The 71,806-nt window shown below is 44.7% G+C and overlaps 2 protein-coding genes across 7 annotated transcripts; one reads left to right on the top strand and one right to left on the bottom strand.

The window, feature by feature from the left end:
* The first annotated feature begins 11,742 nt into the window (after nucleotides 1–11,742).
* On the top strand, nucleotides 11,743–25,897 carry LOC311131912 (uncharacterized protein). The gene is made up of 6 exons (XM_084165023.1): nucleotides 11,743–11,913; nucleotides 13,016–13,729; nucleotides 17,133–17,191; nucleotides 18,140–18,270; nucleotides 24,343–24,509; nucleotides 25,382–25,897. Exons 2-6 carry the CDS (start codon nucleotides 13,226–13,228, stop codon nucleotides 25,550–25,552), a joined length of 1,032 nt encoding a protein of 343 aa, XP_084021149.1. The 5' UTR covers nucleotides 11,743–11,913; nucleotides 13,016–13,225; the 3' UTR covers nucleotides 25,553–25,897.
* Nucleotides 25,898–31,044: 5,147 nt separating this feature from the next.
* LOC311133004 (alpha-tubulin N-acetyltransferase 1-like) lies at nucleotides 31,045–68,227 on the bottom strand. 6 transcript variants are annotated; one of them, XR_014613556.1, is made up of 13 exons: nucleotides 67,823–68,217; nucleotides 62,060–62,120; nucleotides 61,867–61,958; nucleotides 56,113–56,251; nucleotides 52,675–52,788; nucleotides 51,112–51,213; nucleotides 48,329–48,374; nucleotides 41,671–41,745; nucleotides 36,275–36,488; nucleotides 34,183–34,286; nucleotides 33,870–33,948; nucleotides 31,907–32,755; nucleotides 31,111–31,608 (listed from the first exon to the last, which is right to left on the bottom strand). XR_014613556.1 is itself a non-coding variant. In XM_084166424.1 (12 exons), the coding sequence occupies exons 1-12, from the start codon at nucleotides 67,912–67,914 to the stop codon at nucleotides 32,233–32,235; spliced, it is 1,581 nt and encodes a 526-aa protein (XP_084022550.1). In that variant the 5' UTR covers nucleotides 67,915–68,203; the 3' UTR covers nucleotides 31,045–32,232. The 6 variants fall into 6 exon arrangements, 4 of the variants coding, with proteins under 4 accessions (XP_084022550.1, XP_084022551.1, XP_084022549.1 ...); XR_014613557.1 differs by having other exon boundaries at nucleotides 56,113–56,170; nucleotides 67,823–68,203; XM_084166424.1 differs by having other exon boundaries at nucleotides 31,045–32,776; nucleotides 56,113–56,170; nucleotides 67,823–68,203.
* Nucleotides 68,228–71,806: the final 3,579 nt, after the last annotated feature.

Raw genomic sequence — 71,806 nt, 5'->3', positions numbered from 1 at the left:
GAGCTGTTTCACCCAATCCCAAACTCAGGCCAATCTATCTGTCAACATTTAAAAATCTAGATGTCCTTATATGAGCCAACCTGTTTCAAGTCAATGACTTGCAGGTAAGAAAAATTTTAATTTACAGCCATTAATGAGACAGTGATGCATTCCTTCTCTGACTTACGTGGTCCTCTGTAGCTCAGCTGGTAGAGCACGGCGCTTGTAACGCCAAGGTAGTGGGTTCGATCCCCGGGACCACCCATACACAAAAATGTATGCACGCACGACTGTAAGTCGCTTTGGATAAAAGCGTCTGCTAAATGACATATTATATTATTACACGGACATGAATAATAACTATTTCAGTTGTGACTGCAGCAATGCTTGGTTCATCCAGTGGGTGATGAATGACAGCCTAACACAAGTTGTTGACTCTCTGCAAATATCCGCTCAATCTATCCTGTTGGACCTTGACACCCACACCTGTTCGGCAGACATAGGCTTCTTCTACTTCCTCTCCACCGCTTCAATGGTCCTCCCAACCCTGCTGGGGTCCTTCATCTACCATCTTCTGAGATGGCAAGTTTTCTATGCCTGCTATCTCTTCCTGGCTTATCTCTACGACCCCAAGTGGAGGAACAGGCGTGCAGCTAATCAGTAGGACGTCTTCATCTCCTAAAACACCCTGGATGAGCCCTGGGTCCTGAGGGAGCTGCCCTGGGTCCTGAGGGAGCTGCCCTGGGTCCTGAGGGAGCTTCCCTGGGTCCTGAGGGAGCTGCCCTGGGTCCTGAGGGAGCTGCCCTGGGTCCTGAGGGAGCTGCCCTGGGTCCTGAGGGAGCTGCCCTGGGTCCTGAGGGAGCTTCCCTGGGTCCTGAGGGAGCTGCCCTGGGTCCTGAGAGAGCTTCCCTGGGTCCTGAGGGAGCTGCCCTGGGTCCTGAGGGAGCTTCCCTGGGTCCTGAGGGAGCTTCCCTGGGTCCTGAGGGAGCTGCCCTGGGTCCTGAGGGAGCTGCCCTGGGTCCTGAGGGAGCTTCCCTGGGTCCTGAGGGAGCTTCCCTGGGTCCTGAGGGAGCTGCCCTGGGTCCTGAGGGAGCTGCCCTGGGTCCTGAGGGAGCTTCCCTGGGTCCTGAGGGAGCTGCCCTGGGTCCTGAGGGAGCTTCCCTGGGTCCTGAGAGAGCTACCCTGGGTCCTGAGGGAGCTGCCCTGGGTCCTGAGGGAGCTTCCCTGGGTCCTGAGGGAGCTGCCCTGGGTCCTGAGGGAGCTTCCCTGGGTCCTGAGAGAGCTGCCCTGGGTCCTGAGGGAGCTTCCCTGGGTCCTGAGAGAGCTGCCCTGGGTCCTGAGGGAGCTTCCCTGGGTCCTGAGGGAGCTGCCCTGGGTCCTGAGGGAGCTTCCCTGGGTCCTGAGAGAGCTGCTGCCATAGCTGGAGGGGCAGCACGGCTGGACGCTGTGTCTGCACCACCGGGACTTCCAGCCAGGCAAACCTACCATAGAAAACATCACAGACGCCATCTACAGGAGCCGCAGGGCCATCAGCCATTGCTATCTGGAGAGTGAGTGGTGCTCTCTCTCTCGCTATCTGGAGAGTGAGTGGTGCTCTCTCTCTCTCGCTATCTGGAGAGTGAGTGGTGCTCTCTCTCTCTCGCTATCTGGAGAGTGAGTGGTGCTCTCTCTCTCTCGCTATCTGGAGAGTGAGTGGTGCTCTCTCTCTCTCTCTCTCGCTATCTGGAGAGTGAGTGGTGCTCTCTCTCTCGCTATCCGGAGAGTGAGTGGTACTCTCTCTCTCGCTATCTGGAGAGTGAGTGGTACTGTCTCTCTCGTTATCTGGAGAGTGAGTGGTGCTCTCTCTCTCTCGCTATCTGGAAAGTGAGTGGTACTCTCTCTCTCTCACTATCTGGAGAGTGAGTGGTGCTCCAGAGAGATACAGGTGACCAGGTGGGTCTAACAATCTTCAATTACCTATATGCACCTACACACCTACCACATCTACACATCTACATACCTACACACCTACATACCTACACACATACACACCTACATACCTTCACATCTACATACTTACATACCTTCACATCTACACACCTACACACCTACATACCTACACATCTACACACCTATATACCTTCACATCTACACACCTACACATCTACACACCTACATACCTACACATCTACACACCTACACACCTACACACCTACACATCTACACACCTACATACCTACACATCTACACACCTACACACCTACACACCTACATACCTTCACATCTACACACCTATATACCTTCACATCTACACACCTACACATCTACACACCTACATACCTACACATCTACACACCTACACATCTACACACCTACATACCTTCACATCTACACACCTACACATCTACACACCTACACATCTACACACCTACATACCTTCACATCTACACACCTACACATCTACACACCTACACATCTACACACCTACATACCTTCACATCTACACACCTACATACATACACATCTACACACCTACATATTTACACTCCAAGACACATATACTGTATACTTCATAAAGACTTTCTACTCTACTCTGTTTGACGAGCAGAAGGACGTGTTGGTCCTGGTGTTTCTGGAGGAGATCCCAGAGCAGCAGCTATCTTCCTACCACCACATGAGGAGGCTGCTGAAGAGACAGACCTACCTGAGCTGGCCCAGAGCTGGGGAGCACACCGGGGTCTTCTGGCAGAAACTCTGGGTGGCTCTGGAGACCAGATCCCCATCCTCACTGGGGGAGCACACCGGGGTCTTCTGGCAGAAACTCTGGGTGGCTCTGGAGACCAGATCCCCATCCTCACTGGGGGAGCACACCGGGGTCTTCTGGCAGAAACTCTGGGTGGCTCTGGATACCAGATCCCCATCCTCACTGGGGGAGCACACCGTGGTCTTCTGGCAGAAACTCTGGGTGGCTCTGGAGACCAGATCCCCATCCTCACTGGGGGAGCACACCGGGGTCTTCTGGCAGAAACTCTGGGTGGCTCTGGAGACCAGATCCCCATCCTCACTGGGGGAGCACACCGGGGTCTTCTGGCAGAAACTCTGGGTGGCTCTGGAGACCAGATCCCCATCCTCACTGGGGGAGCACACCGGGGTCTTCTGGCAGAAACTCTGGGTGGCTCTGGAGACCAGATCCCCATCCTCACTGGGGGAGCACACCGGGGTCTTCTGGCAGAAACTCTGGGTGGCTCTGGAGACCAGATCCCCATCCTCACTGGGGGAGCACACCGGGGTCTTCTGGCAGAAACTCTGGGTGGCTCTGGAGACCAGATCCCCATCCTCACTGGGGGAGCACACCGGGGTCTTCTGGCAGAAACTCTGGGTGGCTCTGGAGACCAGATCCCGATCCTCACTGGGGTGGAGAGACAGTGACAGACAAACTAAATGTAATAACCTTTAGCCTAAATGTTCTGAACTTTATCAGAAATGTTATGATATTAACATGACAACGTTATTGACAAATGCTAATAACTTTTATAATTAGAAATTCAGCTAATATACTTGCATTAAGTTACATGCCTACCCAGCTAGAAAAATATTTAGCAAAATGCGAAGTGGGCCACTGACTTTGCAGATGTCGTGTTGCTACTACAAGTTTGCTCTCTGGAATTACAACAAGGCAAGCATAACGATGCAGACTTCAGGACAGACCTCCAGGACAGACCTCCAGGACAGATCTCCAGGACAGACCTCCAGCACAGACTTCAAGGGGCTGTAGTACAGAGTGCAAACATACGGCAAGGCGACATCTGACATCTTAGTGGTGGCAAGGACACACCCAATGTTATGATGAGTTTCTGGTATTGAGAAGTTCAGGATGCAAGAGATCAATCGACACTCAGCTGGAAGTTTGATTTACATTTATTTCAGTACTGGATCATATAACAAGATGAACGTGCTTTGCCTCTTGTCATATGACTGACTTCCATACCAAATCTCTCAGCTCATATAATGCCCTTCCCATCTACTTTTAGTTGCTAACCATTATTAAGTGTCACTCACCCAACACCATATCATCCACCTCCTTGGTGTCATGTGACACCCTAGCCAGGCCATTCCATCACGCACCCCATCCTAAGATTAGCAACAGTGGCCCCCCCAATCTATCTTGGCACACTGACTTTCTGTTACTCACTCGTGACACCACTAACACATGGTGTGTCCTTGTCCTCTGTCCCTCCTACAGCCTAGGAGTTTACACACATTTTTTAATTTTTTTTAATTTAACCTTTATTTAACTAGGCAAGTCAGTTAAGAACAACTTCTTATTTACAAGGACGGCCTACACCGGCCAAACCCGGACGACGCTGGGCCAATTGTGCGCCGCCCTACGGGACTCCCAATCACGGCCGGTTGTGATACAGCCTGGAATCGAACCAGGGGGGTCTGTAGTGACGCCTCAAGCACTGAGTGCCTTAGACCGCCGCGCCACTCGGGAGCCCAATTAATGAATATTTTATCAAAACTCGTTATAACACCCAAGAAACACCCACATCAAACAACACCCCCAAGTCAACTCACGTTTGACTACTGTCATGGCCGCCCGCCGGCATTTCTTGAGGAGCTAGCCAAAAACCGAGGCCGAATCAGTGGGTGCGGTTCCCCTTTAAAATAGCTCAGGCAGCCTCAGAAAAGTTCCCTCCCTTCAGTAGGAAGGTTTATTTAGACAAAAGCACATTTTGTAAAGAAAAAAATTACTGCGACATGTGTAAAGAAAAAACGGCAGACACAGGAGACATTTTCTAAAGATCAACATTTTATCTGTTTGACAGGGGTGTCTTTTTATTTGTGTCTAATTGTGTCTGATTGCCGAATCATTTTGAAGGTACGGAAGGGCACGTGATGTCACCGCGTAACTACAGTGGGGGAAAAAAGTATTTAGTCAGCCACCAATTGTGCAAGTTCTCCCACTTAAAAAGATGAGAGAGGCCTGTAATTTTCATCATAGGTACACGTCAACTATGACAGACAAATTGAGGAGAAAAAATCCAGAAAATCACATTGTAGGATTTTTTATGAATTTATTTGCAAATTATGGTGGAAAATAAGTATTTGGTCACCTACAAACAAGCAAGATTTCTGGCTCTCACAGACCTGTAACTTCTTCTTTAAGAGGCTCCTCTGTCCTCCACTCGTTACCTGTATTAATGGCACCTGTTTGAACTTGTTATCAGTATAAAAGACACCTGTCCACAACCTCAAACAGTCACACTCCAAACTCCACAAAGAGCTGTCAAAGGACACCAGAAACAAAATTGTAGACCTGCACCAGGCTGGGAAGACTGAATCTGCAATAGGTAAGCAGCTTGGTTTGAAGAAATCAACTGTGGGAGCAATTATTAGGAAATGGAAGACATACAAGACCACTGATAATCTCCCTCGATCTGGGGCTCCACGCAAGATCTCACCCCGTGGGGTCAAAATGATCACAAGAACGGTGAGCAAAAATCCCAGAACCACACGGGGGGACCTAGTGAATGACCTGCAGAGAGCTGGGACCAAAGTAACAAAGCCTACCATCAGTAACACACTACGCCGCCAGGGACTCAAATCCTGCAGTGCCAGACGTGTCCCCCTGCTTAGGCCAGTACATGTCCAGGCCCGTCTGAAGTTTGCTAGAGTGCATTTGGATGATCCAGAAGAGGATTGGGAGAATGTCATACGGTCAGATGAAACCAAAATATAACTTTTTGGTAAAAACTCAACTCGTCGTGTTTGGAGGACAAAGAATGCTGAGTTGCATCCAAAGAACACCATACCTACTGTGAAGCATGGGGGTGGAAACATCATGCTTTGGGGCTGTTTTTTTGCAAAGGGACCAGGACGACTGATACGTGTAAAGGAAAGAATGAATGGGGCCATGTATCGTGAGATTTTGAGTGAAAACCTCCTTCCATCAGCAAGGGCATTGAAGATGAAACGTGGCTGGGTCTTTCAGCATGACGATGATCCCAAACACACTGCCCGGGCAACGAAGGAGTGGCTTCGTAAGAAGCATTTCAAGGTCCTGGAGTGGCCTAGCCAGTCTCCAGATATCAACCCCATAGAAAATCTTTGGAGGGAGTTGAAAGTCTGTGTTGCCCAGCGACAGCCCCAAAACATCACTGCTCTAGAGGAGATCTGCATGGAGGAATGGGCCAAAATACCAGCAACAGTGTGTGAAAACCTTACAGAAAACTTTTGACCTGTGTCATTGCCAACAAAGGGTATATAACAAAGTATTGAGAAACTTTTGTTATTGACCAAATACTTATTTTCCACCATAATTTGCAAATAAATTCATAAAAAATCCTACAATGTGATTTTCTGGAGAAAAAAAATCTCATTTTGTCTGTCATAGTTGACGTGTACCTATGATGAAAATTACAGGCCTCTCTCATCTTTTTAAGTGGGAGAACTTGCACAATTGGTGGCTGACTAAATACTTTTTTCCCCCACTGTATAAAGCTCCACTCCACATTTAATTCCAAATGCCTACTGCTTGCCAAAATTATTTTTTCAACAATAGAAATTATGTTTCTTTGCGAAGGATTGTCCTGACTTTCAAAAATGTCTGAATTGCTTCGCCTTCGTTTTCAGGTTGGCTGGCAAGTTTCACCATCCAGTTATTTCAGATCTACAGGAGTACGGGTTTCATCATGGCACGGACTGTTGCACAGCTATAAGTTGGCACATGACAATTATTAGACTAATACAGTGAGGGAAAAAAAAGTTTTTGATCCCCTGCTGATTTTGTACGTTTGCCCACTGACAAAGACATGATCAGTCTATAATTTTAATGATAGGTTTATTTGAACAGTGAGAGACAGAATAACAACAACAAAAAAATCCAGAAAAACGCATGTCAAAAATTTTATAAATTGATTTGCGTTTTAATGAGGGAAATAAGTATTTGGCCCCTCTGCAAAACATGACTTAGTACTTGGTGGCAAAACCCTTGTTGGCAATCACAGAGGTCAGACGTTTCTTGTAGTTGGCCACCAGGTTTGCACACATCTCAGGAGGGATTTTGTCCCACTCCTCTTTGCAGATCTTCTCCAAGTCATTAAGATTTCGAGGCTGACGTTTGGCAACTCGAACCATCAGCTCCCTCCACAGATTTTCTATGGGATTAAGGTCTGGAGACTGGCTAGGCCACTCCAGGACCTTAATGTGCTTCTTCTTGAGCCACTCCTTTGTTGCCTTGGCCGTGTGTTTTGGGTCATTATCATGCTGGAATACCTATCCACGACCCATTTTCAATGCCCTGGCTGAGGTAAGGAGGTTCTCAACCAAGATTTGACGGTACATGGCCCCGTCCATCGTCCCTTTGATGCGGTGAAGTTGTCCTGTCCCCTTAGCAGAAAAACACCCCCAAAGCACAATGTTTCCACCTCCATGTTTGACGGTGGGGATGGTGTTCGTGAGGTCATAGGCAGCATTCCTCCTCCTCCAAACACGGCGAGTTTAGTTGATGCCAAAGTCTTTGGTCTCATCTGACCACAACACTTACACCCAGTTCTCCTCTGAATCATTCAGATGTTCATTGGCAAACTTCAGACGGGCCTGTATACAGTGGGGAAAAAAAGTATTTAGTCAGCCACCAATTGTGCAAGTTCTCCCACTTAAAAAGATGAGAGAGGCCTGTAATTTTCATCATAGGTACACGCCAACTATGACAGACAAAATGAGAAAAAAAAATCCAGAAAATCACATTGTAGGATTTTTAATGAATTTATTTGCAAATTATGGTGGAAAATAAGTATTTGGTCAATAACAAAAGTTTCTCAATACTTTGTTATATACCCTTTGTTGGCAATGACACAGGTCAAACGTTTTCTGTAAGTCTTCACAAGGTTTTCACACACTGTTGCTGGTATTTTGGCCCATTCCTCCATGCAGATCTCCTCTAGAGCAGTGATGTTTTGGGGCTGTTGCTGGGCAACACAGACTTTCAACTCCCTCTAAAGATTTTCTATGGGGTTGAGATCTGGAGACTGGCTAGGCCACTCCAGGACCTTGAAATGCTTCTTAGGAAGCCACTTCTTTGTTGCCCGGGCGGTGTGTTTGGGATCATTGTCATGCTGAAAGACCCAGCCACGTTTCATCTTCAATGCCCTTGCTGATGGAAGGAGGTTTTCACTCAAAATCTCACGATACATGGCCCCATTCATTCTTTCCTTTACACGGATCAGTCATCCTGGTCCCTTTGCAGAAAAACAGCCCCAAAGCATGATGTTTCCACCCCCATGCTTCACAGTAGGTATGGTGTTCTTTGGATGCAACTCAGCATTCTTTGTCCTCCAAACACGACGAGTTGAGTTTTTACCAAAAAGTTCTATTTTGTTTTCATCTGACCATATGACATTCTCCCAATCCTCTTCTGGATCATCCAAATGCACTCTAGCAAACTTCAGACGGGCCTGGACATGTACTGGCTTAAGCAGGGGGACACGTCTGGCACTGCAGGATTTGAGTCTCTGGCGGCGTAGTGTGTTACTGATGGTAGGCTTTGTTACTTTGGTCCCAGCTCTCTGCAGGTCATTCCCTAGGTCCCCCCGTGTGGTTCTGGGATTTTTGCTCACCGTTCTTGTGATCATTTTGACCCCACGGGGTGAGATCTTGCGTGGAGCACCAGATCGAGGGAGATTATCAGTGGTCTTGTATGTCTTCCATTTCCTAATAATTGCTCCCACAGTTGATTTCTTCAAACCAAGCTGCTTACCTATTGCAGATTCAGTCTTCCCAGCTTGGTGCAGGTCTACAATTTAGTTTCTGGTGTCCTTTGACAGCTCTTTGGTCTTGGCCATAGTGGAGTTTGGAGTGTGACTGTTTGAGGTTGTGGACAGGTGTCTTTTATACTGATAACAAGTTCAAACAGGTGCCATTAATACAGGTAACGAGTGGAGGACAGAGGAGCCTCTTAAAGAAGAAGTTACAGGTCTGTGAGAGCCAGAAATCTTGCTTGTTTGTAGGTGACCAAATACTTATTTTCCACCATAATATGCAAATAAATTCATTAAAAATCCTACAATGTGATTTTCTAGAGAAAAAAATTCTCAATTTGTCTGTCATAGTTGACGTGTACCTATGATGAAAATTACAGGCCTCTCTCATCTTTTTAAGTGGGAGAACTTGCACAATTGGTGGCTGACTAAATACTTTTTTCCCCCACTGTATGTGCTTTCTTGAGCAGGGGGACGTTGTGGGCACTGTAGGATTTCAGTCCTTCACGGCGTAGTGTGTTGTTTTCTTGGTGACTATGGTCCCAGCTGCCTTGAGATCATTGACAAGATCCTCCCGTGTAGTTCTGGGCTGATTCCTCACCGTTCTCATGATCATTGCAACTCCACGAGGTGAGATCTTGCATGGAGCCCCAGGCCAAGGGAGATTGACAGTTATTTTGTGTTTCTTCCATTTGCGAATAATCTCACCAACTGTTGTCACCTTCTCACCAAGCTGCTTGGCGATGGTCTTGTAGCCCATTCCAGCCTTGTGTAGGTCTACAATCTTGTCCCTGACATCCTTGGAGAGCTCTTTGGTCTTGGTCATGGTGGAGAGTTTGGAATCTGATTGATTGATTGCTTCTGTGGATAGGTGTCTTTTATACAGGTAACAAGCTGAGGTTAGGAGCACCTGGGAGCCAGAAATCTTTCTGATAGAAAGAGGGTCAAATACTTATTTCCCTCATTAGAATGCAAATCAATTTATAACATTTTTGACATGCGTTTTTCTGGATTTTTGTTGTTGTTATTCTGTCTCTCACTGTTCAAATAAACCTACCATTAAAATTATAGACTGATCATTTCTTTGTCAGTGGGCAAACGTACAAAATCAGCAGGGGATCAAATACTTTTTTTCCCCTCACTCTATAGTTTATTTTACTGTATTAGCTTGTTATGATGAGTTTCTGGTATCGAGACATTCATGATGCAAGAGAATAGTCGACACTCATATGGAGATTTGATTCAGTCATTATCTAATGGTTACAATAATGGATTCAATGACAGGCGGTACGTGCATGGCCTCTTGTCATATGAATGACTTCCATACAAAATCTCTCTGTTTTATATAATGCTCTCCGAGCTACTTCTTGATATTATCTGCCAACCATCATTGAGTGTCACTCATCTACCACAATAGCATCCCCATACTTTGTATTGTATGTCACCCCAGCCAGGCCATTCCCTCACGTACACCTTCTAAGATTATCAAAAGTGGCCCCCAATCTATCTTGGGCACACAGACCTTCTGGCCCTCACCAGTGACCTCTATAACACACGGCGTGTCCTTGTCCTCTCTCCCTCACATACATCTTATGAGTTTTACATACATTTATGAATCTTGTATCACAAATCATTATAACAAAGATACATGATGGCTTTTTTTTTTAGGTAAAATGTCATTACGCCCAGCTGGTTTTATTAGACACAAGATAGTTAAAGCTACAATGTGTACGTTTTTGGGAGACGCAACCAAATTCACATAGAAATGTGTATCATAGATCTGTCATACTCATTGAAAGCAAGTCTAAGAAGCGGCAGATCTGTTCTGTTTCGTTTTAGAGTCTTTTACTTTCGGTTTTGTACACCAGCTTCAAACAGCTGAAAATACAATATTTTTGGTTATGGAAAATAAATTTCACAGCGGTTTAAATGGTACAATGATTATTTACACAATGACTGCTTGTTTTGCCACATAAACTGAAATTAGGCGAACTATTGGAATTTTAGCAACCAGGAAATGGCGGAGCGATTTCTGCATACTGCATCTTTAATTCCTGGTTTCTAAAATTCTAATAGTTTGATTAATTTCAGTTTATGTGACAAAAAAAAGCAAGTATAGTGTAGATAGTCATTGTACCATCTAAACCACTGTGAAATATATTTTCCATAACCAAAAATATTGTATTTTCAGTTGTTTGAAGCTAAAATACCCTAAAATGAAACTTAAGAACAGGGAGCATAGAAATAGCGCACATAGAACATATCTACATACCACTTCTTAGATTTGATTTCAGTGAGAATGACAGATCTATAACACACATGTGAATTTGGCCAGGTTTCCCAAAAAGGTACACTTGCAGCTTTTAATGGAAACGTACCCTAGCAGGCAATTGTTGCATTAATTTTCTATGCGAACTTTCTTAAATGTCGACAAAAAAAATCACTGGACAAGTTAACGGAAACATAGCTAGTGATTCCATTCATAGTAAGCCTACCCCAGGGAGTTGTTCCAAAGTTGGTTGTTGCGTTTTTTCCATGACACACCTAGATTAATGCTAATTTATATTGTACTGCAAAGGGAGCTCCAAGTGACAACAGCAAGCTGAGACGGAGTTGTGGGTGGCGACATAGACAAGAGGCGTTTCTGGTTCATGCAAGTGTGAAATAATTACAAATAACAGGTCTGAGTGAAGTTTGAGATAGAGAAACGTTCTCGGTGCTAGTAATTTCGTTCGTGTGTCAATCCGCTTGTTATTTATTTGCATATATTTCGGTAACACATGCAGCGTCCTGTCACTTGTTGACGATTGAGAGCACTTGGTGGAGAGAGAGAGAGTGTGGGCGTCCACGACTCCACTTCTTGCCAGGGTTGAAATCATTAGTCCAAAACGTTTTGTTATGGAAATCGTTTACTCCAAACGGAAAACGTTTTGCAACGAAAACAAGAGTTTCTCAATAGACACATTTTGGTAGGTCCCTCCCCGTTTCGTGTCCATTTGCTTCGGTTTGGTTTCTACTGAATACACCCCTGGCAATGCTCCGAAATCACAAGTGAGACGCTCAACTAAACCTAGCCAAATCGAATTGAGACTTCACATTTGGTTCAAACAGAGGACATACTTCCCGGGACAGAGAACTCTTTGGAGCCGAAGTCATGAACGTACAGGTGGCAGAGTAACCGCAGGACATCGAGGTAATACATTTTACCCCCGGTTCTTTGTTTTGTTAACACTGGAGTGTTTACAAGGAGTTAATAAACGGCTCCTCCGGTGGGATTGAGATAGAGATAAGACTTCTGTTTAATATTGTCAGCAGCCGTCTCAACAGTTATGTACAACAAGATGTTATAATGTCACACACTGGATAGGTGCAGTGAAATTGTGTTTTGCAGTGTCAGCCATACATAGTACAGCACCCCTGGAGTACATTAGGTTAGATGCCTTGCTCCAGGGCACATCGACAGATTCCACCCCCCACACACACACCTTGTCGGCTCGGGTATTCGAACTAGCGACCTTTGGTTACTGGCCCAATGCTCTAACCTGACACCCATGTAACGCCTTATAGGCAGCCCAAGTTCACGATTTTATTCATACCCAGGATAAACAATGAGTGTTATTACTTTAATACACAAGCATGTTGAAAACATAACACGGAGAATACATGTTGCTGTTCAAATGAAGTCTGACTCCCTCATAGGTGATCTTTTGGAACCATACTGTATGTCATTTAGATGTGGTTCAAGTTGCAGGGAGAAAAATTCACTCAAATCAATGGTACAAATCAGTAGAATCAGTACAATTCTGTTGAACTCAAATCAGTAGACTGGCATGACTACAGTTCATCTAATTATTGCAGCCAAAGCCAACACATTTATGTTAAGGTCTTTTCATTTCAGTTGAAAACTAATAGGTGCTTTCAGTATGTCACGTGAATATCAGAAAAAAAGCATCGCTTTCTCTTGAGCTTGAGCTCACATTAAATGTGGCGTGGACTTGACAGCAGTGGACTTGAACACTTCTGATCATACATACATACTCATGATGACTCTGTTCAAAAGTAGTACACTATTTAGGGAATAGGGTACCATTTGGGACGGAACCCTGTGTTTCTAACCGCAGCTGACTCGTGAGCATGTCAGAGTGGCTGGTTTTGACTCAGCAGCTTGACTCTGTAAAAGTGTACCAATGATATGGAACAGTACACTTTGCCCCTGATGAATTGATCCATTTTCTGTGATTGTCCAATTTTTATCTTCCTCCTTTCCCCTCCCCTCTCTCTGTTTCTTTTTACAGGCTGTTCTTCGCTGCAGTCTTTCCTCCAGACTCTCTCGCTTTCATCTTCCCTTTCCCATACCCACTTGGCTTCCCTTCGCTCGTTCTCTACCTGCACCTCTATCCCTCCTTCCTTGACTCCCTCCATCCGGCCGTCCATCCTTCCTTGACTCCCTCCATCCGGCCGTCCATCCTTCCTTGAGTCTCCCTCCATTCGGCGGCTTTGCCATCATGCGTCGGTTCAGCTCAGAGGGGTCCCTACTGGATATGGACTTCCTGCCATGGAAGAAGGTGGCGCTGAAGGACCAGAACTACCACAGCCGGGACGGGGATTCAGGCACCTACACCCCCTACCTGGAGGAGGACGAACTGGATAGGCGGACCACCTCTTTCCCCCCCACCCCCATCATCCTGGAGCCTGGGGCCAGGGTGGAGCTGGGCAAGGAGCACAGCGTCAGCGTGGAGAACGTCACTGAACTGGGGAAGCTAGAGGGTAAGGGTCATCTGGGAGTGGTGAACCTCAGTGAAGGATGCAGGGCGTACAGTGACGGGCAGTTGGCGCCGGCGACTTCGGGTAGCAGCACAGAGAGCGTGGGCAGGGACGACCAGCCTCCGACCTCTCCCTCGTACTCAACCTTTGGCTCCAGCCCCTTCTCCTTCAAGTCACAGCAACGGTCCCACGCCAGAGCCAAGCTGTCAACAGCCAAGCTACACCTGAAGAGCCTGTTTGGGCAGGTAAAGAGTGATGGGGGACAGGGGACAGGGGGTGGGAGGTCAGGGTCACTAGAGGTGTGGTCTCTGACTGTGTGTTTGGTTTTGGATGTGTTAGGCTACTGTATGGGAATGGATAGCCTGTGTGTGTAATGGCTTTTGACTACATTAGTTCTACATGAGTTCTACATGAGTTCTACATTGGTTCTACATTAGTTCTACATTAGTTCTACATTAGTTCTAGCTTTACCACTGAGTGGGCAGAGTTCGCACATTTTAGACCATTTCATTGGAGTCTGGTGAAATCTCTACCTCACCCACGGCACTGGAGGAGCTAAACAAATGTAGTTTCCTTCACCCTCTGTAGTATCCTGCACCCTCTGTAGTGTCCTGCACCCTCTGTAGTATCCTGCACCCTCTGTAGTATCCTGCACCCTCTGTAGTATCCTGCACCCTCTGTAGTATCCTGCACCCTCTGTAGTATCCTGAACCCTCTGTAGTATCCTGAACCCTCTGTAGTATCCTCCACCCTCTGTAGTATCCTCCACCCTCTGTAGTATCCTCCACCCTCTGTAGTATCCTGAACCCTCTGTAGTATCCTGAACCCTCTGTAGTATCCTCCACCCTCTGTAGTATCCTGAACCCTCTGTAGTATCCTGAACCCTCTGTAGTATCCTCCACCCTCTGTAGTATCCTGAACCCTCTGTAGTATCCTGAACCCTCTGTAGTATCCTCCACCCTCTGTAGTATCCTCCACCCTCTGTAGTATCCTGAACCCTCTGTAGTATCCTGAACCCTCTGTAGTATCCTGAACCCTCTGTAGTATCCTCCACCCTCTGTAGTATCCTGAACCCTCTGTAGTATCCTGAACCCTCTGTAGTATCCTGAACCCTCTGTAGTATCCTGAACCCTCTGTAGTATCCTGAACCCTCTGTAGTATCCTGAACCCTCTGTAGTATCCTGAACCCTCTGTAGTATCCTCCACCCTCTGTAGTATCCTGAACCCTCTGTAGTATCCTGAACCCTCTGTAGTATCCTGAACCCTCTGTAGTATCCTCCACCCTCTGTAGTATCCTCCACCCTCTGTAGTATCCTGAACCCTCTGTAGTATCCTGAACCCTCTGTAGTATCCTCCACCCTCTGTAGTATCCTGAAACCTCTGTAGTATCCTGAACCCTCTGTAATATCCTGAACCCTCTGTAGTATCCTGAACCCTCTGTAGTATCCTCCACCCTCTGTAGTATCCTCCACCCTCTGTAGTATCCTCCACCCTCTGTAGTATCCTGAACCCTCTGTAGTATCCTCCACCCTCTGTAGTATCCTCCACCCTCTGTAGTATCCTCCACCCTCTGTAGTATCCTCCACCCTCTGTAGTATCCTCCACCCTCTGTAGTATCCTGAACCCTCTGTAGTATCCTGAACCCTCTGTAGTATCCTCCACCCTCTGTAGTATCCTGAAACCTCTGTAGTATCCTGAACCCTCTGTAATATCCTGAACCCTCTGTAGTATCCTGAACCCTCTGTAGTATCCTCCACCCTCTGTAGTATCCTCCACCCTCTGTAGTATCCTGAACCCTCTGTAGTATCCTCCACCCTCTGTAGTATCCTCCACCCTCTGTAGTATCCTCCACCCTCTGTAGTATCCTCCACCCTCTGTAGTATCCTGAACCCTCTGTAGTATCCTGAACCCTCTGTAGTATCCTGAACCCTCTGTAGTATCCTGAACCCTCTGTAGTATCCTGAACCCTCTGTAGTATCCTGAACCCTCTGTAGTATCCTCCACCCTCTGTAGTATCCTGAACCCTCTGTAGTATCCTCCACCCTCTGTAGTATCCTGAACCCTCTGTAGTATCCTCCACCCTCTGTAGTATCCTCCACCCTCTGTAGTGTCCTGCACCCTCTGTAGTATCCTGCACCCTCTGTAGTATCCTGCACCCTCTGTAGTGTCCTGCACCCTCTGTAGTATCCTGCACCCTCTGTAGTATCCTGCACCCTCTGTAGTATCCTGCACCCTCTGTAGTATCCTCCACCCTCTGTAGTATCCTGAACCCTCTGTAGTATCCTCCACCCTCTGTAGTATCCTGAACCCTCTGTAGTATCCTCCACCCTCTGTAGTATCCTGAACCCTCTGTAGTATCCTCCACCCTCTGTAGTATCCTGAACCCTCTGTAGTATCCTGAACCCTCTGTAGTATCCTCCACCCTCTGTAGTATCCTGAACACTCTGTAGTATCCTGAACCCTCTGTAGTATCCTGAACCCTCTGTAGTATCCTGAACCCTCTGTAGTATCCTGAACCCTCTGTAGTATCCTGAACCCTCTGTAGTATCCTCCACCCTCTGTAGTATCCTCCACCCTCTGTAGTATCCTCCACCCTCTGTAGTATCCTCCACCCTCTGTAGTATCCTCCACCCTCTGTAGTATCCTGAACCCTCTGTAGTATCCTGAACCCTCTGTAGTATCCTGAACCCTCTGTAGTATCCTCCACCCTCTGTAGTATCCTGAACCCTCTGTAGTATCCTCCACCCTCTGTAGTATCCTGAACCCTCTGTAGTATCCTGAACCCTCTGTAGTATCCTGAACCCTCTGTAGTATCCTCCACCCTCTGTAGTATCCTCCACCCTCTGTAGTATCCTGAACCCTCTGTAGTATCCTGAACCCTCTGTAGTATCCTGAACCCTCTGTAGTATCCTGAACCCTCTGTAGTATCCTGAACCCTCTGTAGTATCCTCCACCCTCTGTAGTATCCTGAACCCTCTGTAGTATCCTGAACCCTCTGTAGTATCCTCCACCCTCTGTAGTATCCTGAACCCTCTGTAGTATCCTCCACCCTCTGTAGTATCCTCCACCCTCTGTAGTATCCTGAACCCTCTGTAGTATCCTGAACCCTCTGTAGTATTCTAACCTTGAGCTTCATCTGACAGAAAGTGTTATTCATAAATCAAGCGGCTGTCTCAAGTCAAGGTCACACCAAGTTAATCAAAGATTAAATAATCATAAGATATTCAGTCTAGCTCAACATTACACATTATATTCTAGATTTGATTGAAATTATGTGTATTTCATTAAGCGCTCTTAAAATCCATCCTTTTACCCTCGGGATAAAAGTATCTGCTAAATGGCAAATGGCAAAACCAATGCATACCAAGTTTGGCAGTGGCAAGTGCCTCTCCTATTTCCCCTATATGTTGGCATACACATTGACGTCAACTACGTCTTTCCCAGAGGTCATGTTTTAGCGGTTTCCGTTTTTTTATGACGCCGATGACAGGAAAATATTGCTCAATCAGAACTTCCTTAAATGATATATTACGATTGGGCTTAAAACCAAAGAAGTCAAACCACTGAGGTTTGTGTGCTGCCTGCCTGCAAGTGTGTGTGCTGATTATTTAACATTTGGAAGTAAACTAATGGCGTCTATATTTCCAGAGTCCCCATTCATCACACTCCAACCTGTTTGACCCGGAGCAGAAAAAACAGAAAGACCGGTAAGCTCATCAACGTGCCTGGGCATTGCATTCCAATGGTAATCCAAAGTCAACACTGATGTCACACAGATATACCTAAATATCCTCATCACTTCATTGGTATTCAGTAACTGTTTTAGTAATCTTGTGCTCCATACATTTCCTCCGCTGTGGGATATAGCCTGGGGACAAGGTTTTTTTCTAAGAGGAAGATGTTGTCTAAGGCAGAGTCCCAGGCCAAATGCCACCCGATTCCCTACGTAGCCCAAATGGCTCTTGTCGAAATTAGTGCACTATATAGGGAATAGGATGTAATTTCCCTGGTCAAAAGTAATGCACAACACAAGGAATAGGGTGCCATTTGGGACGTACCCTAAGAACCCCAAATGTTCAGTTTGATAGGATGCCACAACAAAAGAATACCCATCTGGACGTCATCCACCCTTGAGGTTGTAATGATACTGAGCCAACCAGTTGTCGAAATGAGGGTTGTGTCATCATGAAATCAGATCCAACCACACCAAAACGTACTTGTCATCTCCCTTTCTCCCTTTCCCTGTCTCTGCTCTCTCCTTACCCCTCCTCTCTCTTCGTCTCTCTCTCTCTCCCTGTCTCTCTCTCCCTCTCTCTCTATCCCTGTCTCTCTCTCTCTACCACTCTCTCTCTCTCCCTGTCTCTCTCTCTCTCTCCCTGTCTCTCTCTCTCTCCATGTCTCTCTCTCTCTACCTCTCTCTCTCTCCCTGTCTCTCTCTCCCTGTCTCCACTCTCTCCTTACCCCCCCCTCTCTCTCTCTCTCTCTCTCTCTCTCTCCCTGTCTCTCTCTCCCTCTCTTTCTCTTCGTCTCTCTCTCTCTCTCTCTCTCTCTCTCTCTCTCTCTCTCTCTCTCTCTCTCTCCCTCTCTTTCTCTTCGTCTCTCTCTCTCTCTCCCTCTCTGTCTCTCCCTCTCTCCCTTCCTCTCCTCCCTAACAGTGCTAAAGAGCAGCAGTCTCGCCTCCTGTTCCTTCGCCAATGGAGTCAGGTGGGCCACATCAAGGCCAAGTTCAGCCGGGAGGAACTGGATAAGTGGGCTGAGTCGCTGGACGCCCTCCTGGTTAGTCGGAGTAAGTAGACTAGGAAACCCTCCTGGCCAGTAGACTAGGACACCCTCCTGGCCAGTAGACTAGGACACCCTCCTGGCCAGTAGACTAGGACACCCTCCTGGCCAGTAGATTAGGAAACCCTCCTGGCCAGTAGACTAGGAAACCCTCCTGGCCAGTAGACTAGGAAACCCTCCTGGCCAGTAGACTAGGAAACCCTCCTGGCCAGTAGACTAGGACACCCTCCTGGCCAGTAGATTAGGAAACCCTCCTGGCCAGTAGACTAGGAAACCCTCCTGGCCAGTAGACTAGGAAACCCTCCTGGCCAGTAGACTAGGGAACCCTCCTGGCCAGTAGACTAGGAAACCCTCCTGGCCAGTAGACTAGGACACCCTCCTGGCCAGTAGATTAGGAAACCCTCCTGGCCAGTAGACTAGGAAACCCTCCTGGCCAGTAGACTAGGAAACCCTCCTGGCCAGTAGACTAGGAAACCCTCCTGGCCAGTAGACTAGGACACCCTCCTGGCCAGTAGATTAGGAAACCCTCCTGGCCAGTAGACTAGGAAACCCTCCTGGCCAGTAGACTAGGAAACCCTCCTGGCCAGTAGACTAGGAAACCCTCCTGGCCAGTAGACTAGGAAACCCTCCTGGCCAGTAGACTAGGACACCCTCCTGGCCAGTAGATTAGGAAACCCTCCTGGCCAGTAGACTAGGAAACCCTCCTGGCCAGTAGACTAGGAAACCCTCCTGGCCAGTAGACTAGGAAACCCTCCTGGCCAGTAGACTAGGACACCCTCCTGGCCAGTAGACTAGGACACCCTCCTGGCCAGTAGATTAGGAAACCCTCCTGGCCAGTAGACTAGGACACCCTCCTGGCCAGTAGACTAGGACACCCTCCTGGCCAGTAGACTAGGACACCCTCCTGGCCAGAAGACTAGGAAACCCTCCTGGCCAGTAGACTAGGACACCCTCCTGGCCAGTAGACTAGGACACCCTCCTGGCCAGTCGGAATAAGTAGACTAGGGCCCTATTCATTACTAAACACCGTAGCAAATGTTTTTTCGACGGAAAACTAAAACAAGTATTATAGTCAGACTGAGTAGTACAGCCAGTCCCAAACCGCTCCCTACCCTTCCTCCTTGGCCCTTACCCTTCCATGTTTGATGATCTGAAGGGCTTTATTCAGGTATAATCAGAGTAGTGGTGAAGTTTCCACCATAATGCTTCCACCGTACAGATCTACAAACATGGAAGGGTTATGGCAAAGGTAATCTCGGCATCCCAGAAGGAAACTCTGGCGCCAGCTACTTGATTAGGTTCTGGGGGGAAGAGGTATGAGAAAAGATACTGGAATGAGGAGAGGAAGCAGAGCGGTAGCTCCACCCCCCCCCCCCTCTCTCTGCAAGTTTTGGTCAAGTCTATGAGCCAAATGTCTCCTTCCCCAATTTGAAACATGTGCACACCTGCCAAATCGTAATTTCTCCAAATGACCAGTGCCCCCCCCCCAAAAAAAAAGATTTGACGGTATTTTATGTTTTTAAATAATAAATGTTCTAAATTTGCTTTATGAGTTGTGCATGACCGTAGCTAGGGTAGCAACACATACGCTACCAGTCAAAAGTTTGGAAACACCTACTCATTCAAGGGTTTTCTTTTATTTGTACTATTTTTTACATTGTAGAATAATAGAGAAGACCTAAACTATGAAATAACACATATGGAATCATGTAGTAACCAAAAAAGTGTTAAACAAATCTAAATCTATTTTATATTTGAGAATCTTCAAATAGCCACCCTTTGCCTTGATGACAGCTTTGCACACTCTTGGCATTTTCTCAACCAGCTTCACCTGGAATGCTTTTCCAACAATCTTGAAGGAGTTCCCACATATGCTGAGCACTTGTTGGCTGCTTTTCCTTCACTCTGCGGTCCAACTAATCTCAAACCATCTCAATTGGGTTGAGGTTGGGGGATTGTGGAGGCCTGGTCATCTAATGCAGCACTCAATCACTCTCCTTCTTGGTAAAATAGCCCTTACACAGCCTGGAGGTGTGTTGGATAATTGTCCTGTTGAAAAACAAATGATAGTCCCACTAAGCCCAAACCAGATGGGATGGCGTATCGCTGCAGAAAGCTGTGGTAGCCATGCTGGTTAAGTGTGCCTTGAATTCTAAATAAATCACAGACAGTGTCACCAGCAAAGCACCCCCACACCATAACATATCCTCCTCCATGCTTTACGGTGGGAACTACATATGCAGAGATCATCCGTTCACCCACACCGTGTCTAACAAAGACACAGCGGTTGGAACCAAAAATCTCCAATTTGGACTCATCAGACCAAAGGACACATTTCCACCGGTCTAATGACCATTGCTCGTGTTTCTTGGCCCAAGCAGGTCTCTTCTTCTTATTGGTGTCCTTTAGCAGTGGTTTCTTTTCAGCAATTCGACCATGAAGGCCTGATTCACAGTCCCCTCTGAACAGTTGATGTTGAGATGTGTCTGTTACTTGAACTGTGTGAAGCATTTATTTGGGCTGCAATTTCTGAGGCTGGTAACTCTAATGAACTTATCCTCTGCAGCAGAGTTAACTCTGGGTCTTCCATTCCTGTCGCAGTCCTCATGAGAGCCAGTTTCATCATAGAGCTTGATGGTTTTTGCGACTGCACTTGAACAAACTTTCAAAGTTCTTGAAATGTTCTGTATTGACTGACCTTCATGTCTTAAAGTAATGATGGACTGTCGTTTCTGTTTGCTTATTTGAGCTGTTCTTGCCATAATATGGATTTGGTATTTTACCAAATAGGGCTATCTTATGTATACCCCTCCTACCTTGTCAGCTCAAACGCATTAAGAAGGAAATAAATTCCACAAATTAACTTTTAAGAAGGCACACCTGTTAATTGAAATACATTCCAGGTGACTACCTCAAGATGCTGGTTGAGAGAATTCCAAGAGTGTGCAAAGCTGTCATCAAGGCAAAGGGTGGCTATTTGAAGAATCTCAAATATAAAATATATTTTGATTTATTTAACACTTTTTTTGGTTACTACATGATTCCATATGTGTTATTTCATAGTTTTGATGTCTTCACTATTATTCTACAATGTCGAAAATTGTAAAAAATAAAGAAAAACCCGGGAATGAGTAGGTGTGTCCAAACTTTTGACTGGTACTGTACATTCTAAGTGATTTCAATTAGGCTTTCTCCATTCTGATTGTTTAGTGCTGTTCAATCAAAATTAAACCGAAAGTTGATCTCATAAATTTCCACACTGCCACGTAGGGCTGCACGATATTTTTAACCAAATGTTGCAGCCTTGCGAGGGTTAACACGCTTAACTGTCTTACTCCCGTCAGCCACGGAGGACGAGAGCCCACTGTCCTTGGTAGCGGGCCGCGTCAGTGGCACTGTGTTATCCTCAAAGCGGGCGAAGAAGGTGTTTAGCTTGTCTGGAAGTGAGACGTCGGTGTCGGCGACGTGGCTGGTTTTCTTTTTGTAGTCCGTGATTGTCTGTAGACCCTGCCACATACGTCTCGTGTCTGAGCCGTTTGATTGCGACTCCACTTTGTCACTATACTGACGTTTTGCCTGTTTGATTGCCTTACGCAGAGAATAACTACACCGTTTGTATTCGGCCATATTCCCAATCACCTTGCCATGGATAAATGCAGTGGTTCGTGCTGCACTGTTGGAGCTAGAAACACAAGCATTTCGCTATAACCCGCAATAACATCTGCTAAACACGTGTATGTGACAAATAACGCTTTGATTTGATTTAAATGTCATATAGATCCATTTCTCTCACTGAAGGTAGTTTCGGTTTTATTATTCGATTTACAAACTAATATAATCTGGATACATGATCCGAGTACACAATCTTGAATACATGGAGTGTATACACATTGCTCAAACACTTAGTTAAAGGTCAATAGCTAGAGCTTTTGGAAAGCATGCAGTGACTGTGGTAGCCAAGCTTAGTCTGATAGTCTGCACAACTTGAACACATACAGGCTGTTTACAAGGATAACTTTAACACGACATACAGGCTGTTTACAAGGTATTGTTGATATGCTGCAGTGTCCACACTTGTTCTCTTTGTGTGTGTCACATACAAATGTACATACGTATTAATGTGTTTCACAATGTTGTAACCACTGTGTCCGCTATCTGCTGCCCTCCTTCCTTTCCCCACCCAGTCAGTCTCTTTGCACAAACATATGTTGCAACCAGTGTCTAAGCAAAAAACAGAAGTGTATGAGAGAGAGAGAGAGAGAGAAGGGGGAGAGGGAGAGAAGGGGGAGAGGGAGAGAAGGGGGAGAGGGAGAGAAGGGGGAGAGGGAGGGAGGGGAGGGAGGGGGAGAGGGAGAGAAGGGGGGAGAGGGAGAGAAGGGGGAGAGGGAGAGAAGGGAGAGAAGGGGGAGAGGGAGGGAGGGGGAGAGGGAGAGAGGGGAGAGGGAGAGAAGGGGGAGAGGGAGGGAGGGGGAGAGGGAGAGAAGGGGGAGAGGGAGGGAGGGGGAGAGGGAGAGAAGGGGGAGAAGGGGGAGAGGGAGGGAGGGGGAGAGGGAGAGAAGGGGGAGAGGGAGGGAGGGAGGGAGGGGGAGAGGGAGAGAAGGGGGAGAGGGAGAGAAGGGGGGAGAGGGAGAGAAGGGAGAGAAGGGGGAGAGGGAGAGAAGGGGGAGAGGGAGAGAAGGGGGGAGAGGGAGGGAGGGGGAGAGGGAGAGAAGGGGGAGAGGAGAGGAGGGAGGGGGAGAGAGGGAGAGAAGGGGGAGAAGGGGGAGAGGGAGGGAGGGGAGAGGGGAGAGAAGGGGAGAAGGAGAGAAGGGGGAGAGGGGGAGAGGGAGAGAAGGGGGAGAGGGAGAGAAGGGGGAGAGGGAGAGAAGGGGGAGAGGGAGAGAAGGGGGAGAGGGAGGGAGGGGGGAGAGGGAGAGAAGGGGGGGGAGAGGGAGGGAGGGAGAGAAGGGGGAGAGGGAGAGAATGGGGAGAGGGAGAGAAGGGGGAGAGGGAGAGAAGGGGGAGAGGGAGGGAGGGGGAGGGAGAGAAGGGGGGTAGAGGGAGAGAAGGGAGAGAAGGGGGAGAGGGAGGGAGGGAGGGAGGGGGAGAGGGAGAGAAGGGGGAGAGGAGAGAAGGGGGAGAGGGAGAGAAGGGGGAGAGGGAGAGAAGGGGGAGAGGGAGGGAGGGGGAGAGGGAGAGAAGGGGGAGAGGGAGAGAAGGGAGAGAAGGGGGAGAGGGAGGGAGGGAGGGAGGGGGAGAGGGAGAGAAGGGGGAGAGGGAGAGAAGGGGAGAGGGAGAGAAGGGGGAGAGGGAGGGAGGGGGAGAGGGAGAGAAGGGGGAGAGGGAGAGAAGGGGGAGAGGGAGGGAGCGAGACAGTATGGAGGGTGTGACTGATTTAGAAAGCAATAAAGTTAGATGGCAATAATGAAAATGCACTGGAAAAAAATCCTAGGATTGATTTTAGTACTTTTACAGTCTGTGTGTATGTCCTGTATCTGTGCAAATGTGTGTACATGTGTGTTTGCATGTCACTGTATTGGCCAGTGGTGTGTATGTGTACGTGTGTGTTTGCATGTCAGCGTATTGGCCAGTGGTGTGTAAGTGTGTGTATGTGTACGTGTGTGTTTGCATGTCACTGTATTGGCCAGTGTGTCTTTGAACCCATCTGTCTCCCCTTCCTAATCTTCCCCTCTAGTGACATCCTAAATGTGGTGTACTTTTATAAAGCCTAATACTCTTCCCCCCCTCTCTCTTCCTCCTCCCTCTCCCCATCACTCTCTCTAATCCCCCCTCCCCCCTTCCTCCTCCCTCTCCCCATCACTCTCTCTCATCCCCCCTCCCCCCTTCCTCCTCCCTCTCCCCATCACTCTCTCTCATCCCCCCTCCCCCCTTCCTCCTCCCTCTCCCCATCACTCTCTCTCATCCCCCCTCTCTCTTCCTCCTCCCTCTCCCCATCACTCTCTCTCATCCTCCCTCTCCTCATCACTCTCTCTCATCCCCCCTTCCTCCTCCCCTCTCCCCATCACTCTCTCTCATCCCCCCTCCCCCCTTCCTCCTCCCTCTCCCCATCACTCTCTCTAACCCCCCCCCCCCTCTCCAGCGGGCTTGTCTGTGTTTGGAGCATTCCTTCGCTCAGAGTTTAGTGAGGAGAATCTGCAGTTCTATCTGGCTTGTGAGCAGTACAGAAACTCCTCCAACAACTTCAGCCTGCACAGACGGGCCAAGGAGATCACGGTCACCTATATCGAGGCGGGGGCACCACGAGAGGTATACAGACTTTGTCTATACATTGACCGGGCTGGCTTGTTTCTGATTGTCTGTCTATGGTCCTCCCTGCCTGTCCGGCTGTCTGTCTGTCTATCTGTGGTCCGGCTGGCCTTTCTATCTATCATCTACCATCTACCATCTATCATCTATCATCTATTATCTACCATCTACCATCTATCATCTATTATCTACCATCTATCATCTATCATCTACCATCTATTATCTACCATCTATCATCTACCATCTACCATCTATCATCTATAAATACCATCTATATCTACCATCTATCATCTATCATCTACCATCTATCATCTATCATCTACCATCTACATTTACATTACATTTTAGTCATTTAGCAGACGCTCTTATCCAGAGCGACTTACAGTTAGCACATACATTATTTTATCAAACCCACAACCCTGGCGTTGCAAACGCCATGCTCTACCAACTGAGCTACATCCCCTGCCGGCCATTCCCTCCCCTACCCTGGACGACGCTGGGCCAATTGTGTGCCGCCCCATGGGTCTCCCGGTCGCGGCCGGCTATGACAGAGCCTGGATTCGAACCAGGATCTCTAGTGGCACAGCTAGCACTGCGATGCAGTGCCTTAGACCACTGTGCCATCTATCATATACCATCTATCATCTATATCTACCATCTATCATCTATTATCTACCATCTACCATCTATCATCTATCATCTATCATCTACCATCTATATCTACCATCTACCATCTATCTATTATATTGCTCTGGTTATCTTTCTTATCTTCTTTGACCTGGAAGTGTACCTGGAAGTGTGTTTATTAAACAGTCTTCTTAACTGATCTGGAACCACTTCATTCACCCATATTCTCTCTCTTTCCCTCTCAGGTGAACTTGGACAGTAAGACCAGAGAACTAACCACACAGCTCCTACAGGCCCCGTCACGCACCTCCCTGTCCCACGCCCAGAAATGCATCTACTCCCTCCTGGATACAGACTGCTACCCCCGCTTCCTCCAGTCCTCCATCTACCTCAGCCTACTAGGCCAGGCTGACTAGAGACGAAGGGCTCCATTCAATCCATATCGGCAAAGTTCAGCACTATAGCACAAATTGAAATGTAAAGGCAATGTTCCCCGCGTTCACGGAGACTGCATTTCACGTTAAACGCTACTGCATATTTTGGCTCAATACCAATTGAATGGAGACATTATTCTCCAATCTCCACCCTTTTCCCAAAGTGTACAGTCTCTTGCGTGGATTCAACAATGGTGGAAAGGAAACTCTTTCCATCCAACACTTACACCAATCCAGTGCTTTTGAAATCCATGACAGGGAGGGAGTGTGCAAGTGTACACTTTTTTTTGAAAAAGGGTGGAGAACTGTTGTAGATATGGGGCAGAAGTGGGGACAGTTGCAGGAGATGCAGTTACAATGTAGAGTTAAATATGGTTTAGGGGGGCAGGGTTTTGGGTTTAGTCATTTCAGTAGAGGTGATGAGCAGGCTTGTGTTCATTAGGGCATGGAACAGAAAAAACGTTTTAAAAATGTTTTGCAACGGAAAACAAAATTGAGTGTTTCTTATTGGACAAGTCCAGATAGTCCCTCCCTGTTTCAGTCAGGTTTTTTTTTTTCTTAATTTGATGCCTAATGAACATGACCCAAGTTCTGTTCTTCTTTGTGTGTGAAGGGGCTTAGGGAAGTAAAAGCAGGGAAAGACATCGGGTTTGGATGAAACCCAAGCGATAAACGGGGGTTACGAGACAGGGGCCTGTTTTTTTTTTTTCTCCATGACTTAGAGGGTGTGCGACCCGAGGCGGCGGCGTGAAACTATGCAGATCTCATTGTTTGTAATCATTAAACATCTTCTTTTTCACTCGTAGCAGAGCAGCTAAGTAGCCGAATGGACCCCCATGGTCCAATGAGCACAATACGGACAGCGCTGACAGGAAGGAAAAACAGGACGGAGCACTAGTTGAAGCACTTTGAGTTACTTGCAGTGCCTTCAGAAAGTATTCATAACCCTTGACTTATTCCATATTTTGTTGTTATAACCTGACTTCAAAATGGATTAAATAATATTTTCTCATCCATGTACACACAATATCCCACAATCACAAAGTGAAAACACGTTTTTAGATTTTCGTTACACATTTATTGAAAATGAAATACAAAAATATGACATTTACACACCCCTGAGTCAATACTTTGTAGAAGCACCTTTTAGCAGCAGCGATTACAGCTGTGAGTCTTTCTGGGTAAGTTTCTAAGAACTTTCCACACCTGGATTGTGCAACATTTGCCAATTTTATTATTTTCAGAAATTCTTCAAGCTCTGTCAAATTGGTTGTTGATCATTGCTAGACAACCATTTCCAAGTCTTGCCATAGAGTTTCAAGTAGATTTAAGTCAAAACTGTAACTCGGCCACTCGGGAACATCCACGGTCTTCTTGGTAAGCAACTCCAGTGTAGATTTGGCCTTGTGTTTTAGGTTATTGTCCTGCTGAAAGGTGAATTCATCTCCCAGTGTCTGAACCAGGTTTTCCTCTAGGATTTTGCCTGTGCTTAGCTCGATTCTGTTTCTTTTTTTAATCCTGAGAAACTCCCCAGTCCTTAACGATTACAAACATACCCATAACATGATGCAGCCACCACTATGCTTGAAAATATGGAGAGTGGTACTCAGTAATGTGTTGTGTTGGATTTGCCCCAAACATAACACTTTGTATTCAGGACAAAAAGTTATTTTCACTCTGTAAATTAGGTTAGCATTGTGGAGTAACTACAATGTTGTTGATCCATCCTCAGTTTTCCCCTATCACAGCCATTTAAACTCTGTAACTGTTTTAAAGTCACCATTGGCCTCATGGTGAAATCCCTGAGCGGTTTCCTTCCTCTCCAGCAACTGAGTAAGGAGGACACCTGTATCTTTGTAGTGACTGGGTGTATTGATACACCATCCAAAGTGTATTTAGTAACTTCACCATGCTCAAAGGGATATTCAATGTCTGAGGTTTTTTTATTTGTACCCATCTACCAATAGGTGCCATTTGTGAGGCATTGAAAAACCTCCCTCGTCTTTGTGGTTGAATCTGTGTTTGAAATTCACTGCTCGACTGAGATACTTAAAAATAATTGTATGTGTGGGGTACAGAGATGAAGTAGTCCATTTAAAAAATAATGTTAAACAATATTATTGCACACAGTGAGTCAAAATACATCTTTTAATTTAATCTATTTTTTTATTTCAGGCTGTAACACAACAAAATGTGGAAAAAGTCAAGAGGTGTGAATACTTTCTGCAGGTGCTGTTTGCAGTGTAGTGCAGGTGAAGCCCAAAGCCGTTCACACTGGTAGAGGAAGTAACCTTTTTAAAAGATTGCCTCCGGGAACTCTTTCTGAAAAAGCAATTCCCTTCAAAGACGTCACGTTAAAATCCCTCAGATCAGATGGACGGTTTTATTAACACATCAAGACAGATCATTTGTTGCTAGATCATAAATAATTTGGCACTAGATAATTCAAAAACCTGTATTGCTTCCATGTAGGCCATCTCATAGTAACTGTGTACCCAAGTAGGGAAATGCCCCATCAGGCATCGGCAAACAAAGTCATTGTTGGTTTGTTGCTGTTCTTATGTGACTGCAGTGTTCTAAACAGCGTATGAAATCAGCCTCCATTTAACTGGGGGGAAACCGAGAGAGAAACCCTTTTACTTCATGCTCCATTGTAAATATTTTAAACAGAAATCTGAAGAGAATCCAACAGATAAACAAAGGATATATGATTTATTTCAAGTGTATCGTTTGTTTGTTACTGAACCTCCATGTTGAATGTTGGTTGTCAGACTATTTTAAAGAAAAATAAATCTAGATTTTTGTACGTGTGACTGTAGTCCTTGGACATTAAGCATGGTAAGGTTGCTCAGTAATGCTTAGGTTGCTCAGTGAGAGCAATAACCTATGGCATAACACGCTGCTCAAATGCCATGTGTTCAATCCAAGGCTGTGTGATCCATTTAGAAATATAATCTTTAGAATGGGACCTCCCCATTCAAGTCAATGGTGGCATAATGGGATGGAGGTTCCTAGCCCTTTCTATGGATTATATTTCTATGGTGTGACCCCCTTTGGCTTGTCGAGGTGTTGCCGGGATACTGAGCCTGTCGTGTACAGTACGTGTCATAAATAGGGGACAGAGCCAGATGGACGGGACGTGCGGTACGCATCATCATGGACCACCACTCCAAGACAAACAAACAGCAAGACAAAAGCCTTGGAAGCTCTGTGTTGTTCTTTCTGTCTGACTGGTTAATGATACAGTCCATCGTGAGCGGTCTGTTGTGCTTTCTGTCTGACTGGTTAATGATACAGTCCATCGTGAGCGGTCTGTTGTGCTTTCTGTCTGACTGGTTAATGATACAGTCCATCGTGAGCGGTCTGTTGTGCTTTCTGTCTGACTGGTTAATGATACAGTCCATCGTGAGCGGTCTGTTGTGCTTTCTGTCTGACTGGTTAATGATACAGTCCATCGTGAGCGGTCTGTTGTGCTTTCTGTCTGACTGGTTAATGATACACGTTGATATACACTGAGTGTACAAAACATTAAGAACATGCTCTTTCCATGACATAGACTGACTAGGTGAATCCAGGTGAAAGCTATGATCCCTTATTGATGTCACTTGATTGATGTCACTTATTGATGTCACTTGATTGATGTCACTTATTGACGTCACTTGTTAAATCCACTTCAATCAGTGTAGATGAAGGGGAGGAGACAGGTTAAAGAAGGATTTTAAACCTTGAGACAATTGGGACATGGATTGTGTATGTGTGCCATTCAGATTGAGAAAGGGCAAGACAATGCATTATCAGGAAAGTGTTCCTAATGTTTTGTCCATTCAGTGTACGTCTATACCCTCTTCTGTACATTAATGAGTAATGGTCATAATTCTGTCAACCACTCCCACATACATGTACAGTTCATTCGGAATGTATTCAGACCCCTTGGCTTTTTCCACATTTTGTTACGCTACAGCTTTACTCTAAAATTGATTACATTGTTTTATTCCCCCCTCGTCAATCTACACACAATACCCCATAATGACAAAGCAAAAACAGGCTCTCAAGCTCTGTCAGGTTGGATGGGGAGCGTCGTTGCACAGCTATTTTCAGGTCTCTCCAGAGATGTTAGGTCGGCTTCAAGTCCGGTCTCTGGCTGAGCCACTCAAGGACATTCAGAGACTTGTCCCAAAGCCACTCCTGCGTTGTCTTGGCTGTGTGCTTAGGGTCGTTGTACTGTTGGAAGGTGAACCTTCAGCCCAGTCTGAGGTCCTGAGCACTTTGGAGCAGGTTTTCATCAAGGATCTCTCTGTTCATCTTTCCCTCGAGCCTGACTAGTCTCCCTGTCCCTGCCGCTGAAAAGCATCCCCACAGCATGATGCTGCCACCACCATGCTTCAACGTAGGAATTGCACCATTTAAGAATGATTGAGGCCACTGTGTTCTTGGGGACCTTCAATGCTGCAGACATTTTTTGGTACCCTTCCCCAGATCTGTGCCTCGACACAATCCTGTCTCGGCGCTCTACGGACATTTCCTTCGACCTCATGGCTTGGTTTTTGCTCTGATATGCACTGTAAACTGTTGGACCTTATATAGACAGGTGTGTGCCTTTCCAAATCATGTCCAATCAATTGAAATTACCATAGGTGGACTCCAAGTTGTAGAAACATCTCAAGGATGATCAATGGAAACAGGATGCACCTGAGCTCAATTTCGAGTCTCATAGCAAAGGGTCTGAATACTTAGATTGATGAGGGAAAACACGTAACAGTACTATCTTGTATGGGTATGAAAAATAAATAAAAAATGTATGCACTCACTAACTGTAAGTCGCTCTGGATAAGAGCGTCTGCTAAATTACTAAATAAAATAAAATAAAAAATAAATACATTTGGGAGTGATGAAGTGATACTATATCTCCAAGGCCTGTGTTGACCGGGGTACTGAGTAGTTCATGTTGAACATGTAATCAGGGAGGAGTGCCTGTGTTGACCGGGGTACTGAGTAGTTGATGTTGAACATGTAATCAGGGAGGAGTGCCTGTGTTGACCGGGGTACTGAGTAGTTGATGTTGAACATGTAATCAGGGAGGAGTGCCTGTGTTGACCGGGGTACTGAGTAGTTGATGTTGAACATGTCATCAGGGAGGAGTGCCTGTGTTGACCGGGGTACTGAGTAGTTCATGTTGAACATGTAATCAGGGCACTGATGTTTTGGTGATGATAGTAATCAGTTTACTGTTTGTGTGGAGGAAATAACCGAAGCAGGGTTGTGTTCATTAGGGCACACTGTAGCAAAATATTTGTAAAACAAAACAAAAATTGCCATTTCTTATTGGTCAAATCCAAGTAGTTCTTCCATTTGGTGCCTAATGAACACAACCCTGTATAGCACTGACTGTCTGGTGAGGTTTCGTGGTAGTACTGGACCCAGCCAGTAGAGATCAGTGCAGCTGGTTCAACAGAATATTATCGTAGACGGGATTTGATTTAACATTTTTCATTGATTATGATTTGTACTACATTGGTACATGGCACAGGGCTAACGTTAGTCAGTTTCAGTGTAGGCAATTTATTTCTAGAAAAAAACATAGCATAATACTTTCTCCTCAGATAAAAAAAAAAAAATACATTTGAATGAAATAGTTACAACCAAATTAATTAAAGTGGCATACAATGTGCATAAGATATGTCTGGTAAACTCAAGTCTAATGGAAATTTCGAGCATGGCTCCATTGCCTTTGCTTCAAGCAAATAATAGCTGCTTGTAGAACAGATTTAGGTCTCTAAAGCTTTAGTTCTCATGACAACACACAAGCCTACTGACTACTATTCAGTATTCACTACTACATGTCTACGCCCCAAATGGCACACTATGCCCTACATACATACTGCATTACCTTTGACCTGGGCGCTGGTTAAAAAATAAATAAAGTGCACTAGATAGGGAATAGGGGTTCTGGTCTAAAGTAGTGCACTATATAGGGAATAGGGCTCTGGTCTAAAGTAGTGCACTATATAGGGAATAGGGCTCTGGTCTAAAGTAGTGCACTACATAGGGAATAGGGCTCTGGTCTAAAGTAGTGCACTATATAGGGAATAGGGCTCTGGTCTAAAGTAGTGCACTATATAGGGAATAGGGCTCTGGTCTAAAGTAGTGCACTACATAGGGAATAGGGCTCTGGTCTAAAGTAGTGCACTACATAGGGAATAGGGCTCTGGTCTAAAGTAGTGCACTATATAGGGAATAGGGCTCTGGTCTAAAGTAGTGCACTAGATAGGGAATAGGGGTTCTGGTCTAAAGTAGTGCACTAGATAGGGAATAGGGCTCTGGTCTAAAGTAGTGCACTAGATAGGGAATAGGGTGCCATTTGGGACGTCTGGCTGACTATTGTTGCATACCAACCAAACCCCTCACTTATTCTGTCTTGTAACCATAGCAGCACTAATCAGTGATCAGGAGAGAGGGAGAAAGGGAGGACGGGAGAAAGGGAGGAAGGGAAGTGGGTGAGGATTGGCTATGGCTTTTCTTTCCTTTTCTCTCTATTCTCTTCCCCCTTTTCACCCCACTCCGCCTGTTTCTCTTGATCCCTGTTCATCTTTTCCTCTCTCTATGTTTCTCATTTGTCTGTCTGTCTGTCTGTCTGTCTGTGTCTGTCTGTCTATCCATGTGCGTCACCAGGGTCTGGTGCTCCTATACTCCTGTCTGACCCACTGGGCTGTGTTACAGCATCTCTCTCCCACCGTCCACGACCACCCTCCTCTACCTCTGTCCCTCTCAGCCCCCGATGGTCCCTTCTCAACCATCTCCAGGGGCCCTCCTGCTACTACCCAGGACCTTCCTCCTCTACCCATGTCCCTCTCAGCCTCCGATGGTCCCTTCTCAACCATCTCCAGGGGCCCTCCTGCTACTACCCAGGACCTTCCTCCTCTACCCATGTCCCTCTCAACCACCTCCAGGGGCCCTCCTGCTACTACCCAGGACCTTCCTCCTCTACCCATGTCCCGCTCAGCCTCCGATGGTCCCTTCTCAACCATCTCCAGGGGCCCTCCTCCTTCTCCTCCACCCCTCCCTGGCCAGGGCTCTCCCCCTACCCCCACCCGGAGCCCCTTCACCAGCACCCTGGTCTCCGTTTCGGCCTGTCTGTCTGGTTCTCTGGTGGTCATCATGGTGGTCTGGGCGCTGTGCGGCGCCTTCCTGGATAGGGGCAGCTCCATCCTCGATAGGGGCAGAGGTGGGAGAGACACAGTGAGCTCCAAAAGTATTGGGACAGTGACACATTGTTTGTTGTTTTGGCTCTATACTCCTTTGGATTATAGCGTTGTCTTCCCTCTTTACTCTCTCCGTTTCTCCATCACTCCTCCCCTCTCTCCTCCATCATGCCTCTTCTTCTCTACGTCCCTCCCTCTCAACCTGTCCAGGTCCCTGCCTATACAGTGAGCTCCAAAAGTATTGGGACAATGACATTATGTGTTGTTGTTTTGGCTCTGTACTCCAGCACTTTGGATTTGAAATGATACAATGACTATGAGGTAAAAGTGTAGACTGTCAGCTTCAATTTGAGGGTATTTTCATCCATATCGGGTTAACCGTTTAGAGATTACAGCACTTTTTGTACATAGTCCCGCCATTTTAGGGGACCAAAGGTATTGGGACAAATTCACTTAAGTGTATTAAAGTAGTAAAGTGGAGTATTTGTAGAGTCACAAGCTTGATGTAGTCATTGCGTGCTAAGAAATATGGGACCAAATACTAAACTTTGTACTACTTTAATACACAACAGAATTTGTCCCAATACATTTGGTCCCCTAAAATGGCGGGACTATGTACAAAAAGTGCTGTAATCTCTAAACGGTTAACCCGATATGGATGAAAATACCCTCACATTGAAGCTGACCGTCTACACTTTTACCTCATAGTCATCCAAAGGGCTGGAGTACAGAGCCAAAACAACAACAAAAAAATGTCATTGTCCCAATACTTTTGGAGCTCACTGTATAGGCAGGGACCTGGACAGGTTGAGAGGGAGGGACGTAGAGAAGAAGAGGCATGATGGAGGAGAGAGGGGAGGAGTGATGGAGAGAGGAAAGAGGGAAGACAACTCGTTTGTGTGCCGGAGAGGGAGAATAAAAGGTCATTGTCAAAACACAGGTCTTCTGTAATTCAAGGTTATACGTGTCATGTTTGCATTTGTTTCCGACACTATTCAATGCCTTTCCAATTCCCTACATGCATTTATGATGCATACGGTCTCCTGAGAGTGTGTCTATGTGAGTTAGGACTCCTTGGTGGCGTGTGGGGAATGTCAAACCTGTCTGTGTCTCTGTGTCCCAGTGGCTCTGTCTGTCCTCCTATGTCAGTCTCTCTGTCTCTCAACACTGGTCTCAAACCTGAGGAGGCACACAGCACTAACAGGTCAGAGGTCAGACAGGACTACACAGTACATCCATGGGCATGCTGGGTAATATTGTCTGTCCCAAATGGCATCCTATTCCCTATGTAGTGCACTACTTTTAACCGGGGTCCATAGGGAATAGGGTGCCATTTGGGACACATCCGTAGTCCTTACAGGTGTGTTGTTACGGTGTACTACACATGTCCCGTAGCCAATCAGATCTGGTTACCTGGCAGTTTTAAGGTGTTCTGCTGTGTCTCCAACAACAGCCCAAAGCCCCGGGTGTTGATGTGGCGGCTGTAGAGGTTGCCCCTGGCAACTAGGCCCTGTTGGCTACCACGGCGATGGAACAAGGAAGGTGGAGAGGATAGGAAGAACAAGGGAATGGGAAAAAAAGACAAGGGGACAGGAGAGAATAGGGCACAGAGAAAGGTAGGGAGAGAGACGGAAACAGTGGCGATAGTATAGGGCCAAGGAAAAGGACCAAGAGAAGAAAAGCAACAGAATTCAACATAAGAAAAACACAAAATGAAAACATAATTAGCAAAACAAAAGGTATAAGTGAATGCTTGACAAATCATACAGACAATAACAAAAGAAAATGCCAATAATCATGTGATGCCAAAAGAGAGATCCTTAGAGTCGTGGGGGAGGAGTTAGTGGAACTAGTAGGGCCTGATGGGAAAACATGTTCTGGTCAAATTCTAGACAATGTTTCCTATTGGGGTCAAGTATTTTATTTAACAAATATTATTGTGAGAATTTTTTTAAATTAATAAATAAACGTGTTATGCTGTATAATGAATATGACTACAAAAGTCATTATTTTAGTCGCCTCATACACTGTTAATGAGAGTAGTGTAGGTTAAAGGTCAAACTATTAGTGAAAAACAAGCTGTAAAATGGTGTACCAGGTGAACAGAAAGCAATCTCACTTTTCTAGTTTTGTTTGGAGATAGTTTTAATGGCTTCGTCTAGAAAACGGCAGGCAAAAGTTACAGGCAGCATCATAATTCCCTCAATGGGACGACCAGCACACTAGGAAAAGTTGAAAAAGTTCTAACCGACATTGGAAGCCATGTTCGTTCTGTTTTGTTCTTCTCAGTTTCGTAGTAAATTAATAATTGAAATAATACTAAACTCCCTGGCCATGACAGACAGACAGGTAGGTTGCTTCCTGATTCTCCGTCCTTCTCTCTAAGTGTGCACTTATACACTTTCTGTTATGGATCCAAAAGCCTTGGATTGGTGTAAACATTGGGTGGGGGGCGTAGTTTCCACCATTGTTAAATCCATGGCGGGAAGTGTGCAAGTACACACTTCAAGAGAAGGGTGGAGAACTGGGACGCAGCCGTAGGCTAGCTAACAGGCTAAAAACGACAGTCCTTCCTTTTAAAAGGAGGAAACAGTGGTGGGAGGAGTCAAAAGGTGGTCAATGGAAGCTGAGCTGTGATCGGTTAAGGGAACTGTCCTCATGTTAAGGGTGAAGAGCAGGAGTCAGAGCCAGGAGGATGTGAGGAAGGAGGATTAGATTATTGAATTTGTGAGAGTGGAGAAATTATATAAAAAGGGGGTGGTGAGAGAACGGTAGAGAACAAGAGAAAGAGAGAAACAATGTTTAGAAAGAGAGGCCACAACGAGAGCAGTGCTGGTCACACAGGACAGTTAGGTAGGAGAGAGAGAGGAGAGAGAGCAGGAGCGAAGGAGGCACTTTACCCAGGGTCTGTCCCAAATAGCACCCTATTCCCTATATAGTATAAAGGGAAGTGTGAGCCATTTGGGACTCACCCACAGTGCTCTGAGGCTGGATCTTTGAATGGAACAATAATCTTAATGAGAGGAACGCTGTGTCCCACTGCCAAGCCTTCCAAACCTGGCAGAGACACAGACAGGCCCTCAGCGTAGAGTACACACTGCCATTCAGATTTACTGGTCCTCTGTAGCTCAGCTAGTAGAGCACGGCGCTTGTAACGCCAGGGTAGTGGGTTCGATCCCCGGGACCACCCATATGTAAACATTTATGCACACATGACTGTAAGTCGCTTTGGATAAAAGCGTCTGCTAAATGGTATATTATTATTATTATTATATTATTAACACTCTCCCATAATACTGGATTAGGTTAGATAGAGTTTTCAGGAAAGTAGTAGAAGCAGGGTTGCACATTTCACAGAAACGTTCCCAAAATTCCCATGTTGGATGATTCCAAGATGGAGGATTCCCTCTGTTTATTCCCTCCCGAGTCTGGGAGTCAGGAATCACTCCAACCGAGATTCCTGGAAAACCAGGGAATTGTGGGACCTATTCCCGGAATACCATACCTGGTGCGCTTTGCCCTGTAGTTGAGGCTGTTGATGAGTGGGGGGTGGGGGGTCGGGCCCCTGTAGCCCCCAGGGGCAGGGGCCAGGGCCGGGTCGGGGCGCTGGCGGGCCCTGCTTGGGGAGCACGGGGAGGATACCGACAATGGCGGAGAGAGGGGAGGAGCCGCGGGGCGACACAAAGGCCAGGGGAGAGCCTTCTGCTCCTCTCGCACAGCTGGAGGGGGAGAGGGAGGGAGAGACAATACCATGAGGGGGAGACGGGGACAATACCATGAGGGGGAGGGAGAGATAATACCATGAGGGAGAGAGGGGGACAATACCATGAGGGGGAGGGAGAGATAATACCATGAGGGAGAGGAGAGCGGGAGAGATAATACCATGAGGGAGAGGAGAGCGGGAGAGATAATACCATGAGGGAGAGGAGAGCGGGAGAGATAATACCATGAGGGAGAGGAGAGCGGGAGAGATAATACCATGAGGGAGAGGAGAGCGGGAGAGATAATACCATGAGGGAGAGGAGAGCGGGAGAGATAATACCATGAGGGAGAGGAGAGAAGGGAGAGATAATACCATAGGGGGAGAGGGGGAGATATTACCAGAGGGGAGAGGGGGAGATATTACCATGAGGGAGAGGGGGTCACACAGAGATGACTGTCAAACAGAGTACCACTGCTACTACATTACTCAGAATCTAACAAGCTGACCTCAGTACAGTGCATCATCACTAGGCTGACTAGTGTCTCTGACAGACATTCATAAACATGGCTAGCTAAAGCAAGATTTGTCTCCTGTAGCTCAGTTGGTAGAGCATGGCGCTTGCAACACCAGGGTTGTGGGTTCGATTCTCACGGGGGGCCAGTATGAAAAAATGTATGCACTCACTAACTGTAAGTCGCTCTGGATAAGAGCGTCTGCTAAATGACGTAAATGTAAAATTTGATTATGGCTAAGAGAATATCATTGCTCTAGATTTGTATTTTTTGAAGGCTTTGAAGTATTCATATACATTGGTTATATACAGTGCCTTGCAAAAGTATTCATCCCCCTTGGCGTTTTTCCTACTTTGTTGCATTACAACCTGTAATTTAAATTGATTTTTATTTGGATTTCATGTAATGGACATACACAAAATAGTCCAAATTGGTGAAGTGAAATTAAAAAAATTGCTTGTTTCCAGAAATTCTAAAAAATAAATAAGGGAAAAGTGGTGCGTGCATATGTATTCACCCCCTTTGCTATGAAGCCCCTAAATAAGATCTGGTGCAACCAATTACCTTCAGAAGTCACATAATTAGTTAAAGTCCACCTGTGTGCAATCTAAATGTCACATGATCTGTCACATGATCTCAGTATATATACACCTGTTCTGAAAGGCCCCAGAGTCTGCAACACCACTAAGCAAGGGGCACCACCAAGCAAGCGGCACCATGAAGACCAAGGAGCTCTCCAAACAGGTCAGGGACGAAGTTGTAGAGAAGTACAGATCAGGGTTGGGTTATAAAAAAATATCAGAAACTTTGAACATCCCACGGAGCACCATTAAATCCATTATTAAAAATGGAAAGAATATGGCACCACAACAAACCTGCCAAGAGAGGGCCGCCCACCAAAACTCACGGCCCAGGCAAGGAGGGCATTAATCAGAGAGGCAACAAAGGGACCAAATATAACCCTGAAGGAGCTGCAAAGCTCCACAGCGGAGATTGGAGTATCTGTCCACAGGACCACTTTAAGCCGTACACTCCACAGAGCTGGGCTTTATGGAAGATGGCCAGAAAAAAACCATTCCTTAAAGAAAAGAATAAGCAAACACGTTTGGTGTTCGCCAAAAGGCATGTGGGAGACTCCCAAACATATGGAAGAAGGTACTCTGGTCAGATGAGACTAAAATTGAGCTTTTTGACCATCAAGGAAAACGCTATGTCTGGCGCAAACCCAACACCTCTCATCACCCCGAGAACACCATCCCCACAGTGAAGCATGGTGGTGGCAGCATCATGCTGTGGGGATGTTTTTCCATCGGCAGGGACTGGGAAACTGGTCAGAATTGAAGGAATGACGGATGTCGCTAAATACAGGGAAATTATTGAGGGAAACCTCTTTCAGGGTGAATAGTTATGCACACTCAAGTTCTGTTTTTTTGTCTTATTTCTTGTTTGTTTCACAAAAAAAAGTATTTTGCATCTTCGAAGTGGTAGGCATGTTGTGTAAATCAAATGATACAAACCCCCCCCCCCCCCAAAAATCCATTTTAATTCCAGGTTGTAAGGCAACAAAATAGGAAAAATGCCAAGGGGGGTGAATACTTTCACAAGCCACTGTAAACTCTATCCAACTATGTTAACACTTCACTGAGGCCAGAAGACAAATCAAGCAACTGCAGAGACATGATGAGATCTGACTGGACAGAGGTCCCGTCAGTGGCACATCCCTAATGTTTACAAAGATGTTCTCAATGCTTACCCTGGTGAATGTCTCAATGGCTTTTCTGACTAAAACTTACCTAACCGGGCAGAATAGATGCCACACAAATGCCGCTGAATGCCAACTGCCTCTGTTTACAATGGCTGCAATGAAGTGGGAAATATCCCTACAACTAATTATATGTTTAGTCCAGAGAAAATACAATGTATTCTAATTATGCTGGCATACAATTTCATGACTGTGCATTTTTAGTACAATGTAAATTATGTAACGCTGTTACAAAAAGTATGTGGACACCCCTTCAAATTAGTGCCTATTTTTAGCCACACCCGTTGCTGACAGGTGTATAAAAATCGTTTACACAGCAATGCAATCTCCATAGACAAACATTGGCAGTAGAATGGCCTTACTGAAGAGCTCAGTGACTTTCAACGTGGCACCGTCAACGTGACGTAGCGCGTAAAAATCGTCTGTCCTCGGTTGCAATACTCACTACCGAGTTCCAAACTGCCTCCGGAAGCAACATCAGGACAAGAACTGTTCGTCGGGAACTTCATGAAATGGGAATCCGTGGCCGAGCAGCCAGATACAAGCCTAAGATCACCACGCGCAATGCCAAGTGTCGGCTGGAATGGTGTAAAGCTCACCGCCATTGGACTCTGGAGCAATGGAAATGCGTTCTCTGGAGGGATGAATCACGCTTCACCATCTGGCAGTCCAACAGTCAAATCTGGGTTTGGCGGATGCCAGCAGAGCGTTACCTGCCCGAATGCACAGTACCAACTGTAAAGTTTGGTAGAGAAGGAAAATTGGTCTGGGGCTGTTTTTCATGGTTCAGGCTAGGCACCTTAGCTCCATTGAAGGGAAATCTTAACGGTACAGCATACAATGACATTCTAGATGATTCTGTGCTTCCAACTTTGTGGCAACAGTTTGGGGAAGGCCTTTTCCTGTATCGGCATGACAATGCCCCCGTGCACAAAGCGAAGTCCATACAGAAATGGTTTGTCGAGATCGGTGTAGAAGAACTTGACTGGCTTGCACAGAGCCCTGATCTCAACTCCATCGACCAGCTTTGGGATGAATTGGTACACCGACTGCAAGCCAGGCCTAATCGCCCAACATCAGTGCCCGACCTTACTAATGCTCGTGGCAGGTCCACGCAGCAATGTTCCAACATCTAGTGGAAAGCCTTCCCAGAAGAGTGGAGGCTGTTATAGCAGCAAAGGGGGGGACCAACTCCATATTAATGCGCATGATTTTAGAATGAGATGTTTGGCGAGCAGGTGTCCACATACTTCTAGTCATGTAGTGTATATTCCAGCTACAGTTTATGATGTACAGTCGTGGTCAAAAGTTTTGAGAATGACACAAGTATTGGTCTTCACGAACTTTGCTGCTTCAGTGTTTTTAGATATTTTTGTCAGATGTTACTGTGGTATACTGAAGTATAATTACAAGCATTCCATAAGCATCAAAGGCTTTTATTGACAATTACATTAAGTTTATGCAAAGAGTCAATATTTGCAGTGTTGACCCTTCTTTTTCAAGACCTCTGCAATCCGCCCTGGTATGTTGTCAATTAACTTCTGGGCCACATCCTGACTGATGGCAGCCCATTCTTGCATAATCAATGCTTGGAGTTAGTCAGAATTTGTGTGTTTTTGTTTGTCCACCAACCTCGTTTCTTTTTTTTTCTTCTTTTTTTTGTTATTTAGCAGACGCTCTTATCCAGAGCGATTTACAGGAGAAGTTGCTCTCGGAGGATGTGTTGGTACCATTCTTTATTCATGGCTGTGTTCTTAGGCAAAATTGTGAGTGAGCCCACTCCCTTGGCTGAGAAGCAACCCCACACATGAATGGTCTCAGGATGCTTTACTGTTGGCATGACGCAGGACTGATGGTAGTGCTCACCTTTGTCTTCTCCGGACAAGCTTTTTTCCAGATGCCCCAAACAATCGGAAAGGGGATTCATCAGAGAAAATAACATTACCCCAGTCTTCAGCAGTCCAATCCCTGTACCTTTTGCAGAACATCAGTCTGTCCCTGATGTTTTTCCTGGAGAGAATTGGCTTCCTCGCTGCCCTTCTTGACACCAGGCCATCCTCCAAAAGTCTTTGCCTCACTGTGTGTGCAGATGCACTCACACCTGCCTGCTGCCATTCCTGAGCAAGCTCTGCACTGGTGGTGCCCCGATCCCGCAGCTGAATCAACTGTAGGAGACGGTCCTGGCGCTTGCTGGACTTTTATGGGCGCCCTGAAGCCTTCTTCACAACAATTGAACCTCTCTCCTTGAAGTTCTTGATGATCCGATAAATGGTTGATTTAGGTGCAATCTTACTAGCAGCAATATCCTTGCCTGTGAAGCCCTTTTTGTGCAAAGCAATAATGACGGCACGTGTTTCCTTGCAGGTAACCATGGTTAACAGAGGAAGAACAATGATTTCAAGCACCACCCTCCTTTTAAAGCTTCCAGTCTGTTATTCTATCTCAATCAGCATGACAGAGTGATCTCCCGCCTTGTCCTCGTCAACACTCTCACATGTGTTAATGAGAGAATCACTGACATGATGTCAGCTGGTCCTTTTGTGGAAGGGCTGAAATGCAGTGGAAATGTTTTTTTGGGATTAAGTTCATTTTCATGGCAAAGAGGGACTTCGCAATTAATTGCAATTCATCTGATCACTCTTCATAACATTCTGGAGTATATGCAAATTGCCATCATAAAAACTGAGGCAGAAGACTTTGTGAAAATTAATATTTGGGTCATTCTCAAAACCTTTGACCACGACTGTACTGTACATGGGCTGGTTTCCTGGACACAGGTTAAACCTAGTCCTGGACTAAGATTTCAATGAAGAATCTCCATTAAACATGTGTTTAATCCAGGACTACCCTTAATCTGGGTCCGGGAAACTGGCCCATTAGGGGTTAGCCTCTTTTTGTTCTGTCCAAGTTCAACGGTGGCTCACCTTCTCTCTCCGTTAGCGAGTAGGGCTTGATCTCTCCGTCCGGCTTTTTTGGGGGAACCTTTCTCAACTGCGCCACTGTTGAAGAATTACAGTCAGCAATGGGGAAAACATTATGGCAACCTTATAGCAACATTATGGCAGGCCTGGGTACAAAGTGAGAGGACTTTAACATGCCGTCTTACCTTCATACAAACAAACACACTACTGAGAACACTGCAACCTACTGGATGTACACTATACATACCATATGTCACATAATCCTGAGTAAATGTCTTTGTCCAAGAGCATTATGGTGGACATTTTGATGAGACATTGAATGGTAGTAGATAGAGCCATCTATACAAACAGGTAGAGACATCTATACAGTACCAGTCAAAAGTTTGGACACACCTACTCCTTAATTTTTACTAATTTCTACATTATAGAATAATAGTGAAGACATCAAAACTATGAAATAACACATATGGAATCATGTACTAACTAAAAAAAAGTGTTAAACAAATCAAAATATATTTTAGATTTTAGATTCTTCAAAGTAGCCACCCTTTGCCTTGATGACAGCTTTGCACACTCTTGGCATTCTCTCAACCAGGTTCATGAGGAATGCTTTTCCAACAGTCTTGAAGGAGTTCCCACATATGCTGAGCACTTGTTGGCTGCTTTTCCTTCACCCTGCCGTCCGACTCATCCCAAACCATCTCAATTGGTTAGAGGTCGGGTGATTGGGGAGGCCAGGCCATCTGATGCAGCACTCCATCACTCTCCTTGGACAAATAGCCCTTACACAGCCTGGAGGTGTGTTTTGGGTCATTGTCCTGTTGAAAAACAAATGACAATCCCACTAAGCCCAAACCAGATGGGATGGTGTATCACTGCAGAATGCTGTAGTAGCCATGATGGTTAAGTGTGCCTTGAATTCTAAATAAATCACAGACAGTGTCACCAGCAAAGCACCCGAACACCATAACATCTCCTCCTCCATGCTTTACGGTGGGAAATACACATGCGGAGATCATCTGTTCACCTACTCTGCGTCTCACAAAGACACGGCGGTTGGAACCAAAAAATCTCAAATTTGGACTCATCAGACCAAATGAAAGATTTCCACCAGTCTAATGTCCATTGCTCATGTTTCTTGGCTCAAGCAAGTCTCTTCTTCTTATTGGTGTCCTTTAGTAGTGGTTTCTTTGCAGCAATTCGACCATGAAGGCCTGATTCACAGTCCCCTCTGAACAGTTGATGTTGAGATGTGTCTGTTACTTGAACACTGTGAAGCATTTATTTGGGCTGCAATTTCTGAGGCCGGTAACTCTAATGAACTTATAATCTGCAGCAGAGGAAACTCTGGGTCTTCATTTCCTGTGGCGGTCTTCATGAGAGCCAGTTTTATCATAGCGCTTGATGGTTTTTGCGACTGCACTTGAACAAACTTGAAAAGTTCTTGAAATGTTCCGGATTGACTGACCACGTCTTAAAGTAATGATGGACTGTCATTTCTCTTTACTTAATTGAGCTGTTCTTGCCATAATATGGACTTGGTATTTTACCAAATAGGGCTATCTTCTGTATACCACCCCTATCTTGTCACAACACAACTGATTGGCTCAAACGCATTAAGAAGGAAAGAAATACCACAAATTAACTTTTAAGGAGGCACACCTGTTAATTGAAATGCATTCCAGGTGACCTCATGAAGCTGGTTGAGAGAATGCCAAGAGTGTACAAAGCTGTCATCAAGGCAAAGGGTGGCTACTTTGAAGAATCTCAAATGTAAAATATATTTTGATTTGTTTAACACTTTTTTGGTTACTACATGACGCCATATGTGTTATTTCATAGTTTTGATGTCTTCACTATTATTCTACAACGTAGAAAACAGTAAAAAATAAAGAAAAAGCCTGGAATGAGTAGGTGTGTCCAAACTTTTGACTGGTACTGTACAAACATATCTCTACTTGTCTCATATCTGTGTATATGGATCTGGTAGTGGGTGGGACTACAAACAGGTCTATTATTATCAGTGGTGTGAGGAAGGCAGCCTGGGACATTGTTAGGGGTGGTGTATCTATCTGATCTTAGGGTAACCATAGCAGCCTGGTACCTGGGAGACTAGATCCAATATATGAGCATATATCTACAGTATATTGGTCAGATATATATTGTAGATTGTGTCATATATTGGACCCAGCTGGGAGAGAAGCAGGGTAATGATACAAAGAAAACAAAGAAGAGAGAGAGAAAAGAAAGAAGAGAGAGAAGAGAGAGAGAGAGAGAAAAGAGAAAGAGAAAGAGAGAGAAAGAGAAAGCGAGAGAGGAGAAACAGGGGTCCTGAGATCAACAAAGGGACAGAGCAGCTAAACGAGAAAGGAACGGGGGAGTGGATGCGAGGAAAGAGGATGAAAAATAATAAAAAAGAAAGAGATTGAGAGTTCCTTACAAAAAGCCGTACATTCCCTGATCCGTCAGAGAGGGAGGCGAGCCTGTGAAAGTTTGGTGAAACAAAAGCCGCGTTTGGAAACCGGAGTAACAGAAAATCAGCTCGTGAGTAGTGCACTTCAAAGAACAGCACTTTCCAGGTTTAGTGACTCTCGAAAAATGTACATTATACTGGAGGAGGGTGCAAATGGGGAATTGGGATTTTATTGGTAGCCTACTTGTGTTCGTTTAATGAAAATTACAATATAGTACTTCCAAAAAGTAGCTTTTTAGCTTATCTCATACTATGGAGTGCAGATTGACATGCTTCTGGGGACTGAACACGGTGTACACAATTTCTGCTACATGCTTGTCTTGGCAATGTGTCTCTACAGACAGTATTATCAAATCACAACAAACATGCCGCTACATATTTGGGTATGGTATGACACCTTTGAGTGGTTTAAGGCCAAATACATGCATTGACAGGATGACGTAACATCGATCGATCTATCTATCTTAGTATCTACAGTATCTATCTTTCCATCTACAGTGCCTTCATAAAGTATTCATATCCCTTGACTTTTTCCACATTTTGTTGTTACAGCCTGAATTCAAAATTGATTAAATATTTTTTTTCTCTCACCCATCTACACACAATACCCCCATAATGACAAAGTGAAAAACATGTTTTTAGACATTTTAGCAAATGAAATACAGAAATATCTAATTTACATAAGTATTCACACCCTGTTGCTATGACACTCCAAATTGAGCTCAGGTGCATCCAATTTCCTTTAATCATCCTTGAGATGTCACTACAACTTGATTGGAGTCCACCTGTGGCCAATTCAATTGTTTGGACATGATTTAGAAAGTAACACGCCTGTCTATATAAAGGTCCCACAGTTGACAGTGCATGTCAGAGCAGAAACTATACCATGAAGTCCATGGAACTGTCTGTAGATCTCAGATATAGAATTGTGATGAGGCATATGTGGGGAAGGGTATGAAACAATTTCTAGAGTGTTTAAAGTTTCCAGGAGACCAGTGGTCTCCATCACTGGGAAATTGAAAAAAAATATGGAACTACCCAGACTGCCTAGAGCTGGCCGTCCGACCAAACTAAGCAACCGGGCAAGAAGGACCTTGGTCAGGGAGGTGACCAAGAACCCAATGACCACTCTGACAGAACGACAGAGTTCATTGGCTGAGATGGGAGAACCTGCTGGAAGGACAACATTCTCTACAGCACTTCACCAATCTGGGCTTTATGGGAGCCACTACTGAGAAAAAGGCACATGACAGCACGCCTGCAGTTTGCAAAAAAGGCATGTGAAAGACTCGGAGCATAAGGCAAAATATTCTGTGGCCTGATGAGACAAAAATGTAACTTTTTGGCCTGAATGCAAAGTGCTTTGTCTGGAGAAAAACCAGGCAGAGCTCATCACTTGTCTAACACCATCCCTACCGTGAAGCATGGTGGCGGCAGCAACATCCTATGGGGATACTTTTCAGTGCCAGGGACAGGGAGACTGGTAAGGATAGAGGGAACAATGAATGGAGCCAAATACAGGCAAATCCTTGATGAGAACCTGCTAGGGCGAAGATTTACGTTACAACAGGACAATGACCCCAAGCATACAGCCAACGCAATGCTGGAATGGCTTCAGAACAAGAATGTGAAAGTCCTTGAGTGGCCCAGCCAAAGCAGGAAAGACTTGAAAATTGCTGTTCACCGCCACTCCCCATCTAATTTAACAGAGCTTGAGAAAATCTGCCAAGGAAGAATGGGTGATAATGCCCAAATCCAGATGTGCAATGCTGATACAGACATACCCAAGACGACTCAAAGCTGTAATCGCCGCCAAAGGTGCTTCTACAAAGTATTGATTCAGGTGTGTGAATACTTATGTAAAATAGATATTTAAATTTTCTATAAATTTGCTAAAACTTCTAAAAACAAAACTGTTTCACTTGTCATTATGGGGTAGTTATGTAGATGGGTGATTTATTATTATTTTTAATCCATTTTTAATTTAGGCTGTAAAAAGTCAAGGGGGCATAAGGCCTCCACATGCTTCAGTTCAGAGGAGATATTAGTTGCGCAATTTTACATCTATCTAATATGTTTGGTGCAGTATTTCTCAATGAACAAATGTGCATGAAAAACGAGTCGTCTCTCGTTGAATGACAGCAAAGACTTTATTGAAGAATCCCTACTGTTGACCAATCACAGACGAAGGGGTGTAGACTTTGGCTTCCGACTTCGGCTTGCCTCCAGAAAATGTTTTGTGTGCCTGAACAGCCGGAAAAAATATGGTACCTTCGGAAAGTATTCAGACCCCTTGACTTTTTCCACATTTTCTTACGTTACAGCCTTATTCTAAAATTGAAAGTTTTTTTCCTGCATCAATTTACACACAATATCCCATAATCACAAAGCAAAAACAGTTTAGAAATTTTTGTAAATAAAAAAAACACAAAAAAAACGGAAATATCACATTTACATAGGTATTCAGACCCTTTACTCAGTACTTTGTTGAAGCACCTTTGGCAGCGATTACAGCATCGAGTCTTCTTGGGTATGACGCTACAAGCTTGGCACACCTGTATTTGGGGAGCTTCTCCCATTCTTCTCTGCAGATCCTGTCAGGTTGGTTGGGGAGCGTCGCTGCACAGCTATTTTCAGGTCTCTCCAGAGATGTTAGATTGGGTTCAAGTCTGGGCTCTGGCTGGGCCACTCAAGCACATTCAGAGACTTGTCCCGAAGCCACTCCTGCGTTGTCTTGGCTATGTGCTTAGGGTCGTTGTCCTGTTGGAAGGTGAACCTTCGCCCCAGTCTGAGGTCCTGAGTGCTCTGGAGCAGGTTTTCATCAAGGATCTCTTTATACTTTGTACTCCGTTCATCTTTGCCTTGATCCCGACTTTCCTCCAGACGTGACGCTTGGCATTAAGGCAAAAAAGTTTCAATCTTAGTTTCATCAGACCAGAGAATCTTGTTTCTCATGGTCTGAGAGTCTAGTTGCCTTTTGGCAAACTCCAAGTGGGCTGTCATGTGCCCTTTACTGAGGAGTGGCTTCTGTCTGGCCTAGCATAAAGGCCTGATTGGTGGAGTGCTGCAGAGATGGTTGTCCTTCTGGAAGGTTCTGCTATCTCCACAAAGAACTCTAGAGCTCTGTCAGAGTGACCATCGGGTTCTTGTTCACCTCCCTGACCAAGGCCCTTCACCCCCGATTGCTCAATTTGGCCGGGCAGCCAGCTCTAGGAAGAGTCTTGGTGGTTACAAACTTCTTCCATGTAAGAATGTTGGAGGCCACTGAGTTCTTGGGGACCTTCAATGCTGCAGAAATGTTTTGGTACCCTTCCTCAGATCTGTGCCTCGACAGAATCCTGTCTCTGAGCTCTACGGACAATTCCTTCCACCTCATGGCTTTGTTTTTGCTCTGACATGCACTGTCAACAGTGGGACCTTATATAGACAGGTGTGTGCCTTTCCAAATCATATCCAAACAATTGAATTTACCACAGGTGGACTCCAATCAAGTTGTAGAAACATCTCAAGGATGATAAATGGAAACAGGATGCACCGGAGCTCAATTTCAAGTCTCCTAGCAAAGGGTCTGAATACTTCTGTGAATAACGTATCCGTTTTCTATTTTTAATAAATGTAAAAAAATTATAAAAACCTGTTTTCGCTTTGTCATTATGAGGTATTGTGTGTAGATTGCTGAAGGGGAAAAAATGTTTTATCCATTTTAGAATAAGGCTGTAACGTAAGAAAATGTGTAAAAAGTAAAGGGTTCTGAATACTTTCCGAAGGCGCTGTATGCACAAACTCTTCCAAACTGTTTTGGCTGGGAAGAATGCGGACGCCTTAAGTCAGCTGCAAACACCAGTGTGTTTTAGTGGGAACAGAGAGAGGCAGCCTACTCTGCATTAGAAGTGACACTAGCAGGTCCCCGTGAGGGTGTGGCCACCCATGCTAGTCCAAACCCTGCTGCTATTACCAGTCACCACACCACCACAGGCATGAAGACACCACTGTTGATGCGTCCAAATGGCACTCTATTCCCTATTTAGTGCACTACTCTTGACCAGGACCCATAGGGCTCTGGTCAAAAGTAGTGCACTATATAGGGGAAAGGGAACCATTTGGGACATAGCCAGTTACACAACACTACTCATCCAAAATTACAGATATAATTAAGAGATATAGGCAGGCACAGAGATGGAATATTACCTGATCTGTTGGCGAAGAAACCGTCAAACACCACAAAGTTATTAACCTAGAGAGAGAGAGAGAGAGAGAGAGAGAGAGAGAGAGAGAGAGAGAGAGAGAGAGAGAGAGAGAGAGAGAGAGAGAGAGAGAGAGAGAGAGAGAGAGAGAGAGAGAGATGACACTAAGGAAAATAAATAAATCACCAGGTATATAATAGATACATGACATCCAGGTAATGTATTTAGTCTGTTTAACAGAATCATTAACCTTATGGCCAGCCTGATGAGTAAGGCTGTGGAGGTTATTAACAGAATCATTAACCTTAGGGCCAGCCTGATGAGTAAGGCTGTGGAGGTTATTAACATAATCATTAACCTTAGGGCCAGCCTGATGAGTAAGGCTGTGGAGGTTATTAACATAATCATTAACCTTAGGGCCAGCCTGATGAGTAAGGCTGTGGAGGTTATTAACATAATCATTAACCTTAGGGCCAGCCTGATGAGTAAGGCTGTGGAGGTTATTAACATAATCATTAACCTTAGGGCCAGCCTGATGAGTAAGGCTGTGGAGGTTATTAACAGAATCATTAACCTTAGGGCCAGCCTGATGAGTAAGGCTGTGGAGGTTATTAACATAATCATTAACCTTAGGGCCAGCCTGATGAGTAAGGCTGTGGAGGTTATTAACATAATCATTAACCTTAGGGCCAGCCTGATGAGTAAGGCTGTGGAGGTTATTAACAGAATCATTAACCTTAGGGCCAGCCTGATGAGTAAGGCTGTGGAGGTTATTAACATAATCATTAACCTTAGGGCCAGCCTGATGAGTAAGGCTGTGGAGGTTATTAACATAATCATTAACCTTAGGGCCAGCCTGATGAGTAAGGCTGTGGAGGTTATTAACATAATCATTAACCTTAGGGCCAGCCTGATGAGTAAGGCTGTGGAGGTTATTAACATAATCATTAACCTTAGGGCCAGCCTGATGAGTAAGGCTGTGGAGGTTATTAACATAATCATTAACCTTAGGGCCAGCCTGATGAGTAAGGCTGTGGAGGTTATTAACAGAATCATTAACCTTAGGGCCAGCCTGATGAGTAAGGCTGTGGAGGTTATTAACAGAATCATTAACCTTAGGGCCAGCCTGATGAGTAAGGCTGTGGAGGTTATTAACATAATCATTAACCTTAGGGCCAGCCTGATGAGTAAGGCTGTGGAGGTTATTAACAGAAGCATTAACTTTAGGGCCAGCCTGATGAGTAAGACTGTGGAGGTTATTAACATAATCATTAACCTTAGGGCCAGCCTGATGAGTAAGGCTGTGGAGGTTATTAACAGAATCATTAACTTTAGGGCCTGCCTGATGAGTAAGGCTGTGGAGGTTATTAACAGAGTCATTAACCTTAGGGCCAGCCTGATGAGTAAGGCTGTGGAGGTTATTAACAGAATCATTAACCTTAGGGCCAGCCTGATGAGTAAGGCTGTGGAGGTTATTAACAGAAGCATTAACTTTAGGGCCAGCCTGATGAGTAAGGCTGTGGAGGTTATTAACAGAAGCATTAACTTTAGGGCCAGCCTGATGAGTAAGGCTTTGGAGGTTATTAACAGAAGCATTAACTTTAGGGCCAGCCTGATGAGTAAGGCTGTGGAGGTTATTAACAGAAGCATTAACTTTAGGGCCAGCCTGATGAGTAAGGCTGTGGAGGTTATTAACAGAAGCATTAACTTTAGGGCCAGCCTGATGAGTAAGGCTGTGGAGGTTATTAACAGAAGCATTAACTTTAGGGCCAGCCTGATGAGTAAGGCTGTGGAGGTTATTAACAGAAGCATTAACTTTAGGGCCAGCCTGATGAGTAAGGCTGTGGAGGTTATTAACAGAAGCATTAACTTTAGGGCCAGCCTGATGAGTAAGGCTTTGGAGGTTCTCTCAGTCTGGAGGACACACTGTGGTGTAATGACAAACAGAAGGTGACTCATAGGTTCATCCCAACTGGCACCCTATTCCCTTTATAGTGCACTACTTTTGACCAGGGCCCATAGGGACAGGCTCTTGTCTATCCTCACCTTTCTTTAACAACACCCTTATAACAACCTGAGGTAGTATTTTGATCTCAAGTGAAATATTGTCTCATCAGATAAAACGTGAGGCTAAAACTTTGAACTTTCATCATTATAAGAAATTATACATGTTTATAAACGGGTTTAAATGCGTTGAACTGATTTATTGATTGAATACTCCTAAAAAATGTTGTTGTTTCTTATAATTCCATCTCTGCTTACAAAAAGGTTTTTAAATAGGACTATTTAATTTACCTATTTTTGCTTTAGTCGTCTGGAGATGACTGGAGTCACATGACTGATGATGGCTGGCTGTATCTCAGTTTGATAGCTGACTGTTTCTCAGTTTGATAGCTGACTGTATCTCAGTTTGATAGCTGACTGTATCTCAGTTTGATAGCTGACTGTATCTCAGTTTGATAGCTGACTGTATCTCAGTTTGTTATGCCCAGGGGACTCATGGAAAATTACATCTACTTTTATCTAATAGTACCATCCTGCCTGCGTCATATTAATATAAAATCATATCTTAATTGCACCAGTCATTCTATATTTAGCCCATCCCCCTTCACCTCCTGTCTTATCTCAGTCAGAAACAGTTCGTTTATGATATTTTCATATCTATTTTCATTATATCAGGCTGTTGGTGTCAGACCTGTATAGTCATTTACCAGAGTGACGACACGGTGTTGGGAAATTAAAAGCAGTGGTGGTGCAATCACAGGAGAGACCGCCCTCAAATCATACCTGAGGTACACTGTTTTTCAGACAGTAATGCTTCTCCAGAAAAGAGATGAACTTAGGGGAGGGCCTGTCGTAAGCCATCAGCACTGGCTCCACCTTTTTGTGCTGAACATGGGGGAAGAAAACAAACTGAGCAATTACCACACGTCTCAGCGAGAAAACAGACATTTGGAGAACACCCTCTTGGCAACACTCTGTAATCTCTAGCAACACAATTTCTAATCCAGTGACTCTGCCCCCGCCTCCACCACATTACAGTCTGTGTGCTCTAGTTTTCATAGCCTGGGGTGTATTCATTACACTGATTCTATTGCAAAACATTTCATCTGTTGCAAAATGCATGGCAACAGAAACTGTTTACTCCAAACGCTCTTCAACGTGACATAAAAGCTGTTGGGTTCTTAAACAGAAGTTGTAGTTCATTTTAAATTGTATGTTTTCCACGCGTTGCCATTCCAATCTGAATAGTCTACGAAGTGTTTTGGCACAAGCTGCACATCTATAAATGATCGATTCTTCCATGCTCTAAAGTGGAGGGAAGTCCGCGAGGTCCCTTCCAACTTCTTCCAGACCCTTATTTTTTTAAGAGAGACACTACTGAACTACAACTTCCGTTTAAGAACAAAATGGAACTCAACAGCTTTGGGGTAAAAGGTTTCTGTTGCAAAACGTTTTGCAACAGAAGTGGCGTAATGAATCAACCCCGGGTCAAACCAAACAGAACGCTGTGCTCAACAATGATGAGAGCAGGGGTGTATTCATTAGTGCAAACTTTAGCAAATCGTTTAGTAACAAAACAACTTTAATGAAAACGAGAGTTTCTTATCGGACAAATACATTTAAAAATAAATATCTCCTTTACAGTTTATTGAGAAATCATTACTAATAAATGAAATGTTTTAAATAATTGAATTGGATTTCAAATTACAATTTACAACCCTGCATCCATCCCAGATAAACCCCAACCCTGCAACCGTACAAGGTAAACCCCAACCCTGCTTCCATCCCAGGTAAACCCCAACCCTGCATTCATCCCAGGTAAACCCCAACCCTGCTTCCATCCCAGGTAAACCCCAACCCTGCATTCATCCCAGGTAAACCCCAACCCTGCATTCATCCCAGGTAAACCCCAACCCTGCTTCCATCCCAGGTAAACCCCAACCCTGCATCCGTCCCAGGTAAACCCCAACCCTGCATCCGTCCCAGGTAAACCCCAACCCTGCATCCATCCCAGGTAAACCCCAACCCTGCTTCCGTCCCAGGTAAACCCCAACCCTGCTTCCATCCCAGGTAAACCCCAACCCTGGATCCGTCCCAGGTAAACCCCAACCCTGCATCCGTCCCAGGTAAACCCCAACCCTGCATCTGTCCCAGGTAAACCCCAACCCTGCTTCCGTCCCAGGTAAACCCCAACCCTGCATCCGTCCCAGGTAAACCCCAACCCTGCTTCCGTCCCAGGTAAACCCCAACCCTGCTTCCGTCCCAGGTAAACCCCAACCCTGCTTCCGTCCCAGGTAAACCCCAACCCTGCTTCCGTCCCAGGTAAAGGCTTGGTGTCTGTCTCACCTGCAGCATGAAGCTAAACAGCTCCAGTCCGTAGCCGTGCCTCTGAAGGTTCTCTGTCACAAAGAAATCCAAGACACACAGAGGCTCTGTCTCGACATGCGCCCCTCGCTGGTCCTAGGGAGACATTACAATGAATTTGATTCAACGCAATGTAATGCAATTCAATTCACAATTCAAGTAAATTCTCAACTGAATCCAATTCAACTTGATTAATCCCTTCAGGGGAAATTACGAGTAATCAAAAGCATCATACTTAGGGAAACCAGTACATCTGAATAGGCCTGGTACTATTACTGTATAACCGTGTAACCGACGGTTATGGACGGTTATGGATGAGTTGGCCATTTGACTGGTCAACTCATGGGTACACTCGCAATAGATGCGGTAAAGAGGTCAATGAAAACGCAGAAGGATGCCGGACTGGCGCACATTCAACAAATCTGATCTAACAAAGTGGATATCAGTCAAATACGTCATGATTTATATATTGTAACAGGCCCCATAATGTGGTTACTAAAGTCCGATTTGAATATACAGTGCATTCGGAAAGTATTCAGACCCCTTCCTCTTTTTCCACATTTTGTTACGTTAAAGCCTTATTCTAAAATGGATTAAATAAATAAAAACTCTCATCAATCTTTTATCCTAAAAAAAAAAAAACTCCCTAGTCTTGTCAATGACAAGCATACCCATAACATGATGCAGAGTGGTACTCAGTGATGTGTTGTGTTGGATTTGCCACAAACATAATGCTTTGTATTCAGGACATAAAGTTTATTTGCCTGGCCTGCACCCTATTTCACTGTGGGGCTAGAGGAGTTAGAGCCCTATCTATGTTGGTAGATAAGAGGAGAGCACCCCTCCAGCTAGGATGGAGTCCGTCACTCCTCAGCAGGTCAGGCTTGGTCCTGTTTGTGGGTGAGTCCCAGAAAGAGGGCCAATTATCCACAAATGTTATCTTTTGGGAGGGGCAGAAAACAGTTTTCAACCAGCGATTAAGTGCTGAGACTCTGCTGTAGAGCTCGTCACTTCCCCTAACTGGGAGGGGGCCAGAGACAATTACTCGATGCCGACACATCTTTCTAGCTGATTTACACGCTGAAGCTATGTTGCACTTGGTGACCTCTGACTGTTTCATCCTAACATCGTTAGCTTTATCCACAACAAAATGTGGATAAAGCTAAGGTGTGTGAATACTTTCTGAAGGCATTGATGGAATTGTGGGTGAAATTATTATCTGATGTAGTAGATGAGCTAATAGATGAGAAATGCTGATGAAAACATTAGCTATATCTGCCGGCTCTTGAACGACACGGCCATTTAGGATTATTTGCTGAATAGGTTGATTATTTGACTTATTTAAAAGTTATTTGTGTATTTCCAGAACTGATGTGGATAAACAATTTTTTTTACATTATTTGTAAGACTATCCATATAGAACGAGGCTTGTGCATTTCTAGTTTTACTGGCGTTTCATCATTTTCAATAGAACTCCCAATCATTTGGATCTTTGGTTCTACAGTGCTTAGCCCAGTCTGTATGTATCCCTTTATCTCAACAGAGCTAACCCAGGGCAGGTCCCTTAACATTCACTGTTCTCCAAGGTGCATGTTTAATCACATACCTTTGTGAATTCATTGAGAAAGTGACCCCATGCATTTTGGGCTGTTGGGATAAGTTCGAATCTTTTATGGATATCAAGTCATCAATGAAATCACCATATTTACATTTTTACATTGTCTTAAATTAATCAATAATTTGGGTGGTGCTTTAGGTATGTTCATTTTCCAAACCCAGTAGATGATGGAATGATCACTGAAACATTCTGGAAGAACACCTGAATTTATAATCCTGTCAGGACGTGTCACCAAGAGCCAACCCAGCAAAGTCCCCTTATAAATGTGTGGGTTGATTCTCGTTCGTTGTTTAATTCATTGAATAAAATACCTATTTTCAGTAGTTTTTCTATCCTTAGCAGAGGATTTATCTAGCCAATTCTTATTAAGTCACCAAAAATAACGCATTCATTTGACCAATGCATTGCATTAACAGTGGCGATAACATTGTTTACGGAGGCTATAGTTAAACTATGTGTTCGCTGAGTATTTAGCTACAATTCACTATGATTGTGCTTGTTTTTCACTTTGAAGGCAAACTTTCTGTGCTGATACAATTCACGCCATCATTCCAAATGCGTAAACTTGTCCCTTGTAGTGACGTGCAGTTCCTTTGACCTCCAGAGACGCGCTTCGACCACCAGCTGTCAAATGCGCGCACAAAAATAGGTCATCAGGAAAATAGGTCGGGCGCATAGAGAATAAAAAGACATTATTAGAACTCATCGTATTAATTGCATGGTGCAAGAATTAATGCAATTAATTGATTATTGAATGTTATGATGGACACAGCTTTGTAGAACCAAAACGACATCGTGCTTTTCACCCTCACGGCAGTCAAGCAATGCATTCCGCCAAGAATCATTCACAATCTAGTCCGGTTGCGGACACAACTAGACCTCGTTTCAAATGTATCAAGAAATAATCTTATTTGTATGCCTGGCAATCAACAAATGGACATTGTTTAAAGCACACGTTCACAAGTCTCAGTCACAAATGAGAGCTACAATAAGCCCCCTATGGAGAACGACACGTGAATGAGAGGCTTGTAGAATCATGACTCTGTCGAGTTTCAGTTCATCGTTCGCCGGTAGGGGTCCTGCGTGCTCTGAGCATTACTGACTCAAATGACAGTCTCAAATAAACGAAACGAGTCGAAAGATTCGTTCTTTTGACTGAAAGACTCGAAAAGATCAGAGTCAGTAAAAAGAGACAAACTTCCCATCACTAGTCCCTTGTTGAATAGTGGCACAAAGGGTTATGGAATATTAGAATCCTCGTCTTAACCTGTACACTTTGAACCTAGATCTATTGCTGCCTGGTATTGTGATGCAATCATTTCCATGGTAATGTAGAATGTTCATTTAAATGATGTTAAATGATGTGCCTCATGCAATGGAATGTATTTCAGTTGACTTTAATCAACAAATCACAACGCATATTTTACTTCCTGCTTTGCTCCTATGTGTACACTTGCAATGACTGCCAGTCCACCCATTATGCCATCATTGACTTGAATGGGGACGCCCGTTCTATTCATTCTATTTCTATGGCAGCACATGCACTCAGGAGTGGAGGACATATGCTTTTTGTTTTTGCTATTCGAACAGTTATTACAGTGACCGTGGTCATTTGGCTGGTTAATTACCATCATCCAGAATTCCAAGACTGTCACAGCCCTACACTGGAATGAGCTGAACCCCCCCTTACTAAAGAGACGTTGCAAACAGGGAACACACTATTGCATTAATAGAAACAAACTTTTGCATATGTCGCATCAAATACATTGGGGAAAAACCCAAGTAAATAAAGTGGGACTCACAAGCAGAAATAACTTCTTATAGCCAACCTTCAGAAACCCCACAGCAAGTCCCCTTCCTCTGTGTGCGTGGGTGGAGGGGAGAGAGAGAGAGAGAGAGAAAGGAGAGAGAGAGAGAAAGGAGAGAGAGAGAGTCAAGCTGCTACATTGGAAGCAAGAGGAGAGCAGAAGTCACAAAATGATTAACCTACAGTCTCAGTCAAAAGTTTGGACACACCTACTCATTCAAGTGTTTTTCTTTATTTTAATAATTTTTTACATTGTAAAATAATAGTGAAGACATTAAAACTATGAAATAACACATATGGAATCATGTAGTAACCAAAGAAGTATTAAATAAATCAAAATATATTTTATATTTGAGATTCTTCAAATAGCCACCCTTTGCCTTGATGACAGCTTTGCACACTCTTGGCATTCTCTCAACCAGCTTCATGAGGTAGTCGCCTGGAATGTATTTCAATTAACAGGTGTGCCTTTTTAAAAGTTAATTTGTGGAATTGATTTCCTTCTTAATGCGTTTGAGCAAAGAGAAACGACAGTCCATCATTACTTTTAGACATGAAGGTCAGTCAATACTGAACATTTCAAGAACTTTGAAAGTTTCTTCAAGTGCAGACGCAAAAAACCATCAAGAGCTATGATGAAACTGGCTCTCATGAGGACCGCCACAGGAATGGAAGACCCAGAGTTACCTCTGCTGCAGAGGATAAGTTCATTAAAGTTACCAGCCTCAGAAATTGCAGCCCAAATAAATGCTTCACAGAGTTCATGTAACAGACATCTCAACATCAACTGTTCAGAGGGGACAGTGTGAATCAGGCCTTCATGGTCGAATTGTTGCAAAGAAACCACTACTAAAGACACCAATAAGAAGAAGAGACTTGCTTGAGCCAAGAAACACGAGTAATGGACATTAGACCGGTGGAAATGTGTCCATTGGTCTGGAGTTCAAATTGGAGATTTTTTGTTCAAACCGCTGTGTCTTTGTGAGACGCGGTGTGGGTGAACGGATGATCTCCGCATGTGTAGTTCCCACCGTAAAGCATGGAGGAGGAGATGTTATGGTGTTCGGGTGCTTTGCTGGTGACACTGTCTGTGATTTATTTAGAATTCAAGGCACACTTAACCAGCATGGCTACCACAGCATTCTGCAACAATACGCCATCCCATCTGGTTTGGGATTAGTGGGATTGTCATTTGTTTTTCAACAGGACAATGACCCAACACACCTCCAGGCTGTGTAAGGGCTATTTTACCAAGAAGGAGAGTGGTGGAGTGCTGCATCAGATGGCCTGGCCTCCACAATCCCCCAATCTCAACCCAATTGAGATGGTTTGGAATGAGTCGGATGGCAGAGTGAAGAAAAGCAGCCAACAAGTGCTAAGCATATGTGGGAACTCCTTCAAGACTGTTGGAAAAGCATTTCAGGTGAAGCTGGTTGAGAGAATGCCAAGAGTGTGCAAAGCTGTCATCAAGGCAAAGGGTGGCTATTTGAAGAATCTCAAATATAAAACATATTTTGATTTGTTTAACACTTTTTTGGTTACTACATGATTCCATATGTGTTGTTTCATAGTTTTGATGTCTTCACTATTATTCTACAATGTAAAAAATAGTAAAAATAAAGAAAAACCCTTGAATGACTGGTAGTGTAGTTTTCCATTGGAGTGAATTCCACTGAGAGAAACCAGAACTAGTATACAGTAGTGTTGGTTTCAGAACCATACTGTTTATCCACTAACACTGCACCCCCTTCATTCGAAAGAAAGAAAGAAAGAAAGAAAGAAAGAAAGAAAGAAAGAAAGAAAGAAAGAAAGAAAGAAAGAAAGAAAGAAAGAAAGAAAGAAAGAAAGAAAGAAAGAAAGAAAGCATTCTGTGACAGTAGTGGACAGTAGTGGACAGTAGGACAGTAGTGGACAGTAGTGGACAGTATAGGACAGTAGTGGACAGTAGTGGACAGTATAGGACAGTAGTGGACAGTAGTGGACAGTAGTGGACAGTATAGGACAGTAGTGGACAGTAGGACAGTAGTGGACAGTAGTGGACAGTAGTGGACAGTAGTGGACAGTAGTGGACAGTATAGGACAGTAGTGGACAGTAGTGGACAGTAGTGGACAGTAGTGGACAGTATAGGACAGTAGTGGACAGTAGGACAGTAGTGGACAGTATAGGACAGTAGTGGACAGTAGGACAGTAGTGGACAGTAGTGGACAGTAGTGGACAGTATAGGACAGTAGTGGACAGTAGTGGACAGTATAGGACAGTAGTGGACAGTAGTGGACAGTAGTGGACAGTAGGACAGTAGTGGACAGTAGTGGACAGTATAGGACAGTAGTGGACAGTAGGACAGTAGTGGACAGTAGTGGACAGTAGTGGACAGTAGGACAGTAGTGGACAGTAGTGGACAGTAGTGGACAGTAGTGGACAGTAGAGGACAGTAGTGGACAGTAGTGGACAGTAGTGGACAGTAGAGGACAGTAGTGGACAGTAGTGGACAGTAGGACTGTAGTGGACAGTAGGACAGTAGTGGACAGTAGGACAGTAGTGGACAGTAGTGGACAGTAGTGGGCAGTAGTACAGTAGTGGACAGTAGTGGACAGTAGTGGACAGTAGTGGACAGTAGGACAGTAGTGGACAGTAGTGGACAGTAGAGGACAGTAGTGGACAGTAGTGGACAGTAGTGGACAGTAGGACAGTAGGACAGTAGGACAGTAGTGGACAGTAGTGGACAGTAGAGGACAGTAGTGGACAGTAGTGGACAGTAGTGGACAGTAGTACAGTAGTGGACAGTAGGACAGTAGTGGACAGTAGGACAGTAGTGGACAGTAGTGGACAGTAGTGGACAGTAGTGGACAGTAGTGGACAGTAGGACAGTAGTGGACAGTAGTGGACAGTAGTGGACAGTAGGACAGTAGTGGACAGTAGTGGACAGTAGTGGACAGTAGTACAGTAGTGGACAGTAGTGGACAGTAGTACAGTAGTAGACAGTAGGACAGTAGTGGACAGTAGTGGACAGTAGTGGACAGTAGGACAGTAGTGGACAGTAGGACAGTAGTGGACAGTAGTGGACAGCAGTGGACAGTAGTGGACAGTAGGACAGTAGTGGACAGTAGGACAATAGTGGACAGTAGTGGACAGTAGGACAGAGTAGTGGACAGTAGTGGACAGTAGTGGACAGTAGGACAGTAGTGGACAGTAGGACAGAGTAGTGGACAGTAGTGGACAGTAGGACAGAGTAGTGGACAGTAGTGGACAGTAGTGGACAGTAGGACAGTAGTGGACAGTAGGACAGTAGTGGACAGTAGTGGACAGTAGGACAGAGTAGTGGACAGTAGGACAGAGTAGTGGACAGTAGTGGACAGTAGTGGACAGTAGTGGACAGTAGGACAGTAGTGGACAGTAGGACAGTAGTGGACAGTAGTGGACAGTAGTACAGTAGTGGACAGTAGGACAGTAGTGGACAGTAGGACAGTAGTGGACAGTAGTGGACAGTAGGACAGTAGTGGACAGTAGGACAGTAGTGGACAGTAGGACAGAGTAGTGGACAGTAGGACAGTAGGACAGTAGGACAGAGTAGTGGACAGTAGTGGACAGTAGGACAGTAGTGGACAGTAGGACAGTAGTGGACAGTAGGACAGTAGTGGACAGTAGTGGACAGTAGGACAGAGTAGTGGACAGTAGGACAGTAGGACAGTAGGACAGAGTAGTGGACAGTAGTGGACAGTAGGACAGTAGTGGACAGTAGGACAGTAGTGGACAGTAGTGGACAGTAGGACAGTAGTGGACAGTAGTACAGTAGTGGACAGTAGGACAGAGTAGTGGACAGTAGGACAGAGTAGTGGACAGTAGTGGACAGTAGGACAGTAGTGGACAGTAGTACAGTAGTGGACAGTAGTGGACAGTAGGACAGAGTAGTGGACAGTAGGACAGAGTAGTGGACAGTAGTGGACAGTAGGACAGTAGTGGACAGTAGTGGACAGTAGGACAGTAGTGGACAGTAGGACAGAGTAGTGGACAGTAGGACAGTAGTGGACAGTAGGACAGTAGGACAGTAGTGGACAGTAGGACAGAGTAGTGGACAGTAGTGGACAGTAGGACAGAGTAGTGGACAGTAGTGGACAGTAGTGGACAGTAGGACAGAGTAGTGGACAGTAGTGGACAGTAGTGGACAGTAGGACAGTAGTGGACAGTAGGACAGTAGTGGACAGTAGGACAGTAGTGGACAGTAGTGGACAGTAGTGGACAGTAGTGGACAGTAGAACAGAGTAGTGGACAGTAGTGGACAGTAGGACAGTAGTGGACAGTAGGACAGAGTAGTGGACAGTAGTGGACAGAGTAGTGGACAGTAGTGGACAGTAGTGGACAGTAGTGGACAGTAGGACAGTAGTGGACAGTAGGACAGAGTAGTGGACAGTAGTGGACAGTAGGACAGTAGTGGACAGTAGGACAGTAGTGGACAGTAGTGGACAGTAGGACAGTAGTGGACAGTAGTGGACAGTAGGACAGTAGTGGACAGTAGGACAGTAGTGGACAGTAGGACAGTAGGACAGTAGTGGACAGTAGGACAGAGTAGTGGACAGTAGTGGACAGTAGGACAGTAGTGGACAGTAGGACAGTAGGACAGTAGTGGACAGTAGGACAGAGTAGTGGACAGTAGTGGACAGTAGTGGACAGTAGGAGACAGTAGGACAGTAGTGGACAGTAGTGGACAGTAGGACAGTAGTGGACAGTAGTGGACAGTAGTGGACAGTAGGACAGTAGTGGACAGTAGGACAGAGTAGTGGACAGTAGTGGACAGTAGGACAGTAGTGGACAGTAGGACAGTAGGACAGTAGTGGACAGTAGGACAGAGTAGTGGACAGTAGTGGACAGTAGTGGACAGTAGGACAGTAGTGGACAGTAGTGGACAGTAGGACAGTAGTGGACAGTAGGACAGTAGTGGACAGTAGGACAGTAGGACAATAGTGGACAGTAGGACAGAGTAGTGGACAGTAGTGGACAGTAGGACAGAGTAGTGGACAGTAGTGGACAGTAGGACAGAGTAGTGGACAGTAGTGGACAGTAGGACAGAGTAGTGGACAGTAGTGGACAGTAGTGGACAGTAGGACAGAGTAGTGGACAGTAGTGGACAGTAGGACAGAGTAGTGGACAGTAGTGGACAGTAGGACAGTAGTGGACAGTAGTGGACAGTAGGACAGTAGTGGACAGTAGGACAGTAGTGGACAGTAGTGGACAGTAGTGGACAGTAGTACAGTAGTGGACAGTAGGACAGAGTAGTGGACAGTAGGACAGTAGGACAGTAGTGGACAGTAGGACAGTAGGACAGTAGTGGACAGTATGACAGTAGGACAGTAGGACAGTAGTGGACAGTAGGACAGAGTAGTGGACAGTAGGACAGTAGGACAGTAGTGGACAGTAGGACAGAGTAGTGGACAGTAGTGGACAGTAGGACAGTAGTGGACAGTAGGACAGTAGTGGACAGTAGTGGACAGTAGTGGACAGTAGGACAGTAGTGGACAGTAGTGGACAGTAGTGGACAGTAGGACAGTAGTGGACAGTAGTGGACAGTAGGACAGTAGTGGACAGTAGTGGACAGTAGTACAGTAGTGGACAGTAGTGGACAGTAGTGGACAGTAGGACAGTAGTGGACAGTAGTGGACAGTAGTGGACAGTAGGACAGTAGTGGACAGTAGTGGACAGGGAGCTGAGTGTGCGTGTTCTGTGATGAGTGAGTGAGGAGGTAGGTAGCGGTACCCATTGCTTTCTCCATCCTTCAGCAGGTAGAGATGGTGCTTGTTGGTCTGCAGCTTGGATGCACTTGTGATTGGGGCTGTCAAGTATTGGGCCTGGGGAAAGACAGTGCAGTGAATAAAACTAGGGCCTACGGCAACACAAATAGGTCACAGCACGGACCCACCCACCCACCCACAGTAGCTTGGCTACACACCTTGGCTGAGGCTCTTCCAAGTTCATCAATGACTGCAGCAATTTGGGGTTGAGGATCTGACCTACATTAAAAAGAGTTTCAAAAAGAATAGAGGAGAAATGTGAAGAGAGGAGATGGGAGGTTTGATCCATGTCATACTGTAACAGCAAACCAGCCAGCATCCGGTTTCCAGACAGCGATAGAACTTAGGCTTCTGATTGTTTTAACGATGCATCTTTGCTACAACGGCCGAAGATGTAACATGCGTTCCCCAAAACAACACGCAGAGAGAACGGTCACTAACTGCATCGTTGAGGCGTGTGTCGATACTGATAGGATTGAAAGAAAGGGAGCGCTGCTCTCGGATCAGCTTTCTCCATTCAAATATTACCTTAACATTGGAATTATTCCACAATACTGACGACGGATCAGCTCGCAGAGAGGTGTTATCGCCTAATGGCTGCTAATATTGAGGCGGGTTATTCTGATGCTTATCCAATAATAATACACCTTCTGTTAGAGTAGCTCTCTAAAACTCTTAGACGCCATTCTGCCTTCTCTTTACAGTTCTCAGCCATTCTGCCTTCTCTTTACAGTTCTCAGCCATTCTGCCTTCTCTTTACAGTTCTCAGCCATTCTGCCTTCTCTTTACAGTTCTCAGCCATTCTGCCTTCTCTTTACAGTTCTCAGCCATTCTGCCTTCTCTTTACAGTTCTCAGCCATTCTGCCTTCTCTTTACAGTTCTCAGCCATTCTGCCTTCTCTTTACAGTTCTCAGCCATTCTGCCTTCTCTTTACAGTTCTCAGCCATTCTGCCTCCTCTTTACAGTTCTCAGCCATTCTGCCTTCTCTTTACAGTTCTCAGCCATTCTGCCTTCTCTTTACAGTTCTCAGCCATTCTGCCTTCTCTTTACAGTTCTCAGCCATTCTGCCTTCTCTTTACAGTTCTCAGCCATTCTGCCTTCTCTTTACAGTTCTCAGCCATTCTGCCTTCTCTTTACAGTTCTCAGCCTCATGTGAACTACAATCACGACAATGTTTTAGAAACGTCAATAATCATCACTTGTGATACGTCTTTCGAAACATATGGCCCTTATTTTTCATCAGCGAGAAAGTATCCTTAAAATAAAAAAGATCCTTACTGTAGCAGTTACAGATCCGTACAGCTATGGGGCCTCCATCCTACTAAACTACACTAACCCTAACCCTATTTAGGTGTGTATCAATTTAACCTTTTGTTTTTAGAAAAAAAAATCTCACTGATATGAAAGATAAGGTCCTTATGCTTATAAAACGGTACCGCAAGCGATGCATGTTAAAGTTCAGACCGAGTGTCGGGGATCTTAACAAAACTCCCCCCTAGAGAAGACACCTTCATCCAATGACTCGTATGTGTAATGTAATGGAACTGAGCTATGGTGACTCATGAAATTGATTTTAATATCATTGAAATATACTGAACAAAAATATAAACTCAACATGTAAAGTGTTGGTTTCATGTTTCATGAGCTGAAATAAAAGATCCCAGAAATTTTCCATATGCACAAAAAGCTTATTTCTCTCTAATTTTGTGCACAAAATTGTTTACATCCCGGTTAGTGAGCATTTCTCCTTTGCCAAGATAATCCATCCATCTAACAGATGCGCCTTGTGCTGGGGACAATAAAAGGCCACTCTAAAAATGTGCAGTTTTGTCATACAACACAATGCCACAGATGTGTCATGTTGTGCGGGAACGTGCAATTGGCATGCTGACTGCAGCAATGTCCACCAGAGCTGTTTCTAAATAATGTAATGATCATTTTTCTACCATAAGCCGCCTCGAATGTCATTTTAGAGAATTTGGCAGTACGTCCAACCGGCCTCACAAGCGCAGACCACGTGTAACCACGCCAGCCCAGGACCTCCACATTCGGCTTCTTGACCTACGGGATCGTCTGAGACCAGCCACCCAGACAGATGATTAAACTGAGGAGTATTTCTGTCTATAATAAATTCCCCTTTTGTGGGGAAAAACTCATTTTGGACCTGGCTCCCACGTGGGTGGGCCTACGCCCAGTCATGTGAAATCCATAGATTCGGGTCTGTAACCCAGTAAAATCGTTGAAATTGTAGCATTTATATTTTGTTCAGTATAGGCAATGACAGTATATTTAGTCATCTCGGTTTTCATTTGAGGCATAATTTTATCCATCTCTTGTTTGTAACAATTGCAAAAGACATTAACAACTTTGGCAACATTGTTTTTGTAGTCATCTTCATTGTGAAGTTATCGGCGGTCACAGAGAGACAGATTAACATCTTGATTCTATGTTTAGCGGAGATCTTACATTTTACATTTTAGTCATTTAGCAGACGCTCTTATCCAGAGCGACTTACAGTTAGTGAGTGCATACATTTTTCATACTTCTGTGTATAAAGTGACTCGGTAGGGGGAAAAAAACGCATCCAACGACGCACGTAGCTGTTCTACGAGTGGTCTGAGGCAGTCGGTAAATAAGGAGCGTTTTCAAGTGCAATTTTTGTAGTTTTGGGAAACGGCTTGGAGACTTAACAATGCTCCTGCAAAGGTTCTAACGATTAACTCAGCCTTAAGATGATTTTGGGAAACCGGGCCCTGTGCCCCAGTATCTGTGAGTTAGAGATGGTGACGATGAGTATGATGGGTCTGCTCTCTTATGCCTCGATCACACCGACAGCATCACTGCGTTTTGGTACACCAGAAGTACATTAATTTCCAATGGAACGCTGCGTTAGCCTTGCAGCATTGCGTTGCAGAGGCAGTTGCAGTGTGTTCTTTGTGGTGCATACATTGGATTTATCGAACAGATGCATCAAACTCTATGCATAGACGGCTTGACAGAAATGGTAGCAGAAGGTGAATGTTGAACTGATGATGCTGCGTGCCATTTTGCGCAATGACGCAGTCGGTGTGATTGAGGCGTAACGCCCAGGAAGCTCAGATTAAAATTCCCATTAGACACCTCTGCAAGCGTTTTAATGTCAAAATAAGTTTGTTACTCACCAAATATGGAGTTTCGCTGAGCAACTATCTTAATTTATCCCCGTTACAGCCGGTATGTACTTTTGTACAATGTTTTAATTTTTATTTTTTATTTTTTTTTAGAAGTGCAGTAAATGAAGATAGTTGCTCAGCGAAACTCCATATTTAATGTATTTTGACATTAAAACGCTTGCAGAGCTGTCTAATGGGAGTTTGAATTGGAGCTTCCTGGCCATTAAGAGATCTCTAAGGCATAGATACTGGGCAGGGCCCTGGAGATCTCCTATAGACTGGTTGGCTGACACCAAAATGATGCACGCTCATCGATGTGGCCGGAAGCCGTGCTTTGTTATGATTCTGAACAGTCAGATAGCTACCCACAATGACAAGAAGCTGCCTTGTGGTGAATCGTAGGTGGCTCGTTTCAGCTTGTTGTATCTTGTTACTGATGATACCGTGCCTTTTGAGGTGTTTTTACACTGCTGCTACCCCCTGTCTATTATCTATGCATAGTCACTTTACCCCTCCATACATGTTCAAATTACCTCCACTAACCTGTACCCCCGTACATTGACTCGGTACCGGTACCCCCTGTATATAGCCTCATTATTGTTATTTTATTGTTACTTTTTTATTATATTTGTACTTTAGTTTATTTAGTAAATATTTTCTTAACCCTTATTTTCTTAAAACTGCATTTTTTGTTAAGGGCTTGTAAGTAAGCATTTCACGGTAAGGTATTCACCCGTTGTATTCGGCGCATGTGACAAATAACATTTGATTTGATTTTGACTGATGTCATGTCTATGCTAATATGGCAAAACATCTGCTAACTAACCAACAACTGTAAGGATGTATTTGAGAGACAACAAGAGCTCGTTGTGCAAATGTATTTATGTTTTTAATAAACATTTGGAGACTAAATATAGTTTACATGTTGTTAATCTAAGCCCCGTCTGTTTTGCCCCATAGTTGCTCACATGTCGGTTTTGTTGCTAAACAACCAACCCATCTATAAAGTACCACACTATGAGTCATAATACCCATAAAACCTGTCGGTCGAAAAAGGAAATGGTTCCAATCGTTTTTCCACCATTCATTTTTCACATAGGGGATTTTAGAAACACTTAAAATAAAGGGCTGTGTTTTGTGTAGGCTTACCCTGGCATCACGTTTTGATAGCCGTGTAAATCTCTCTAGGACAAGGTGACTTTTAACAATATATTTGCCTGTATTTACCCCCCCCCAAAAAAAAAAAAAAAATGCTAATTAGCTGCTAATGTTGCTATCATAAAGAACTACAAATGCCATGATGATCTGGACAAGACTGCCAAATCGAGGCAAAGGTGAGATTCTCTGGATTAACTACGTAATGTTAGCTAAATTCCCACTGGGGGCCAGTATGAAAATGTATGCACTCACTAACTGTAAGTCGCTCTGGATACGAGTGTCTGCTAAATGACTAAAATGTCAATTTGATCACAAATATATATATATATATAATTAATAAATTGGCTAAATGTCTTTAATTGACAATTCTGTGAACTGTCTTGGTACGTTTTAAATTGACACAATACTTGTTAGGAAAGGTGTCACCTAGAGATAATGTGCAGGAGCTTGCAGGGATTTGTAGTCTTGCATGATGTCTACCTTGGTGCTAATTAGCATTTTCGATTCAGAGTAAAATAGAGCCGAATATATTGTTAAAAGTCACCTTGCCCGAGAGAGATTTACATGGTTATCAAATTTTAAGTTTTTATAAAATTCCCTTTGGGGCCCTGTGTAGCTCAGTTGGTAGAGCATGGCGCTTGCAACGCCAGGGTTGTGGGTTCGATTCCCACGGGGGGCCAGTATGAAAAAAAAATATATATATGTAAAAGAAAATGTATGCACTCACTAACTCTTAAGTCGCTATGGATAAGAGCGTCTGCTAAATGACTAAGATGAATGATGGAAAAACGATTGGAACCATTTCCCTGTTTGACCGCCAGGTTTTATTGGCATTATGACACCTATACTGTGGGTCTCTTTTGATCTCATGTGTATTTTAGAGTATTGGTCTAATGTGGTAGCCTAGTGTTTCAAACTGGTCAGTAATCTTTTATCCAAAATAGTCAAAACGTAAGAATATACTGTAGGTTACATATAGGCTTTATAGACAGTTTGTCACTTTGCATTAGCATGCTGGGGAAGGGATTTAATGATTATTGCCTCGTTCACGTGCTAGTCGGAACTAAAAAAACGGACATTTCTGACTTGATAACTGACTGAATGCTGCATGTGTATAAATACAACCAGTTAGCAAGTCTGACGTTTCCATTTCTTGTGGTGCTTTCAAGACAACTGGGAACTCGGGGTAAAAACGAGGTAAAATCAATATTTTATCTTCAGGTCGGAAAGTCAGAGTTCTAGAAAGATGCCCGAGTTTCTGACTTGGAATTCCGAATTTGATGACAATTCAAAACGATTTCCCCAGTTGTCTTGAACACACTAAAGTCTGAGATTTCCGAGATCCCAATTGTTTTTAACGCCGCACTAGTTCCGACTGGCACGTGAACGAGGCATATCGATACAATATTGACGTCATGCACAATTGTATTGGGCTGACAGGGCTGACACTCTGTACAATCATGTTATAAAGCACATCACATGTAGCCAGAGATCGTCAACTTAGCGTAAAACACATTAGACTTACATATCATCTGCGAATGTGCCAAACGAAAATAATTATGCTAAATTAAAATCTGTTCTGGCTGCAGAAAACGAATAGCCTAACGTTACCTTCCCAGCGATTTTCCACCTGCAATTAGGTTTTGATCCAAAACTGTAATCTTTTCAGGGAAAAGATGGTTTACATCAAAAGTGGTTTCCATATTCCTTGAAAGGCGGCTATCTCGTAGTATAAAATCAGTTCTCCCGCAGATGTTATTGCTCTCTAACGTGGAGCTAGGCTAGCCAGCTAGCTAATTCGGGAAAACAATATCACTGCTGTTAGCAAAGCTAGCTAACGACGTTAGCAACCTCGAAGTATAGCAACATTGGCCACTGAAGACACACTGCATTGGCAATATTTTACAGTCACTAAACCATGTTATCAATTGCCTACGAGCTACAGTATCAAAAGGCCGACCATGCAGTGGTAATATTGTATCAATCCTGTCTGTCTGTTGTGGACTGGAGCCACTCCCAGGAAAGGCGATACCATAGTACAACCAAAAAACACGGCCTACCCTTTTATGAACGCGTAGTCTACTAGACGTCCATAATTCAAACAACTCAAGTAAATAAACAATGGCAAGATACAACATTTTAAAATGCCTCGATAGAAAATCAGTATCAGTTCGTGTGACACAGCCTGAAGTTAAACATGTGCATTTATACATTGCACTACGGTAAATGTGTCCGGTCTTGTTCCTTATCATTGCTAGGAAAGCCAAGGTGTCTCATGAACGAGCCTTTTAACGCTCGCACCTGTTCTCTGTCTCAGTGATCTCTGCAAGCTGCAAGACTGCTATTATTCTGATAGACTGTAGGGTAAGGGGTTATTGTCTGTCCAGTATAATACACAGTTGTGTTCGTTTGCACAAACTATGAAGTCAAGAGCATCCATATAGCATGGGCTAAGGGATTGCCAATCTGAGACCAAATCATTTTAATTATATGGTGATATAATGTGATATTATTGATAAAGGGCCTTACTGTATCAAGCCAATGTACCAGCAATGCCTTACTTTGGAAGATGATATCATAATATTGCTTATTGCAGATGAGCAGGCACCCAGAACGTTGTAGTGCCTTTTAGGCTTTGACTAAAGCCCTCTGTTGCAGATGTTCCATGTCAGTCAAACCCAGTCAATATAACAGAAGAGTTGATGAGTAAAGCTAATCATTGCTTGAACTGCATTGTTGGTTAAGAGCTTGTAAGTAAGCATTTCACGGTACAGTCTACACCTGTTGTATTTGGCATGTATGTGACGAAAACAATTTGATTTGATTTGATTTGATTGTGCGAGTCCCAAGTGGCACCCTATTCCCTATATAGTGACCAGAGCCCTAAAAGTAGTGCACTACATAGGGAATAGGGCTCTGGTCTAAAGTAGTGCACTATATAGGGAATAGGGCTCTGGTCTAAAGTAGTGCACTACATAGGGAATAGGGCTCTGGTCTAAAGTAGTGCACTACATAGGGAATAGGGCTCTGGTCTAAAGTAGTGCACTACATAGGGAATAGGGCTCTGGTCTAAAGTAGTGCACTATATAGGGAATAGGGCTCTGGTCTAAAGTAGTGCACTATATAGGGAATAGGGCTCTGGTCTAAAGTAGTGCACTACATAGGGAATAGGGCTCTGGTCTAAAGTAGTGCACTACATAGGGAATAGGGCTCTGGTCTAAAGTAGTGCACTACATAGGGAATAGGGCTCTGGTCTAAAGTAGTGCACTATATAGGGAATAGGGCTCTGGTCTAAAGTAGTGCACTATATAGGGAATAGGGCTCTGGTCTAAAGTAGTGCACTATATAGGGAATAGGGCTCTGGTCTAAAGTAGTGCACTATATAGGGAATAGGGCTCTGGTCTAAAGTAGTGCACTATATAGGGAATAGGGCTCTGGTCTAAAGTAGTGCACTACATAGGGAATAGGGCTCTGGTCTAAAGTAGTGCACTACATAGGGAATAGGGCTCTGGTCTAAAGTAGTGCACTATATAGGGAATAGGGCTCTGGTCTAAAGTAGTGCACTATATAGGGAATAGGGCTCTGGTCTAAAGTAGTGCACTACATAGGGAATAGGGCTCTGGTCTAAAGTAGTGCACTACATAGGGAATAGGGCTCTGGTCTAAAGTAGTGCACTACATAGGGAATAGGGCTCTGGTCTAAAGTAGTGCACTATATAGGGAATAGGGCTCTGGTCTAAAGTAGTGCACTATATAGGGAATAGGGCTCTGGTCTAAAGTAGTGCACTATATAGGGAATAGGGCTCTGGTCTAAAGTAGTGCACTATATAGGGAATAGGGCTCTGGTCTAAAGTAGTGCACTATATAGGGAATAGGGCTCTGGTCTAAAGTAGTGCACTACATAGGGAATAGGGCTCTGGTCTAAAGTAGTGCACTACATAGGGAATAGGGCTCTGGTCTAAAGTAGTGCACTATATAGGGAATAGGGCTCTGGTCTAAAGTAGTGCACTATATAGGGAATAGGGCTCTGGTCTAAAGTAGTGCACTACATAGGGAATAGGGCTCTGGTCTAAAGTAGTGCACTACATAGGGAATAGGGCTCTGGTCTAAAGTAGTGCACTACATAGGGAATAGGGCTCTGGTCTAAAGTAGTGCACTATATAGGGAATAGGGCTCTGGTCTAAAGTAGTGCACTATATAGGGAATAGGGCTCTGGTCTAAAGTAGTGCACTACATAGGGAATAGGGCTCTGGTCTAAAGTAGTGCACTATATAGGGAATAGGGCTCTGGTCTAAAGTAGTGCACTACATAGGGAATAGGGCTCTGGTCTAAAGTAGTGCACTACATAGGGAATAGGGCTCTGGTCTAAAGTAGTGCACTATATAGGGAATAGGGCTCTGGTCTAAAGTAGTGCACTACATAGGGAATAGGGCTCTGGTCTAAAGTAGTGCACTATATAGGGAATAGGGCTCTGGTCTAAAGTAGTGCACTACATAGGGAATAGGGCTCTGGTCTAAAGTAGTGCACTACATAGGGAATAGGGCTCTGGTCTAAAGTAGTGCACTATATAGGGAATAGGGCTCTGGTCTAAAGTAGTGCACTATATAGGGAATAGGGCTCTGGTCTAAAGTAGTGCACTACATAGGGAATAGGGCTCTGGTCTAAAGTAGTGCACTACATAGGGAATAGGGCTCTGGTCTAAAGTAGTGCACTATATAGGGAATAGGGCTCTGGTCTAAAGTAGTGCACTATATAGGGAATAGGGCTCTGGTCTAAAGTAGTGCACTATATAGGGAATAGGGCTCTGGTCTAAAGTAGTGCACTACATAGGGAATAGGGCTCTGGTCTAAAGTAGTGCACTACATAGGGAATAGGGCTCTGGTTTAAAGTAGTGCACTATATAGGGAATAGGGCTCTGGTCTAAAGTAGTGCACTACATAGGGAATAGGGCTCTGGTCTAAAGTAGTGCACTACATAGGGAATAGGGCTCTGGTCTAAAGTAGTGCACTATATAGGGAATAGGGTGCCATTTGGGACGTAGCCAGAGTTGGAACATCTAAAACTGTAAAAGACCAGCCTCCTCACCTCCTCCACATAGGGAGCCCTTTCCTGCAGTCAAATGACCTCGTGGCCTCATGGGTGGAATGTTATATATTTTTTCTTTCTCATAATTTCTTAATTAATAAATGTTATTGTTTAAAAACCAGCCGACAATCTGGTGTTTCTATGTCAAACATTTCTGTTATATTTCAGTCTTCTGTTATGTATATACAGTGAGGGAAAAAAGTATTTGATCCCCTGCTGATTTTGTATGTTTGCCCACGGACGAAGACATGATCCGTCTATAATTTTAATGGTAGGTTTATTTGAAAAGTGAGAGACAGAATAACAACAACAAAATCCAGAAAAACGCATGTAAAAAATGTTATGAATTGATTTGCATTTTAATGAGGGAAATATGTATTTGACCCCTCTGCAAAACATGACTTAGTACTTGGTGGCAAAACCCTTTTTGGCAATCACAGAGGTCAGACATTTCTTGTAGTTGGCCACCAGGTTTGCACACATCTCAGGAGGGATTCTGTTCCACTCCTCT

Source organism: Coregonus lavaretus (genome assembly GCF_964263955.1).
Source record: "Coregonus lavaretus genome assembly, chromosome: 7".
NCBI lineage: Eukaryota > Metazoa > Chordata > Actinopteri > Salmoniformes > Salmonidae > Coregonus > Coregonus lavaretus.
The sequence above is the reverse complement of the archived record's forward strand: the minus strand, read 5'-3'. Positions and strand labels throughout refer to the sequence as shown.

What these genes read in the sequence shown, in the direction of transcription:
- LOC311131912 (XM_084165023.1), top strand. Translation starts at nt 13,226, where the DNA reads ATGCGTCGGTTCAGCTCAGAGGGGTCCCTACTGGATATGGACTTCCTG. An exon ending in CAGAAAAAACAGAAAGACCG is followed by an intron (nt 17,192 to 18,139) that starts GTAAGCTCATCA and finishes CCTCCCTAACAG; the next exon opens with TGCTAAAGAGCAGCAGTCTC. An exon ending in CGCCCTCCTGGTTAGTCGGA is followed by an intron (nt 18,271 to 24,342) that starts GTAAGTAGACTA and finishes CCCCCTCTCCAG; the next exon opens with CGGGCTTGTCTGTGTTTGGA.
- LOC311133004 (XM_084166422.1), bottom strand. Translation starts at nt 67,914, where the DNA reads ATGGAAACCACTTTTGATGTAAACCATCTTTTCCCTGAAAAGATTACA. An exon ending in GGTGGAAAATCGCTGGGAAG is followed by an intron (nt 62,121 to 67,822) that starts GTAACGTTAGGC and finishes TTTTTAATGTAG; the next exon opens with GTCAGATCCTCAACCCCAAA. An exon ending in TACAGGGCAAAGCGCACCAG is followed by an intron (nt 34,287 to 36,274) that starts GTATGGTATTCC and finishes TCGCCGTGGTAG; the next exon opens with CCAACAGGGCCTAGTTGCCA.